General features: G+C 41.5%; 3 protein-coding genes and 1 non-coding gene across 4 annotated transcripts; 3 read left to right on the top strand and 1 right to left on the bottom strand.

Annotated features, from left to right (window-relative positions):
* The first annotated feature begins 21,236 nt into the window (after window positions 1–21,236).
* Window positions 21,237–23,275, top strand: fgf3 (fibroblast growth factor 3). Its single transcript, XM_076090929.1, has 3 exons — window positions 21,237–21,546; window positions 22,474–22,577; window positions 22,898–23,275. Exons 1-3 carry the CDS (start codon window positions 21,303–21,305, stop codon window positions 23,273–23,275), a joined length of 726 nt encoding a protein of 241 aa, XP_075947044.1. The 5' UTR covers window positions 21,237–21,302.
* Window positions 23,276–29,541: 6,266 nt separating this feature from the next.
* Window positions 29,542–33,948, top strand: fgf4 (fibroblast growth factor 4). The gene is made up of 3 exons (XM_076090926.1): window positions 29,542–29,938; window positions 31,444–31,547; window positions 33,572–33,948. Exons 1-3 carry the CDS (start codon window positions 29,542–29,544, stop codon window positions 33,746–33,748), a joined length of 678 nt encoding a protein of 225 aa, XP_075947041.1. The 3' UTR covers window positions 33,749–33,948.
* Window positions 33,949–50,699: 16,751 nt separating this feature from the next.
* Window positions 50,700–50,771, bottom strand: trnac-gca (transfer RNA cysteine (anticodon GCA)). The gene has a single exon. It is a non-coding gene; the product is annotated as a tRNA-Cys (tRNA).
* Window positions 50,772–54,241: 3,470 nt separating this feature from the next.
* fgf19 (fibroblast growth factor 19) lies at window positions 54,242–58,003 on the top strand. The gene is made up of 3 exons (XM_076090930.1): window positions 54,242–54,452; window positions 54,554–54,657; window positions 57,683–58,003. The coding sequence occupies exons 1-3, from the start codon at window positions 54,242–54,244 to the stop codon at window positions 58,001–58,003; spliced, it is 636 nt and encodes a 211-aa protein (XP_075947045.1).
* Window positions 58,004–72,089: the final 14,086 nt, after the last annotated feature.

Genomic DNA, 72,089 nt, shown 5'->3' with positions numbered 1-72,089 from the left:
TGACAACGTGATGATGACGCTAGATGAAAAGTCAGAGGATCACCAAAGTGGAACATCCTTTGTGGAACATTAATGTTTCGTCAATCCATTCAAAGCTGTTGAGGGAGTCTTTGATGTTATCAAAGACGTATAATATCGTCAAGATACATCAAGGTACAGACACTGCTCTTGCCTTTTTCCATAGTTTGGACACATTTTTTAATCTGTTACAACCATCAAAATAAAGAACCATTTGATGTGTAAACCTCTGCCTTGTCACTAACTAACTGTGGAATTAAGAAAAAAGAAAAGGAAGGAAGCAAGGTTCAATGTGCCACGAGATCAGTGTTTGATGGTCATACAGAGTCATGTAAGTTACAGGCCCTCCCTGCTGCTTCACTAATTGCAACCCTGCAAACCACCCTGACTGCAGTCTAAACCGTCCCACTGTGCACTTGGTGGCGAGAGCAGACCTCCGGGATAAGACCTCAACCAAGCCCATCACTATACACAGCCTCTCATTATCCATTGATCAATGCTTTTTGACACAGAAACTTCCGTTATTTACCTGTGTCTTTGACCATCACTAGTTTGAGATAAGATTTCACTCACCAGTTGCAAAGAGGTGGGGATCAACGTCAAATAGGGCAGTTTGGTCAGTCCAACTTTGACACTCTAGATGACAAAACTGAAGAGGGGTACCGAGGGTGAAAAGTCGGGCCACTGAATAATCTACTGTATTTCAACAGATGGGAGTGAGAATGTGCTAACCATGTAGGTAAGCAGTTTGTGAAAATAGCCACTCACTGTCTGATGCTAGTAATACATCCGTGGTCTGATTTCCAGATCTACAGCTATTTCTCAACATACAATCAAATACATCAGATCCCTGATCATTTCAATGACTGACTGATCTGTGAAGGTGATGAAGCAACCTTTGTCTCGGTCATAGCTCATAAATGATTCATTCATGTGATTGTGTTAGCCTGTAGATATACTGTATATAAGCTAATGCTAGCTCAATTGTTATTGTTGTAAGTTCTTCTTCTGTAGTTTGTCTGGCGACCCTGATTTACATGTAGCTGACAAAACAAAGACAGATTGGAATCAGATTTGTGATGTGACCAACAGAAACACATATATGTGGCACATATAACATATTGTTAGGCCATCATGATAACACGGATACAAATTGTAATCTCAATATCAAAGGATTAAATATTTTAATGAATAGAATAAAATTCTTGTGGCGTAGGTAGTAGGCTGACATATCAAAACAATTGAAAAATCACATATACTGGAGATTATGTAATTTAATAGATTGTTAAATCAATTAGTCAATCAACACCAATTTGGTTGTCAATGGAAAAACTTAAGGACAAAAGTAGAAGTGATTCTGAAAAGAAATTAGCTTTCACAAGGATTGCATACCTACAGAATGGTTTGTTGTAATAATTACGTTATTAGATCTGTAAGTTCAAGGAAACGCTTTTGTCATCAAAGTACTCTCAAAGAAACTCTACTACAAGTAAGAAAGAACTGACAAGGTACAATACTAAAATGAAACAGGAAATCATCAAGATGGACATGCACCCTCACACAAACCGGTGTCATGCACACACACAAACACTCTAATGGACACATATAAGCATTAAAGACCCACAAACAAACTCTCCCGCACACACAGCAAAACCTGTATGGAAGTATATGGAAGACTAAAGATTTGAGAGAACACATAACAAATTTGTTTGAGAAACAGAATTGGGAGGATTTGAGCGGCAAGAGGAATTATGCATCAACAGGGATGCTCATGCTCGTAATGATCAAAGCTGCTCAAGCTCACTTTGTCTTAATACCGTTCACCAGAGCACCTATTCAATTTCACATGAACTCAAGGGTCATCCTTATGGACCATTACTGTCAAAATAAAAGCTAGGACAGTGGAAGTTTTCTTTGTCCATCAGATGGAGACAAAGAGCAGTCTTTGTTGTTAATATTATATAAAATGAATGTGGCTGTGTCCAACCTGCTCTCGCTACCAAAGCGGCAAATACCGTTGCTTTGTCAGAGCCCCTCGGCATATAATACCAACGCACCAGGCTTTAAACTAACTTCAATGTTAAATCATCTACATCAGTATTAGATGGTAAAAGCAACTTACGTAGCATTAAGAGCAAGAAAGTCCATGTAGGGTGGGTAGGAGGGAAGATTGTAAGGGTCAAACAAACACAGGACTTTCACCCATGAGACCTCAGTTCGTGTCTCATGTGAAACCACGGAGCATAATAGTTTGAAGGGTAGAGCCACGGACCGAGCTCTGGTCAAGTTGGGAGTGATTGGGAATGTGCTGCTGTGTCTTGTTGCAGCTTGCTAGTCAAAAATGTTTGGCAAGAGACCTTTTTGCTCATAAGCCAAAACTGAGCCAGCAGACTCAGAAATGTTCTTTCATGATTGGGATTGCACGCTCAAATCAAATCCTGCTCTGGTGAATTCGCGCCTGTCTGCAAATGTTGATTGAGTCTCAGAATTTGTTTTGTTCTCTCAAATCTTTCGTCATCAATATACTTCCATACATTCATGCAGAGATGAGGTGGACAGTCATGTGGCACACATTAGAAACACATAGAGAAGGGGCAACCACATCATAGACCAGCACACACACAACCCCACACACACACGCAAAGCCAGTAACACAGAGGGATTAGTAATGTACAAGCTGAGTGAATTCCTCGATGCTGGTTCCTCTTAAATTAAGATCAACTGGAGATCAAATGGAGATCTATTGATTCATGTTAACTCCAAGAGTTGTAATTAAAGCTTATTCACATACTTAACTAAAGCTTTGTTGCGCACTCAATGAAAGGCCAGGTATTTCAAGGGAAGACTGAATTTGCATCCCCATCAATATTTCTTGGAAGCTGAAATCATCTGGTTGTTTTCAAGTGGTATTATTGTTGGTGCCGCTGTCGCAAAGACAAAACAACCAGATCGCTAGCAACTACCCACAACACCCAGTAGTATTAATAAGTAGGTTTTGGTACTTACTGATCTTGTACAGACACTCTTGTTTTACCTCTGTTTTTATCAGTCTTCCTCTTGGCCTTCTTTGCTTCCAAGGTTACCAACATTGTCACTACCGAATAAGGCAAAGACAAAAGGTGGTGTGTCAGGGTGCTATAATGCTTCTCTACAAAGGCACACTGAGGACAGTCCTGAACATGTTGATCAAGTTGGCTGAGAGGAGGCTGCAGATCTCACTCGTTATAAGCTATGTGAGCTGGACAATTAGCTTTCCGATTGCCATTGTTGTGCACTGCTCTGTTGCACTCTGTGCACTTGTTTGTTTGCTTGTTTGGTTATCATGTTTTATTGTCAATTTTCCAAAATGTTTTATTTATTTTTTAATTATGTCTCGTACTATTGCACTGTGTTTATTGTCACGCACCAATCACCAAGTCAAATTCCTTGTATGGCAATAATCCATTTCTGATTCTGATCAGTAACTGGTATTTGCAGGTTATTCCACATTGGCACAAGCCAAAGTGACTGAATAACAACGAACATTACCAAAACATTTTTTCTTTTTTGGCAGGAATTGATGAAGTTATGCTACACACAACCGATGCGCATAGGAGGGCCTGTAATTGGACGGCAGGTGTTCTCACCTGCAACGTGATCTGTATATGAGCTAAGTTAAACCTCAGTAGGTGGAGCCAAAGACCCAGAGCTCTGAAAATGTATTATTAAATCTGGTCATGGTAAGTTAGCTGAGTTAACGTCATTTCCAGATCAAGCTAGCCATGCTAGCTTATAAGTTTACATATGTAGAGTAGCTAACAGCTTTCAGGATATATTGATACAGAGGTCACCAATTAAGTAATCACTCAACACATTGATAATTACTATATGAGTATGAGGTGGGTCTACTCAACTTGACCGCCTTCAACACAAACAGCTGTCAGGTCATCCAAAGTTCCGGGCTATAGCACCATACCATACACACATAAAACAGAGGATTACACTGTATTTCAGTTCGTATCATATCACGGATCAGAGTCACCGATTGGATCAGTACAAAAGAAAAAATTTAGCAAATATAACTTTTTGAGATCCCTGATTATGTTCTTTTTCCGCCGATACTATTTGCAGATCATTGATGATCCATATTGACAGATCGGATCCCTCTGTTGTTATAGCAGCTGGTCTACAAGGCTCCAGACTATTTGTTTTTGTCACCATCTCACAAATCATTTGAACTGCTCTGAAGTCTCTAAACCATCAAAAATTCTACATGTTATCCTTTTACTTTGTTATAGTCATTTATAGTGTTTTTTCTTCATAAAACACACAGTTCAAATGATTAAGAAATAAAAGATTGTATTTTTATTGATTCAAATTAATCATTAGTAGTTTTAATGATGTATTATAAGCTGCTTAGAACTAGTGTAAACATACCTTAATTCCATCTCTAATATCTATTTATGTTGTGAAAACATCTCCTTCAACTGGATTTATTAATGTTTCTCACCAACACTATATTTTACGAGATTACATGTGAACACATCATGATAACGTTATAATTTACCTTAGCCTAATACTAATTTTCACTGAACAGAGCCTGAACGCATCATAATGTAACTGAACTTTCGTTAGCCGTTAGCGGTGCTGCTAACGTTGCTGCTAACGTTGCTAGCTCTCCTCCTGTTGATTTGAACATGGATTGGTTGTTTACAATGTAACATTATCAGAGATCAGCAACTAGAAAAACATAAATGATGTCCTGATCACATATTTTACTGAATATTGGTGGATAACGATCGTCTGTAAAACATTATTTTACACTATGATGGTTAACAACAAACTGTGTAATTAATCCACAGTGCACACACCTGCCAAACCACGAGGGGAGATCCGTACGGATCACGGATCGACAATGGTCCGTTACACCACTAGATGCAGTCATGAAACTTTACAGGTGTGTAGTTGAGATCAAAATTAAGGTTAAGTTAGAAAATGGCTGTGGCCTTGGGAAGGAAGGAGCCATTAGCTCACAAATTTAACTCACAAATTACTTTTAATGACTCTTGCTGGCTCAACTCCCACACGTGTGACATGCCACGTATGTACACAATAATTGCTGTGGACAGTGAGCTCACAGTCACAAAGGTGAAGGAGAACTTGTACAGATTTTTTTGTATTGATTTTGGTAGTCAAGAAGGAGATTAAACCTTAACAGTGAGTAAATACACGCAGCACACAAAACCACTGCTCAGTAACTAGTAGCTCTGTAGGTAGACAACCCTGCAAATCCAACAAAAACATCAACTGTAACATGTCCTTGTACCAAATCAGACATGGACGACAACCAGCAGCTTGCACTGTTTATATGCAGTGACGTGTCAAAAAAAGGCCTAAAAAGGAGGGGGAAAAGCCCTGAAGGTGAGTGAACTTAAAAACAAACTCACTTCAGGTAAAGCTGTGTATTTACAGGTAATGCTCCCCTTGAGCAACACAAGGGACGTCTTTGGTCACAGATATCCGTCACAAACATGCTAAAGAAATCTTTATGAGAACAAGTGGCAGCAGCTGATTTGAAGATTTTATATTGGACTCTTTGCATATCATACAGTGCAGGGGACCTGCAAAGTTTAGATGTGAGTGGCGATGAGTGTGTGACGATGTTGATTTTTCGCTGTGTGGCTCAGTGGAAGAGCAGGAAGAGTTTGACAGATGACAAAGAAAGAAAAGACTGGAGGAACGAGGCTTGAGATGATGGAACACACACACATGCACGCGTTGCACTGATGTCAGCCTGGCCTGGAACTTTAAATGGCTTCAGGCATTAAATTGTCTCCCCCTAATCACACACACACACACACAGCAGTTTAGGCTGTGTCTGGTCAGTGTAATCACCCGGAGGAAGTTGTCTGGAAGATCTGGTGCCCATAGCTGCTCTATGAAAGCACTGATTGGCCTGGACACACACACACACACACACACACACACACACACATACACACACACACACACACACACACACACACACACACACACACACACACACACACACACACACACACACACACACACACACAGAGTGTAGCACTATAGTAGCATGGCAATGCCTTTGACCTGGTTCCCTGCATTTAGAGCCTTTGATTTCCTGACTCCACTTATTGTTCTGGTCCCAACCATGTCAACCATTCGTGTCCCTACGCCTGCTTTACTCCTTTACTCTCTCCCTTTTTCAGATACCTGCACAGAGCGAGCGAGCTGGGGCCAAAGAGAGAAGGAGAGAGAGATGAAGAGAGTATGAATGACATGTTGAACGGGGGGTGGTGTGCTGCATTGACACATAAAACCAGTGATTCTCAGTTTTCAGATGTCTCATTGAAGGCTCCGTCGGCTTTGATATTTTAAGTAGGTATCACAACAAAAGGGCTTACAAATGGCAGGAGCAGTGCTGGAGGACTATTGCTGCAGCTAATGGAGAAGCTAGTGTGTGGTGCATGGACAAGGGAGGAGGAAAGCTCCCTCCTAAGGGACAGGTAAGGTTACCTGGGGAGGGAAACTCATGTACTCCCCTTCCTCCTGTTCCTGCCAGTAAACAGGTGAAATCACTGGACGGTTTTAGCTTCACTATTAAGTATTTTCTTTGCAGGTTTAGACCTTTTTGTTGGTCTTGTTGTCCCACACTGATATGGTGGAGTCCTTCCTTAACATAAAGCTGCAAAAAAAACTGGAAATACCTTTTGGTATATTTTTAAAGAGCTACATGTTTGGCTGATACAATAACTATAGTATGTAACACAGCTCACCACAGTGCTTTGTTTTACTCATTAGCAGACATTCTGGGGGAAATTATCTATAAAAAAATGACCCATTAGATTAAAGTGAGATCTTTTCAAAATACATTTATTACAGAAAATTACATCAATGAGTAAAATCATGCCATTAAAAAGCTATAACATCCATAAAAGGAATCATATTCAAACAAGAAAAGAGTCACGATAGCCAAACCGTTCTCACTACCAATGTGTCAAGTAATGCAGCTTGGTGAGTGTTCCTCACCGTTTAAGCTAAACCCTAACGCTAGAGTGTCAAAAGACATGACTAAAATATGAAAAGTCAATGGATCAGCAAAGTTAGTATTCATCCTCTGGCCTCTGTGGATTTCTGTACCAAATTACATGGCAATCCATCCGTGACTTCATTTCCCATAGTTTTGCTGGAAATAAGATAGAACTTTATTTATCCTGAGGTTCATTGTTGTGGAGCAGTTGCAGTACAAAACACAAAAGAATTAAATACAGCAAAATATAAACAATAAAGGTCACCTGCAAGGGGCAACAAAAATCCAAATATACACATGCCAAAAGTAAACAGTTGTCTGTGAGGATCATGTAAGATGCAAATCAAAACAGAAAAAGAAATGGAGGCTGGAGCAACTTCAGGTAAATCCCACGATACCGACACACTGTGCTTTCAACTAATTCCAATGTAAACCCACCGCGTCATTATAAGATGCTCAGAGCAACTGACGTAGTCCACACAGGGCAGGCAGGTGGGACGGTGGATGTGCCAAACAAACTGAGAACTTTTGTCCAGGAGACTGCTGTTCGTGTCCTGTGAAACTAAATACAAACAATGACATTTCAGTCAGTCGTTAGTCATGTGAGTCATTAGTGTCTTTTCCTGAACCTACATAACTTAGTGGTTTTGTTGCCTAAACCTAAATCCTGTGGAGACTGAAGTTATTTTTGAAAAGTAACTATGCATGTAACAAGTTGAAACCGGCATGCCATCGCTGACACTTCTAAAAGTGATGCTAGAGGGGTACCTAGAGCGTCAGAGGACCTATAGGGTTATTGACCAATTGTTGGTATTTGACGAGTTGGGAGTGAATGTGTTGGCAGAGTAAGGGGTGCTGGACTGTAATGTTAGTGCTCGTTCTTAACACCTCCAAGAAGGGAATAATTAAGGGAAGCATGCCCAGCTTTTTCAAAAAGATGCTGAATATATTTGTCTATCATGGATTTATATTAGATCAAATACTTGAAGTGTACTTGCTCACACCATAACTAAACACTTAAAAACCATCAGTGTAACCTCTGACATGACAGCAGCTCCTCCTCAAAGTTTCCTGTTGGTGTGAAGTCTGTAAACAGGAAGTGCCTTGTGTTTATTGGGGAATAATAAGCATAATAGTGTCACACCTCCTCACTGAGGTATGCAGCTCAACAAGCACACACTCAAACACACACATACACACAGGTCTGCTTTTCATTAGACAGCCCACCATGCAGCACGGTACATGTAGACCTTGTTAACATGACTGTGGCTTATGTCTACTCACACATCTCTGTGATCATGATTCATCTCGTACCATATTCACCCCAAACACACACATTGTGGAAGTGTGGGGAAGGAAAGCACTCACACAGTCAGAAGAAAAACAGTGGCTTTCCAACAGTGATCACACCTGCAACCTCTCTCTTTGGTCTCCACCAAAGTTGAAAAGTTGACGCTGGTGATTTTTTACAGGTTAAATGAAGTCCCATGACCTCAACTGGAATTGGTTGTGGCAAACTTCAAGTCACCAGATTGGACATTTTGAGATCCTACATTGGTCAATTATGATCAGTAGCACCGGTGGAAGTAGCTTCACATTGTTATATCACTGTGAAAAGTCTTCAGTCAGTGAGGTGCCTTTGTTAGCCAGAGACTAGTTTGTGTCCAGTTTTTTTGTACTGTCTTGTACCTACAGTTTTTATGTTCACCACAGTAGCTTGAGATGCTTAAACATGGAAAAAAGTTATAGTTGTGGTGTTTTTGTTGTAGATAATATGTCAGCAAAGTGTCCCAACACAAGCCTTTTTCTGAGCTTCCAGCCACATCTCAGTCTTCATTAGTTAACATATCAACCCAGTCTTCATGAAGTGGATACTGTTGAAAACTTTGAAAAAAGCTAGTAAGTGGACTATGTGTTGAGATTATTTTGTTAAAATAATATTTCCAAGGTCAAGAATGAACTTTCTAGCTCTCGCTCAGCTTATTTTCTCATCAAGGAACATGGAATTTCATTTTGGTGGTGTTCGTGCAACCCGATATCCCAAAGAGTTAGCTTCTCAATGGACATATCTGCCATTTACAAACAGTACCAATCTTCAGTTCCCATTAAATTAAATGTAAGTAGCGTACCCTTTATTAAAGCTGCAGTCGCTAGTTTAAAAAAAACAAAAAAGTTCAAACTGTCACTATATCTTGACAGTATATGTAAGACAGATAATCTTTGAAAAAAATCAGGTTTCTCTGTCTATCCCTCGTGTCATTCCACCGCGGCCAAAGGAAAACAACCCATCAAAGTTTGCTCCGACGGGGGGGGGCTTTGTTTTGGCTGGACTGTAGTCTACATGGCTGCCAGGTCACAAAGTATTTAATTTTACCGCATAACAGTACTCAAAAATATGTTATTGAGGTGAAAAATAGAAAATGCAGTCCCAGAATCTTCACGGGCTTCAGTGATTGAGGAGTTAGAGATTCCTTGGCTCTGATTGGTTGTTTTCCCTTCAGGTGGACTCTTGCAAATGCCATGAGGAGAACTTAAGGTGTACAGATTATCTGTCTCATGTCAGTATATTGTGATGGTTTGAGCAGATATGACAAAAAATAATTTCATAAAATGTACCAACTGCGGGTCCAACAACGAATCCATATCTATATCTTTCCAGCAATCTGCAGATCCATATTCCTCTTTTATCAAAGCTTTTAAGTCGAAATGGAACATTATTGGAAAGGAACCAATTGGGTGTGTTTATGTTTAGTCTGAGCACCCACATTGTGACTGGTTGAGAGAACCGCACAGTGTGAGCATAGAAGTTGTTCATTTTGACAGACAATTCAAGTGTAGTAGACAATGTCGGTTCATCTTTAGATATGTTTTTGGTAATAATTTATGGATTATGTCTACATTCCAGTGTGCCCGTCTGTTGTGTGTTAATTGGTGCTTCACAATTTTGGATTATAATGCTTGCTGTCAACACATCGCTTTGCATCTTCTCTTGTGTTTTGCTTTCTGGCCCCTTTTTGACATCCTGCTATATGCTGTGACTGCCTCGCTGTCACCTCATTCCATTATACACAACAATGCCCCCCCCCCCCCCCCCCTAGCGTAGAAAGCACAACTTCATTGAATGACAAGCAACTCCCCAACTGCTGGCTTAGGTTATGTGTGTGAGTTAGGGAATGGTTCTAGAACAAGTTTACATGTGAGCTTCAGAGTTAAGGGTGAAGGAAGCATAAGTGACCTTTTCTTAACTTTACAGCAAAGCCAATGCACAGTTGAAATGACATTTATGTATTTCATGGGTAACATTTATATTTCCAACAAGACAATGCAGATAAATCCTCTGATCTTGTGGGTGTCTGACCACTGAACCACTGAAGCCTTTAACCTCAGCTGATTTTATGTGAACAAAACAGTGATTACATGAAAATGGTCCAATTCAAAAAAGCATCATGCAGCTATCGAGAGCTTCAGTCCAAAGCATTTAAAACCCCCAAATGCTCTAATCCTCATTCAACTAGTTATTGCTGTATTCAGATCACAACTTTTCTCCCACGCTGCCTCCCTCCTCTCTGCACATTCATTGTTTGTCCCTCTCAAGCTCCTTTGAATCCTACTCAACCTCACCACCACTGGCCTCAAACTCCCCTATGTACCACCTCAACCTGTTGTTCTTTACCCGAGACGGTGTTCGTGTCTGAAAGTGTTGTTCTGAAGTTATGTTCGTGACATGTTTCCTAAACCCAAACGTAACTTACCATACTTATTTTAAGCCCACCCATGATTTTTTTCCTAAATCTTATTAGGTGGTTTTGTTGCAGCAGGCGCAAACTCTAGCACCTCTGTCTCTGGAGTGGCCGTCTGCTCTGCTCCAGGCTCTGGTCTCCTGGAGCAGGGACCCAGTGCTGCCGCTGGCCACCAGCACGCTGTCCTCTCATTTTCTGTAACATTAGCGTGAAAAAAAATAGTTGAATTAGCATGCTAACAATTGCTAGCTAACAAGCCAGCCACTAAATTAGATAAATTAAACAAATTAATGTTTCATCTACACACTCTTGTCTTAGCTTAGAAAAGCACATGGCTATGGTCAGATACTCAGTCATTAACACTGACTCACCAGATTGTTTAGTGTGCTGTTAGCTTATGCTTATGCTTCTGCTGTGTTGCCATGCAGAGATTAGGAAAAAAAGGAAAAAGCGCTCAACGCTCTGGAGCGGCCAGGAGAAGGGTCTGATTAGAGAGCATTCACATTATTGTTTTTCATGACTTAGATAAGTTACAAGCAGGTGACTCTTTGGCCGTGTACAGACAACAGCAGATTCATTTTGAGCCATTTTCAACAAGGAAATGCAGATTTTTATGAATTTGAGATTTGAGAATTTAAGAAAATGTAATATAAACACCAGCGTGTTTTACTACAGTACAGTCATATCATTTAGTTTACTGCTTAAAAACACGTGTGTTTATTTTTGAAGATATATACAGTGTGCAGTTACTTTTTAAAGAGCTGCAGAATTGAGTCACAGTTTCAGAACTCTTTTGATCCCGACAAGAAAACTATTCTGGAGGGAATACTCAATACTGTATGCAGGTGAAAAAGGAGATTTGGCAAACTGTTAGGAGAGACAGCAGAGAGGCCTTGGAGAGGCATTAACATAGCTGCAGCATGTCAGCGTGTAAGACAAAAGCAAACAGATCGCTCCCTCGAGTGCCTTCTCACCTGGACAACTAGCTTACTGAGTGATGGCAGCCTCCCTCTGACAGGCAGAGTCTGCGAGAAACCTCTCAAGTAAACCTGGTGAAAACCCTCACTGACTATATTCCTCTATAGTGATTCGGTCATGCTGGTGTCCAATGTCCACAACCTATGCTGTATCTAACTCAGTTAGACTCACCTCGAATGGCAGCATGAATCTCTCTCAAGTGAAGAACTTGGGTAAAACCACCTCGTCCATCTTCCACTCACTCAGCCAGCAGCTTTCACGCAGCACCCCCTGTGGAGGAGCCAGCGTTTGTTTTCTATAGTCCTAAGGAAATGAGACAACATTCAGTTTCAAATGAGCTCCTTATAGCAGCTACTTGATCACTGTCAGCTAAAGGGAGCATCCACCCATCCATCACACGCTCCAACTGTTTGGTACACACTGAGGAAAAGAGGTTGTATGTGAGTGTTTCTATGTGTTAGCATCGGTTGTGAGTGCACTGGTCTTCACAAGAATGTGAGAAAATAATGCAATTAATATACTGAACAGGCAACATGATCAAACTAATCATTATTTCCATTATTGATTAATCTGTCAATTATTCAATTAATCGTTGAGTCCATAAAGAAAGAAGAAAATAGCATATCACAATTCCCTGCAGCTTACAATCTTCACATGTTATATTTTCTCAGACATAAACTTACATGATTAATCAATAAACTTCATTGTTGTCAGTTAATAAGCTGACAACAAAAAAATTGGAAATGTCTGCTTCTCCTTCACAAGATGATACTTATTTTCCACTTTTCCACAAATTACAAACAATTTTCTCTCTTCAGGACCCTTAAAACTATTCAAATTAAGCAATCAGAGAAGGGAGCATCAAATATACATAAAGCTCTATAATACTATTTTTTTAAACTATTTAAAAAAAACATTTACCTTTAAAATGACAGTAAAAGAGACTGCAACTTGCGACATTCTCCTGCAAAAAATTTTTCTTGGATGACCAAGCATGGTGTGATGTGGATGCTGTATGCTATATATATATATATATATATATATATATATATATATATATATATATATATATATATATATATATATATATATATATATATATATATATATATATATATATATATATATATATATCTGGAGCTGTCCTATTCATGTATGTGTAGTGAATATATATCAATACTTAATTACAAAAAATGACACATATCCTGACACATACATCCTGAGTGTATAAAGTGTTATGGTTGTATTAGTGCATTTTGGATGCAAGATAAACTGTTGTGCTGAGCTGCATGTCGGTAAAGATAACTGTGTGAACAGTGTTTGAACAGTAAAGTCAATAGAAAGAGACATTAACGGAACAAACTGTAACGTCAATCGTTAATTCAGAGCTTTTATTATGAATTACTCAATCACATCAACTTTTTCTCTTATCATGGCAGTTGAACTTGATTTCGGGTGGTATCTGTCACGTGCAGAGAGCAGGACACGCAGGCAAGACCGAAATGCAGAAATTAAAATGTGATGATATTATAATTTCAGGGGCAAAGTGGCCAGGGAACTGGAAAATAGGGGGCCGGACAGGGCCAGAGCAAAACACCTAGGGCGAATGACCTGGAGGCAGGGCACAGACGAGGGAGGGAATCTCAGGCGGACGGCCTGGGGGCAGGGCAGAATGGCAGAACCTCTCCGGAAGGCGAGCAGGAGACAGGGCCGGTGGGTGGAGCAGGTCTGGAGGGCATCCAGGGTGCCAGGAGACCACTGGAGGAAAACCAGACAGGCAAAGTTGCTCTAGTGGAGGACCAGGAGTTCAGCAACATAGGCAGGACCGCTCCGGCCGAAGCCTTTAGGTTGGCGACCTAGGCAGGACTGCTCTGGTGGCAGGCTTGGAGTTCGGCAACAGAGTCTTGACCCCACTGGAGCACAGCCACGGAGACAGGACTTCACTGGAGCCCAACCACACAGACGGGACCCCTCAGGGGCACGGCCACAGAGACCAGACCTCTCTTGAAGAAGACAGTGATTGTGGAGGGTGACAAGCTGGAGGCAAACAAACTGGATGCAAGCAGGCCGAGGAGATGACTGGAAACTAACAGAAGCTAGTTGTTTCTGTAAAAAGAAAAGGCTCCAAAAGAGCGTACCACAGCCACCATTTAAACACCACACTTAATTTACTATTTCCCACAGTAATCTTCCTACCTTCAACACTCACACAAACTATGTTGACTGATCATAGAAATAGAATAGGAGTAGAACAGACATTTCTATTCAAATCATCGTAGCAGGATGTAGCAGCCATTTTGATATGTTCTCTTGCCATAGAGCCATTAGGACTCATACTGCAGCTACTCCATTGCGACAGTTGTAGCAGGCTGACTTCCTTATAAACTAAACAAACTTAAGGTAAGGGTTGGGTTAGGGGACTCACTGAGGTGAGGTTTTGCAGTATTGAGTAGAACAAGCAGTGGAGTGGTATAGAGTATAGAGGGCCAGAGTGAATGACTAAAATGTGAAAACGTAATACTTCATGCAAACGCTTGCTACAGCGGATAAAAACATATTGCTATCGCCAGATGAGTGACACCTTTGTTCAGCTCATTTTCTGTCATTAATGTGTTATTGAAGTGTAGCATTAAAGCAGGGCGGACTTCGGCTAGTTAGCAACCTAGACAGATAGGTAATTCCACCATACTTTAATGCTACAACTGTTACAGAAAATGAGCAGAACAGTGGCTGGTGGCGAGCAGCAGCACTGGGTCCCTCTCTTCCTAGTAGCTGTGTCACCAAACAACAATGGCCATTTTCCTCTGTACGAGTCAAATGGTCATAGAAAACTGTTTAGTGTCCGTTATACTCATATTCTATGGCACTGATGGTGTGTATGTGTGTGCATGTTTGTGGTGTATATGCTTGTATTAGTTATATGAATGTGTGTGTGTGTGTGTGTGTGTGTGTGTGTGTGTGTGTGTGTGTGTGTGTGTGTGTGTGTGTGTGTGTGTGTGTGTGTGTGTGTGTGTGTCACAGCCATTGATGGCCTCTAGAATTTCATCCTTCCACAATCATTTGCCTGTTGGAAGGTGCAGCCACTCTGCAGGCATCTGAAACCTGCAGCTAACAATCAAAGAGCTGTAGGAGTATAGGACAGACCTATCTGGTTACAGAGGGAGAGCGAGTGAATGAGAGACAAAGAGTGACAGTGCGAGAACGAGAGAGAGAGAGAGAGAAGAGAAAAAGAGAAAGCGTGTAAGAAAGGGAGAAAAACATTAGAGGTTGTTGTTTTCATCCATCCTCTCTAGCTCTTTCAGCATTTGTCTTTTCACTCACATTTCCCCTTTTCTGCATGAGAATCAATTTATACCACAATGAAAACATGGGAGACTTAGACAAGCCCTGCTGTTTGTCTTTCTTCACTATGTCCTCATAAAGGGAATCCTTTGACTTTGATGTGCCATGTGCACGTGACAGAAAGCTCCGTGTCTGCTGCTTGTTTGAATGTTACTGTTCAAATGTTATAGTGTTAACTCCAATATCACTGACACATGGTTGGGATTTGTTGAAAGCAATCTGTTATTGCCAGCTCAGTTAACCTGCATAGAGGGAAAATTTAAACCTGAAATTAGTTGTTTTACAATTACTATCTCAAATTTCCCATTTTCAAAAAAAATCAGTCACTACAGCAACAGTCAATGTGGACTATACTGTGGGTGCTGTTTCATTGTATTTAAACAAAATGCATTCAATCCGACCCGTTATGAGCCCGCACACATCCGCGTGTAAGGTGGCCCTGAGGGTCAAAACACGACATTTCACAAAACACAATAAGATTTCGGTAAACACAACAACATTTTACAAAACACTAAACTTGACTTGAACAGTCAGCAAAAACATACTCCAATACTCATATTGTCTGTAATCCAGCAGTGTGTTTGTGTGTATAACAACTGCACGGCCTTGGGGAAGAAGCTCCGGTTAAAGCATTGTCCCGCCCAACCGGTGACCTGTACCTTCTGCCAGAAGGGAGATGCTGAAAAAGATGGTGAGCTGAGATGGTTCATTTGTGATCTTGATTGCACGTGAGATGGTGTGTGTATATATTTTTTGAACATCCCAAGCCCCTCAACAGTCCCTTAGGCCCCTTACACCTTCATGCTCGGGCCCTAAGTAGTGCATTCCTGTCGTGCATTTTCTTAATTTGCATCAGGACGGATGTAGACAGCAGCAACAAGAACATTTACTTAGACCGTCAGCATCTCAACATTAAAAACTAGACATTCGGGGAAGATTCTACTTTGACAATGTTGGAGTACCAAGCAACGTACCGCTAAGCTGTAGCCAACATCTCCAGCCTTGTGTACGTGGGTACCTGCTGTTACGAACCCATTTCATCCTGCTTTTGGAAGAAACCAATACCATAGGGCAGGGGTCCGGATCCGGACCCAAATGCCGTTGTATCCGGACCCAGGACCTAAAACCGATTTTATTTTGATGAAGCGCTTCTATTTTAACCGGCGCAGCTTTTCCAGCATTTACGGCACTTGTTCAGCGGTGCAAGAAACGCACCGACCAATCACATCACGTGATGCAGCTCAGGCAATCAAATATGGGTATTCTGACAAGTTTGCTGACTCGAGTGAGATGTACACACACCGTGACACAGAGAGGAGACACGAGGAAAGACAACGAGGAGCAGGAGAATTATAACTGTAGTCAAGGAAGTTATTTCACATGACGATCTCCAAAGAGAGAAACGTGTTCAGAGAGACCAGAGTCTTTAACCATTAATGAACAGACTCTTACAGGTGAATTCTTCACACGGACAGTTTATAACCAGTGTGTCTCATATGTTCAGAGACCGTGACGATTATTAAAAGCGGTAAACGAAGCGACACTACGAGACAAATCTTTTCAACTAACGTACCCACTCACATCTGATATGAAGTCACAGAAAATAAACCTAAGGGCCCAATATGATCAGAATCCTAACGCATGAATTCACTGACCAACAATGATGTTAACAGAGAGAATAGAGCTGAAACAAGTGGTTTAATAACCACAGATAAAGTCCATGCACACTGATTTCTCTTTTTAGAAGATGAGAAAAATATAATATCATGGCTTTTTGATTGACATCACTTCATACCTGAATGAACTGAATTTAAAGCTGCAGAACAATTCAGTGAAATACATTTTTCTAAAATGAATTACTTTATTTTAAGATGCACATTTTTGAAAAGCTTTCTGTTATGTCAGTTATTCTTTAATCAGACATTATTGTACTTGAAATGAGAAGAACATGTATTTATGTATTTCTATGTATTATTTATAATCCATCCAGTTATATTTGAAAAGTGGGAATAATAATTGTTAAAATATAATTGATGTGTAATTTCTTTATTTGATTTGACAGTTGTTGACACAGAGACATTACTACTACTAGACTACTTCAATATATGTATATATATATATACATATATATATATATATACATATATATATATATATATATATATATGTGTGTATATATATATATATATATATATATATATATATATATATATATATATAGGTTTGAGGTAGGCTATGTAATTTAGAAGAATATGTTTGACTCATGACATAAAATTATAAAACTATTCATAAAACTATTTATTATGAAAAATAATAGTAATAACTTTCAAAAAAATTCAGAAATCTGTAATCCTTAAATACTTGACCTTCTGTTTGTTTTACCAGTATAGAAACAGAGATTATACATAAATCAATATGATACTCAGATCCATAATTAGCAAGGTAGTGCAAGCACAATAGTCCATTTTCTTTCTACACCTGTGTGATTCTTTCTCTGTGCTGTTTCCTATTGTTATCTTCTCCTATTTCTCACTAGAGATGACAATTCTTTTTTTAATGATATTGACCAATTGAATTATTTTGAAGTGTGACTCTCAGTATCGGGAAGCTTTGGAAACACCATTAACCTAACCAACATGCAGTGTTCAGACTGAACTAGGTTGAGCAGAAATGAAAGAGAGGGAGAAAGAGGGAGGCAGAATAAAATAGTTGCCAATTTGTTTGCTGTGTGCTGGAACTGTACTAGACCTCTTTCTGAAGCGCCTGACAAGCAGGTGAGATCAAAGTCATGGGGACAAAAGAGGCTCAGCAGCGATTTGTCAGGAGACGAGAGGCAGCGGCTGGGTTCAGCCCTCTGATCACCGCCTCACCAAAGAAATCTGTCCATGAGAAAAAGTACAGCAGAAAGGGTTCAAAGGTCATTTTGATTTGCTCTGGATTACTGGTACCTCCTTTTTCCTCCACTAAAGGGGGGGGGGGGGGGGGGGGGCAAGAAAAGGACCTGGCTAATAACCTTTGTATTATTGCAGAAAAGAAACCCTTTTGTGCCAAGAGGGTTTGTTGGGGTGGTGGTGGGATTTTGGGGGAGGTCAATTAAAAAAAGGAGCCCTGAAATTCTTGCTTTCATTCATGCCTGGAGGAGGAAAAGGGGGAAAGTTAAAATGTATGCTTTTGGCTTTTGTCTCAGAGCACTTCATGTGGCTGGGTTTGGATTCATTTGTCAAGTGGATGATGACAAAAGGAGCGGTTAGAAATATTTCAGTTGGGTAAATAATCAAGAATTGACCGAGATTTTCTTCTTACACAGGTGTGAATGCATCCAAAATGCATTGAGGACGCACTGGGACCTGATCACTCCGGCCACACTGGGAGGCGGTCAGGAATGCAAGTGTGCAGTGTAATGTGAACTCGAATGGCTCCCTGGCCACATTGAAGGACCAATTAGTCAACTTTGTATTGTGTAGAGCGCAGACCAAAGCTCGGAAACACAGTTGATTTTCCTCTGCCGAAGCCGGACAGGGTTCTGAAGTCTGCCCAAGCCGAGGCATCGAGCAGCTGCCACAACCCTCTTCTCTCCACGGCTGAGCACAAATGTGTATTTTTTGTCAGTTTAGCTGCGGTTGAAGTTTCCTCACATTCAAACGTGAGCAGGGAGGTGAAATCCAATATACGTGATCTCTCAAGATCCATTTGTGATGTACTCTGATGCCCTAACCCGGACCTGGGCCCATCGGAGGTCTTCAAGGGTCCACTTGGTTCTCAGTAATCGAGACCCAACCCGGGACTCTAGTCGGTCCAATTGGGCTAGGAAGGGTCCTGTTTCATTTCCACAGGTCTCAGGTCTGTGTGTCAATATGTTTCATACTCAAGTGGATCAGAACAGACCCGAACACAGATTCATGGCTACCATGGTGCGTGAGAAAATATTTTAGAAAAACAGTATTTTATGTAAAAGATTCATCCCTCTAAATGACAAAGATTCTTTTTTGGAATTTTATTCAAAGATATTGGCTACAGGATGTTGTATGTGCTCATGTGTTGGTGCAGGAGGTGAAATGGGACTTTGAATTATTTTCATAAACTATACTTATTATAAATTATTATTTTTGTATTAGTTTCTATGACTATTTGTTCCTAGAACATTCGTATTAAGCTTAATTACTACTGTGGCAATGTTGGATCTAACATTAGTCTCAGCCCGGGCAAACATTTCATCAAAAAGTAGACATCTGTGAGAGCATGAAAATAAGATGCTACCCACTGCTGAACATAGACACATTGGACTTTTCCACTAGGCTTTGTGTCGGGGAGCAGAGAGACTCCTGAGTTATGTAGAGGGACCAACTGAGGTCACAAATGGGGCTAAGCCTTCAGAGGAGGGGCCGACTGTGCAAAGATTTAGCTCTGTTTAATAATTGACATTTTAACCATCAAAACTAAAAACAACTACAAACGTTTCCTAATGTGAAGAGGGGTGTGTGTGTGTGTGTGTGTGTGTGTGTGTGTGTGTGTGTGTGTGTGTGTGTGTGTGTTCACAAATTGAGAGCGTTTGCCCTGCTTATTGATGGGATGCTTTGTGGGCGGCGTGGAGGGGAGCGTAATTAAAATAGTTTCTGAGAGAAACAGCAAGCCACATCTGAGGTTCCACCCTCTTCCAGCATTTAACCACATCAAGAGCGTCTCACTTAGAAATGGCCACCAGAACAACCGCTTATACACACGGCCGGCTGATGTTTTGGTGTGTTGTCTGACTTGCGAGGGGTCTCTGAGGCATAATGTGCACACATTTGTAATTAAAAGAGAGCTGCCTTTTTCTGATCATTGGGGTAAATAAAGTGACAGAGGCAGCTAGCTGGGTGATGTATGGGAGGGGAAGACAAATTAACTGTTGACTCTCTGGGGGATTGTCAGCAGAGGCCTTCACAGCAGCAGTGGAGCAGCGCCAAAGGGCAGAGAGATTTGTAGATGATGGTGCTAATTACCAGAATACAAACCATAATGCGACCAAGATGGGAGCAATTTAGGCAGTAGTCATTTAGCCTGCTGCTCTTCCGCCCACCGGCTGCTGCCTAGCCAGAGCCGGGGCATGAGGATGGGAAAAGTCTCGGACAATCCATCGCTCGGGTGGAGGATAAAGTATTAATGCATAGCAGAGAGGTTCCGTGGCGTGAGGAGCACATGGAGAGAGACCTGTGACAGACCGCTCATTTGTCTTTTTTTCTTAATCTAACTTCAACAGAAACGACCCTTAGCAGGAAATGCAGGTCAGGAGCAGGAAGGAACATCTAAATACTTGAAAACAAAGAAGTCTGCGAACTTTAAACTGCTGAGCGAAGACGGGTTTAATTGAGCTTGTCACCACCTTTGAAAGATCGTTGTGGATCTCTGCATCACGTGCAGGGCGATAGAGAAATATTGAGATCAGCCCCTCCTGATGGCCTCTCTGTTTACTGTTACTTGGCCAGCACCTGTGCAACGGGGACCAATGTATCTATACTTCAGGTAGATGTGGACCACTCAAAAATCTAAGTTTTTAACATTTTTGTGATGCTTTTTTACATTTAAAAGATAAAGTTGCATCCAAGTGGTCACATGAAATCCTCCAGTGTGAGAGGTATGAGGGCAAAGGCCTCGGGTTATGTAGCCTAAATGTTTAAATTCAACGGAGATAGGAATTCAGACCAAAAACTAGTCGTGCGTTAAGTCTTTGTAAACGTTAAGGTAGCTTATTCCTCACCTGTTGCAGTGCCTGCCACAGGATGGGTCTGCCTGTATAATTTGGGATGTCTAATTTTTCTTTCAGGATATTTCAGAGGAGAGAGCTGTTCCGCACTCAGCCACTGTGTAATTTTATCCACGCCGCAGTCTCTCACTTCACACAGGGCCGATACCTTTTGCCTCCCCCTTTCCTTTGTATCAATTGGTCGGAGTTCAGCCTATTGTCGCCACAAGCTTCTTTTATATCTGCGCTCAGTCTGAGCAGAGGCTCTCAGTCAGATCCGCAGGAGGGATTTCCAGCAGCAGCAGAGGCGAGGAGCGGATCCCACTCGAGGGCGGCAGTGCAGTCAGCGGTATCTCTCGGGCTCGGATGTGCGCAAGGCTGGAGCTCTCGAGCGTTGGGGCCCCGACACTTTAATGGGACCCCGAGAACCATTTTTTCGATACAATCGTCGCTCCACGGCCATGCCACAATGCTGATGATACCTCTGCTGGTGTTGCTGAGCCTGTTGGATCCCGTTTGTCCCCTGGCCCGCTGCGCCCCGGGCCAGGCTTGCGACCCCCGACAGCGGAGGGACGCCGGGGGCCGCGGAGGAGTGTATGAACACCTCGGAGGAGCGCCAAGACGCAGGAAACTCTACTGCGCTACTAAATATCATTTACAAATCCATCCTAATGGGAAAATAGATGGATCACTGGAGGAAAACAACCCGTTTAGTGAGTATTCACGCGGTTTTACGCACAGACAACTGCAGCAACACTGACAAAATGACCACAGAAATGTACAAGATATAGGCTATAATGTGACACAATGTGATCCATTTCTTTCTATCAGTGCTAGTTGTTTAATGAAGGTTAATGAAGGTTCTAAATGCAGATTTGTGGAATGAAATAAAACACATTCAGATGCACTTTTAGGGTAAATTAAATACAGCCTATATGCTTAAAATGTATGAACATGTGCCTATTCAGTACTGCATGTGGTGTTATTCATTTATTTATATATTCGAGTTAATTCAGATATGAATGTATCAGGATCTATCAGTTTCACTGTCAGTCACTCAGTGAAGCGCGTCCGTGGTAGCTGCTGACTTCTGTGTGTGTGTGTGTGTGTGTGTGTGTGTGTGTGTGTGTGTGTGTGTGTGTGTGTGTGTGTGTGAAATCATGTCATTGCAAAGCTGCCGACATGCAGGTTAAGCTCCATTAGAAGTATCAACCAAAGTATTAACATCCAGGCGGGACAAAGGCGCTGTCCTAACGGATGTATTTATCTAATCAGCGACCATTAGAGCCTTTCTACAGCGCAGAATAGGCCATTGACTAATCAAGCACTGATTAAAAAAGCCAATAAACATACTGAATGGGGCGGGACGAAGTGTCAAACACTACCGGATATTAATTCCTTTATTGGAAGTGTGACCAAAGTTTGTTTGTTTGTTTTTGCATGAATTAGTTTGTCATGTTTTCTTATTGATTTCCATTGGTGGGCTGGTCAATAAATCTACAGTGCAATAAAAGAACGATGTTTAAAATAAGCATGATGAATCTTCTATTAAACGTCCCCCTACAGCTATAGGTTATGTTATATACCTGTTTTATGTTTATTATTTGTATTTGCTTATCGTATGTTTCTCTGTATTGCAGGCATTATGGAAATTACAGCAGTGGATGTGGGCGTTGTGGCCATAAAAGGGCTTTTCTCCAGCAGATATCTGGCCATGAATGATAAAGGTCGGCTGTATGCCTCGGTGGGTACAGATGCTATCTCATATACTGTGACACCTTCTCCACACCACATACAGCTGCTGCTGACACTGGCCCAGAGGCAGCAGGTTAAAGGCCTCACATATGACAGGGCGGAAAGATTTGGCTCTCACGTTTATCTGCTGTAACATGACACGTTTATCTGGAGTAGCCTAAATTGTATTGTTTTATGGCTGACAGTGGCAGAGGGTGTTGTCGGAGCTGAGCGGAATGGAAACCCTCTCAGTGTCTTTGAGAACCAAAACCATACGACAAGCTTCATGACAAATGTGGCTCACTGTTTTCTCCTTTCTTGTCTCACCAGGAAGTGTTCAACAAAGACTGTGAGTTTGTGGAGCGGATCCATGAGTTGGGGTACAACACCTACGCGTCGCGCCACCACTCCACCGAGCAGCCCCTGCCGCCGGGCAGCAGCAGCAAGCGGCGCGCCAGCGCCAAGCGCCAGTGGTACGTCTCCATCAACGGCAAAGGCCGGCCGCGGCGAGGCTTCAAAACCCGAAGCACGGACAAAGCGTCACTTTTCCTGCCTCGGGTGCTGGGCAACAAGGACCATGAGATGGTGAGGCGGCTGAGAGACAGTCGGAGCGCACACCAACACGCGCATCAGCATGGCAGCCGAGGTGACCGCCGCAGACGCCGACATCGTGCCAGGAAAGGCCGGGGCCGACGGCCAGATGACTGAGCAGATTGTTATGGCGGGAGATGACCCCGTTGCCCTCTGACTCATCCAACCGTGGAGCCCCTCATCTCGCCACATACTGTAGCTTGATGCAGTGGAGGATGTGGGGAAATGGCTTGGATTCTGCCTACTGGATTAGCAGAAGTTTTTGTTGTTGATGCAGAGAAAATAAATCCGAAGGAGAAGGAAAGACACAGTGTTGGGGCACATAGGCCTATCAGATCTAAGACTTTCAGGAGACTTTGACACACACACACACACACACACACACAGCTGTATAACCTTCTATTTACTGACAGACTGTCTGATTTCTTTAAAATGCTATTGTCGTGTGAACAAATGTATTAATATAGTTGAAAACTTCCATCTTACTTTTTAAGAAGTTCTACTTTTGTACAAGAAATACTTTTACCATCAACTTCACACGAAGCAAAACGCCTTTCAAAAGTGCTTCTGTTGTTGTTACGGTCTGCACTATGCATGTACAGCGACTTTATAGCTTTTCATTTCACAAACAGGATATTATACAATATTTTTGCTAATTTGAAGTGCTAACAAATAAGATGGATATTAAAGAGAGGACTTTAATTCAGCAAAGCACTTTTTGTCAGATTCACATTAAGGTTCAAAGGGAAACTCGGTGCGAGACGTGTGTTACAATGTGATAGTCTACTGTCTGTAAACTGAAAGATATACTTTGTATATTTTTACTAATGAGATGAATATTTATTTGGTGCCTATGTTGTAAGTTATTGATAATTCTATTTCTGCATTTTCCCAATGTTGCTGTTTGTGTCATAGTTTTCACTCACCGCCTGGTTCCAATATAAAACACGATGGTACTGACCCGAGGAAACAACCGGCTGATTTGTTCCAACAAGTTTCCAAAGTTTGTCTTCTCATACTTAGAATGGAGTGATTTTCTCTGTTAAAAAAGAGGATTTATTAGAGAGATAAATGCAGTTTACATCAGCTGCGGATGCACGATGCAGTGTGTTAGTCACAATGATTTCTTTCATGATGGATGGATGGATGATGGATTTTGACCTGTTGAAATACTGAAAACAATGCTTGGACATCATGTGCACCAAACGAAGCAACCAAACCTAAAAACACCAGCATTCAAGAAACATTATTTTCCCGAGGTGAAGCAATTTCTAAAATCAGATATCTGTTTTTATTCTTTAAAGGTAAACCAAGGTTGTACTTGAGCTGATGAAGTCTCACTTTCAGCTTTTCTTTTCTTCTGTTTTTCGGCCGCAGCTCTCTGAAGGCAGCACCGTCCGACACACACAACAGCACATCAGCTGGACTTTAACCCAGAACCAATGTGCTTCTCTGCTTTTCCTCCATCACATAAAGTTTTTTTTACGCATTCACTCCAAATGATAATAACAGATTTACGTTTAGTTTAAGTGCATTTGTAAAATAATATCCACGATACTGTCAATACATTGTAAAATGTCAAAGCTAAGGATTATTTCATGGTTACTTGTAGCTTTTAGTACTAAAACAGTCAATAATGACTTGTGACACCAGTGTATTCCCGTAGAGAACAGCCTGCTGTGCCGTATTTCTCCTGTGGAGAGCAGCTGTAGACAGGTGTGGCTGTTAGCTAGGTTTATTACAACTTAGGGGGTGTGCACCCCCGCCCCCACCCCTCTGTCCGTCTCCCTCTACATTTGACATTGTCCCTCTCGCCCTGCTACAGCTCATTTGTTAAAGTGCTGCACCTGTTGCTGCAACACGGCTGAGCAGAAACTACAAAGACAGCCATCCATGCAAAATTCGTCACAAGCAACATTGGGACTATTTTGGATGTTCAGGTTTTGCCCTGCCCTGCTCCCATCTATAGGTAGCTGCATATAAAGCCTTGTTATTCTATACCTGCGGGCTGGGGAGGCTTCCTGGCCCGGACAATAGCTCCTCCCAAGGGGGGCCTGGGAAGCGATGTCGCCTGAGACTTTTGGGCTTTTTTTTTTTTGAAACACCGACCAAAAGTCACAGAGTCGACAAACAAGACAGGCCCTGCTGAAAGCAGAAACTGTGTCATACAAAGTGTAACACCTTGCTGTGGCTTGTTATGAATGCCAAACTCTAATATTACTCAACAGGAACGCGGGACTTCAGAGAGGTGAGGGCCTTTTGTGGCCCGTCTCCCTGCCTGTCACATTTATCTTCTGAATCTTTTTCGACATGCTCTTTTTATCCATCACATCCCGCTAAAGGATTTGCCTTGCTAAGATGTATCAGCCGGGCAATAAAAACAGCATTCATCTGCAATATCCGCTGTGCTGACGGGGTGCAGGGATTCCTTAGAGAGCGCTCTGATGTTAATTACATATTTCCTAAATAATTCTAAGCCCATCATTCAGAAAGTGAAACACTGAAGATCCCGTTTGACACATTTTTTTCCTTTTAAAATCACTGTACGTATAAAAAGCTATATCAGAACCTTTATACAGGTTTCCAAGTTGTAACCAATGGCATGCCTTAAAAAAATGTAATAATAATTTACAAATGCTTTATTAGTTATAAACCATTCCATGAAACCAAATCCTTCAGTCTGACTGGACTATGTGAACACTTACCTCCTACAGAGGATCTGGACGAAAATCTATTCATGAACAACTTAGTAAGCATTTATTCATTTATTACCAATTTATAACTGCGTATTTACCATTTTCCTTTGAGCCTTAAAACAGCTTGTTGTTAAAGACGTATAACTGATCTAAAGAGCACTATCTATAAACTATTAATAAAGTTGTTATTTAAACCTTTTGAAAAGAGCGCCTCATCAGAACTTTTTTCACTGACTTTTCTTTACAAGTGCACACACCTTTCACACAAATGACTGAAGGGTGTTTTTATGCTCTCATCATCATGTTACATGTGTATGGAAATAAACGAATGCTTCCCAGACAGAAGTTGCACTTGGTCCCTGCTGATACTGAATGTTGCAAATGTGTCAGAATGGGACTTTTTATCTAACTCTCTCCTAATAATAACTAAATGAAAGAACTGTGCGCTGTGTAGTTATTATTAGGACTAGACATGAACATCGTCCCTGAGCTCATAGCGGGTGACTGCAGTAACTGGGTGTTCACTTGTAAATAGTGACCCCTAGAGGCAGATGGGTCACTCTCTTCCAGACAGCAGTGGTTTGTGCATCTAATTGGATCAGTCGGAGTTTGGCAGAACTGCTCAATGCCCTCTGGAGGCAGCCCTGAATATAATCTGAATATTTAGAGAGAAAAGCCACTTAAAAGTATTACTTTTAAAAATGACATACAAACCTAAATAAGACATTTTTCTGCAGAAGACCTTCAATGGACTGTATGTGGCAACTTTGCCCAATTGCGTAATGTAGACAAATGCATTGGTACAAGTCACGTAGTGACTCCAGTCTGGCAGTAGTTCAGTGACAGCTGTCTAGCTGGCCAGCATCCAGCTGAACTGTGCCAAGAATATCAGAGGAAATATCGCTCCACCTCTGTTTGGATACACAGAACATGACACTGATATACACATTCACTGTAAGGTAGGACACCTTTTCACACCATACAGAGACATGTGATACGTTAACAGGTTGATATCCCAACAGATCCATGTTCAGTGTGTGATACAATGTGGTGAGACGTTTTGACTGGGTTTCAGCTGATTATTACTGCAGCATGGATACAAGAATAACTCTGCCCTGATGATGAAAGAATTAGATTTTGATGTCCACAACATTGGGAATATCAACTCACTTTCTGTACATGTTATGTACACCATATTTTCAATGTTGGAAAATTACTTTTATCTGTGGCTCTTCAAACTTTTAAGGTTGATTTTTGGTTAAAAGAAATTCTTGGGGCAAAGAAAAGCAGAGTAGACGGGGAGTGTTTTAATAGTTAGAATCAGTGATAATGCTTTTTGATCAAAAGTAAATTTAGAAAGCATGGTTATTTTCCTGTATTTATGAATGACAAGAAGATACAGTGCATAGCTTTGGAAGTGTTGAATAAACAAGTCGGAGAATAAATGCTCGTGTTGAATGTTGAGACATTTTAGGATCTGAATTGCAGCTGTCACCCAGTGAAATCTAAAACCTCTTTCCCTCAGCATAATTCATTGCGTACATGCAACCTAAAACCACAATGACTTCAGTACAACATAAACAACAAATAAAGCTGCACATACACTAACTTACGAAGGAGGGACACATCTCAACATCATTTTAATTAAGGGTGATAATAGGAGATTACAGAACCATGGACAGTTACAGCACAGACCCTGCCACTATACTCGGCTCACAAATGTCTTCAGGACTTTAATTCCAGGAACACTCTGAACGAGCCAGCTCAGACTCTAGAGGACCAGTGTCCAAACGCTCATCATATCCGCGATATCCATCTTTTCAGCCTTCCAGCATATTGGTGGTGCAGAAGTCTTACAATCCATCAGGTTCCCTGAAGGTGTGATGGTATGTCAGTCAACTTGTTTCCAGCATGTGAGGTGATCCAGTACTCTCACTGCTATACTGGAGCTCAGAAGTCCATCAGTTTTCCTGATAGTCTAGCAGTCCATCAGCCCATGAGGTGGTCCAGGGCATCTAGTGGCACATTAGTTATCTCTGCTTCCAGTAGCAAATAAGTTGTCCTGGAGGTCAGAAATATGTTTTGCCGGAGCTTCAGTGGTCAATAAGTTGTCCTTGAGATCCAGGAGTCCATTAGTTTTCCTGGAGGTATGGCGGTCAATAAGTTGTCCAAGAGGTCCAGTAGTCCACAGTTGGCCTTGTCAGCCATCCAGGAGGTTTTAATGGACTACTGGCATTATTTTGGTCCATGCATCCTGAGGGTCCTTTGGTCCACCAGACTGGGTCCCGATGTTTGGCCATTTGTCAGCCATTTTTTGGGGCCTTGAAACCACAGGACTGTCCCTAAGATCTGATTGCATTCATGGAGCCATTTTGCAGCACATAAAGAAACAATGTTGTTGTACATTGAAGATCACCCGAATGTGAATGTGAGAAAACATTTCATGCATGGTCAATGAGGAGCAGGACTGAGCCACCCCAGAGATCAAAGGACTCTGTCTCTGGCCTGACAGAGAAGGAAGACCTTCAGTGCTCCAACATAGAGATGAGTAATAGGACACTCGGCAGAGAGGGTAAATGCTAGTGCTCAACATATATTTAAGCCGGGATAATAGCAGTGATGAAATGGTGAAATAAAGGGAGGGAATGCCATTTAGTTTGGTTTATTTCAATGGACATCAAAAGCAATGCACCAGTGCATCTGAATGACTGAAGGATGACGCATCAAAGACATGCTGCCATGACAACAGTTTGTTAATATAATTAAAACAAAAAAATTGAACAAAAATATAAAACTTCAGAGAATAATGTGAGTATTGCTGTCTTTAATACAATAGTATTCAATCTGGTGATTGATGCTACTTACTTTGATGTGGGCCTACAAAGGTCCTGAGATGACATCTGCAATGAGCACACTGTTCCCTGTTTGTCATCAACACAACAGAACAGAAAGAGCAGGTTTAGTCCTGAAGAGAGACAGTAACATCAACTAACAAGAGCACACAAACAAGACACACTTCAGGTGGTGTAGAATACAATTCAAAAAATATATATATTCTCGTCATACAAGTTTTTTTATTATTATTTTATTACAAAAAGGGACACAAAAACTTGACAAGTGATTCAGTTGTAACGTCAGAAGCGTGTAATGTTTTGGCCAACAATGACAGCCTACTTATCACTCTGCAAACTCTCTATTTAGTCTTACCATTGTTGTCTCTAAGGGCCCAGGACATGATTTCCCTTCTACCAGTCTGAAGTTAGCGCTTTTTTCATCTGCTTGAATTGGACCTGTGTTTTTTCCTGTTATTGTTCATTTATAGAACTGTCTCCTGTCTCGACACCACGGTCTGTTAACTTGACCGTTTCCTATTTGACATCCTCCCATACATAAATTATGATATTCTGCTGCTGATAATGAAAGCCTTACACAAAGAAGTTTTCTTTATCATAATAACGCCTTTATTCATGTATTTTCTACAAACTCTGACTTTTCTCTCAGATAAGACAGCTATTATTTGATTTCAATAAAGCCTCCAGCAGTGTTTGTGAGGCTAGTTTGTAGATTTCTTTTAGGTGCGGAACTGTGATGTAATGGGTCTGTAGGTATAAATATAGAGGCATGGCTGCACAGCGTCTAGATCAATGTCGCTCCGGCGCTAAAGCCAGTGCGCCTGTCGGTCTGGGAATGAGCGCAACATCCACACGCTCCTCTCTGCCGCGTCGCTGCTTCTTCTTTTTATTCTCGCTTCATTGGAAAGGCAAACGCCAGGAGGCTGCTTTCAGAGCCAGACCCGGGATGGGCTCTCTGGTGGCCCTGCGGACTGTCCTGGTACTGGGCCTGGTGACCGGACTGGCGGGATGCGCCCTCGGCTTGAACGGCACAGCGGAGCGCTGGGAGGCCCTCTACTCCCGGTCTCTGGCGCGGCTCCCAGGGGAGAAGAGGGAGGAGACCAGCCGGGACAGCGACTATCTCCTGGGCATTAAAAGGTTGCGGCGCCTCTATTGCAACGTGGGGATCGGCTTTCATATTCAGGTGTTACCGGACGGTAGAATAACGGGAGTACACAATGAAAATGGTCACAGTAAGTTGTATCAATTATGTATTAATTCGATAGACTATATGCAACTGATTATTCATTTCCTCACAGTCGACACTTTATTCTAAGTCAGTTTCTCACAGTGTATAGGACAACAAAACCATTTACCGTTAAAGTTCATCTAATCTTTTTTAGCTTTAAGGAAATAAACTAAATGACTAAACAATATTATTTTGAGCATGTTTTCACCTCATGCTGATCCAAACCTTTACTTTTCACTCCAGTCAACCTATGTTGCATGAGATTCTGCTCGTGTTGTCAGTGAACAATTTACAGATAAACGGATTGATCCATGAGTTAGTGCCAACATCTGGACTCCTTCCGTAGTGCCGCTGAGTTTATGCGCTGGTGCTTTCCGCCTTGTGTGTAACCAGAGCTCGCTGTGATCCAGACCAGCGGCCAGCCAGCACCTAAAGTTAGGACACAGTTCATAGACCCATCTGTTAAGACAGATTAACCCCAGCAGTCCAAGACAAAGTCATACACTGCCTCACATTTGCAGACACGTAGAATAACAAAACAAAAAAATCCCTATCATGTCAAATGTAATCCCTGTCATCCCGTGTTTGTGGAAGACGGTCCTATTGGAGCAACAGAAAGGCGACCTGCGGAACTGACAGGCTGCCTTGGAAAACATAAAGCATGTTGGGGAATTTAAAGCATGTTGGGTTTTTTTGTGCTGCTCTGTACTATTTTGAGACAAGGCACAGAGATTCAGGGAGATACATTACAGAAAATCTCTGCGAGGAATTCAAGCAACTGTAAAGCATTTTAAAATGTTGGCAGGAACAAAGGAGACACACTGAGTGGGCTGTAACCCAGCATGTCAAGGCCAAGTGAGAAAATCAGTAAACCTTCAAATATCTCTGCGTTTAATACTATTTACCTCCGTAGACTTACAAAAGATTACAATAATGGCTGATGATTGACAAGATGTTGTTACATGTTAGCAACCAAACCTCAGAGGAATCTTTGGTCTTTTTGTGACTTCTGGAGTATATGAAAGTCCTATTTTATATGAAATATTTGGAGATATTTAATAATGTCTAAACCCAGTTTAGGGATATGGATGGAATACCTTAGTAAGCAAATACACTTTTGATTAGGATTTCATTACAGTGACAGTTTGAGTGCACCGTCTATACTTTTTCACTTTTACTGATAAAAACAAATCCACAAGTGATCAGGCTTGCACAGTGCCACACCTTGCCAAACCCAATAAGGGTGAAACCAAAATGAATCTACTTGTGTTGAGCATCAAATAGCATACTGTAGCCTCTTTGAAATGTTTGAATATACGTGCTCATCAGTATTTACAGCTTGAATCTCAGCTAGAAACTGATTTCTTTAGCTTTCTGATGAGCTCCTGACTGTCCAGCTCATCTCCTGTGACACTCTCAGTAATGTCAGTGTCTCAGTGTGGAGCAGCCGGTTGGGTTCTCTCCATCAAAGCAGTATGTTTCAGTGTGTATGATTTGTTTTCCCTGAAGGTCTTCTGCAGATCTCTCCGGTGGAGAGAGGAGTGGTGACTCTGCTGGGCGCTGGCAGCAGACTCTTTGTGGCCATGAACCGGAGAGGAAAGCTGTACGGATCTGTGAGTACGAACACTGTGAACGACTGACACGTTATTCATTTGTTTGCCGTCATTAAGTCTGAAAGTACCGGAATGTTTTTCCCTTGGTGTCATTGACGTTAGCTTTCAAACACTGAAACTAAAATGTCTGACAGGAAAATGACTAAAATCAAGGTGGAGTTCAGGAGCAGGTTGCACCACTTCTTCTTAAACCTAGCTATGTTATAACAAAGTATTAACTAGATGTTCATTTGCACATCCCTGAATTAATAAGTAATGGAATTAGAATGAAATAAGTTGCACCACAGAGACTAGTACATATAACATCAACCAAATATTTATACATATTTAACTGTTGCTTAGCATAAAATGGACAAAAGTTGCGTTAGCTTGCTAATGTATGGCCTGTTTAGATTGAAAAATGACCTGAAACTTAATCAAATGCTATTTATTAATTATCTAAATTAAGAAGATTTTTACCAAAATAACACAATATATCTCAAATTATGAAAATGAATATGCCAATAACGTCAAAATCAAAGACTAAATATTAACCAACTACTACTAACTCTGAAACACATTGCTTCATGTATGCATTCATTCCTACATTTACAGAGGACTAGCGTTTAACTCTATTGGATGGTTGGTCCCCAATGGATGGCGGAATGATGTAACAGCTTGTTATGCTGCTGGGATGAAGCTAAGCCAGTTATTATGTTTTAATGGTGCAGCACAATTAAGTTAATAATGGAATCACTGGTTTGAATCCTGCTAGTTGATTAAGCTAGAAGAATTGAGAAAGACTTTCCTTACACAAACTTAGTGCTGAAGTTACGGACCTGATGCGACTCAATCCACTTCTGAGCACCAATGTGTGGACAAACAGCACTTCCTGGTTCTTTTAAAGGTGCAATGTGTAAGATCTAGCAAGAATTTGAGTTTAAAACATTCATTAAATGAAGTTTAATATATCTACTGAAATGCGCATGCTAACCAGCTAGCCCCAGCCCGTCAGCCTGTTCCTCAAGATGCAACAGCTAGTCACTGTAGCGTCCAGTCTCAGTCCAACATATGAGGATGAAGAAGCTGTCCCGAGGGCTTTTCAATAATACATTCAGGGTCCGTGTACATTTTGACAGTTCGTTTATTGGTTAAAATCCAAAGTGGCAGAAACAAGAAAACAACCTACACCCTCGCCTCATCCTCCCCGCCACCAGGTGGCTGCTTCGCCGAGAGTACAGCATGCGGTGGCACCGTAACATGGGCTTCAGCTAGCAGTTAGCTCAAACTGAAACTGAAAACCCCAGCACTGGGGGTCAGATGCCCCGACTCCCCACCAAATCAGCAAACTTTGTGTTGCTGCCGTACACAGGTTAGACCCAGCGCTCCACCAGCCAGTTGTGACTCCTGGCGCTGGGATCTTTTTGAATCCAAGTCGCCACAGCCACTAAATGAAGCCAATAAACAAGCTATCAGAATGTAACGTATTCCTACCCTGCAGTCACTTAGTAGTTAGCTTTTCTAATAGCTGTAGATTTAGATTGGATGGACACAATAGTAGAGGTGGAATGCTGCCCCTGTTTCTTTGGAGTAGGTGGCTCGGTATTATATGTTGCACCTTTAAAGACTACAACACCATATACTGATGAAGCAACAGTCTAAAATAAGTTAATAACTTAATTCAATTTGAAACAGCCTCATGAGTCCCACATCACATACTATTATTCCACTTCCTGAGAGAAGATAGTGCATCAGAGCATGGTGTCCTGAGTCCTGCCTCATTCACATCATTCATCATTTGACAATCACATTATTTGTTGAAATCTCTGACTGAAACAACTACTGTACAATAGTTTTGTGGTCAGAAATAAAGCAATTGTTTGATAGTAATCACAAAGAACAATACAGACTTGAACCCCCCCCAGACACACACACACACACATACACATACTAATGTCCCAGAATCTTTGTTTTGTCTCTGCCTTTAAACAATCAGCTTTTTTAAATAATCCTTATAGTGTATATCTCCCTCTTTTCTCTTTCAGTTACACTACAACAACGAGTGCAAGTTCAAAGAGAAGCTCCTTGCCAACAACTACAACGCCTACGAGTCAGTGGCTTACCCGAGGATGTACATCGGCCTGAGTAAGAACGGCAAAACAAAAAGAGGAAACCGAGTGTCACCCGCCATGACGGTGACACATTTCTTGCCAAGAATCTAGTGGCTTCATAAATAGACTTCACCTCAATATGGAGACAGAGAGGGGAGGGGGATTCCAAACCATGATGCACTTTCACTTATGCAAGTGTATCATATTTCTTTAGCTGTGTATATATTCATTTTTTTTTTTATTTATGTTTAACAATTTTTTTAAAGAGTGGTTTTGTCTTTTCAATTTGGGGGGGGGGGGGGGGGGGTCAAAGAGGCTAAATGCGTGCGTTATTTATGTTTTCATTTTCTAATTTATCAGATTTTTGCTGCTACTGAATGGATTCCTGTCTACGGATGTTGGTTTTTAACTTTGCACTGATTGGAAAATATGCAACAGTGCATGTTTATGGCTATACAATGTTTTTATTTAAAATATTATTCTCATCAAAACAGGACCTTTATGAGCCTAAAAAATGTGTCAGAAGTGACACTGATTGCCAAATGCTCCAGCTCTTTGTGTGGCACTGGAGCCTAATTGAAACAATATCATCTTACTGCGGGGGGGGGGGGGAAGAGAGAGAGGTGGGGAATAGAGGAGGAGGAGGAGGGAGACGAAGAACCCCCACAACCTCCACTGGTCTGTTTATAGACCTGCCAGGGGTGGGGTGAACTTTGAACTTTTCTGCTGTCAATCTCAGTCAGACCTATAAGACTGCAGATAGAGAGCGGCATCCTCTTTGACATTCTATAAGTGTGGAATCTGGGCGTTTAAAGGCAAGGTCAAAGTGCTGAAATGCAATGGAGAAACTGTAGCCTAGACTGTAGAACAGGATTATTCTTTGTGTCAAGCTGTGTCTGATTGTCAGGTAGCTGCTGGACTGGAAGAAATAAGTCTGCTGCTGGTATGAAGCGGGACGGCAGCATCGCTCGGGACTGGGGAACTTTGTGCCAGTTGAACAGATATTTACCATACTGCCGGTGGTGTGCCAAATTTTGTCCCCCCTAGATCATGTCATTCACTTCATCATCTTTGCATTCACTTAAAAAGATACTATGTATTTTAGCTTTTTGAAAGAAGATATATCATTCTCTCTTACAAAGGAAAAGTTCATTTCATAAGCAATAAAACAACTCCTAACTCAGTCCAATATACTCTTTAACTTTTGTCGCTGTCATTTTATAACAGCAAGAAAAAAGCCAGAAAGCAAATAAACATATTTCTCAAATTGTCGAATTATTTCTTTAATGATCTTAGTATCTTGAAACACAGTCTTCCGTCAATTTGTAAAGGTATTTCTCAGGCTATACATCAATGTCATTTACTAAGTGCATTTCCCCTAAAGTCATTTCCTTGTGCAGTAATAAACAAAAAAAGCTCAATTTGTTGAGGATACAAAGTTTGGCACAGTTCCGGTACAACCAGTTTCCAATTCCCTCTTGCTTACCCTCTGTTACTAAACCAACAGCCCTTTTCAAGCTTTGCTTTAACTTCCTGCAGCATTGGTCGCCCCATGCACGAGCTCAGTGGAGTTTACATATTTCCCAGACTCCTTCTCTCTGTATTGGTCTCCATCTGTCTCTCTGTGACTCTCTGCAGTTGACTGCAGCCTAGCTCTGGTGGCCATGTTGTCCTAGTTGCACCTTGTCACGTTCCAGCTATCTTTATCCTGCAATTTACTTTTAGAAAGGATAATCATGGGAGAAATATTTACAGACAGCTGTTGGACTGTACTATATGCTAGGGCCAGTAACCCTATATTTTTCTTTATATATTTTGTAAATATAACCTCGAAGTAACTAAAGGTGCTGGTATTCCTTTCGGGAGGAGGACAGTTTTAAAGCAACAGAGCTGGGTGGAAGTTGTTGTCTGGAGATGCGAGGTGCGTCTGATATGCTCGCGTTGGTGCAACTGATGAATAAATCCACCAATCATCAACAACCCATGTCAAAAGATGAACTGGTGCCATTTGAACTATTTTCTGTTTTTTATTCTTTACTATGCACTTCTGTTTTCTTATTCAGTCTTTAATCTAAGAGGTTTGAAATCTCAGCTTCCACATTCCACAACAGATAGCATCTATTGTAACCAGTCCAACTCCTGTTGGAATCGTACTTGTTTCTCTGTTGAGTGAGAGTGCCTTCAGTGGAAGTCATGATGCATTAGAGCAGAGGCATGCCACACTGAGCGCACACGCTAGGTATTAAGTTGCAAATAGCTCAAGCAAATATCATGCAAACTGTCGCTGTGGTGGCTTTAGGCTGTGATTCCTGCAAACCAGCATGGGTGTGGAGACTGACCCAAGCTAAGCAGGCTCAGTACTGTGAGATACATGTCAAATAGTCAGAATAAGGGCACACGTCACTGTCTGCTAGTCCTGCAGCGTCTCCTGTTACAGTGGGTCTGTTTAAATCTCCTCTCAAACATTGCAGCTGGTCAGCAGTGATGCATGCAGGTATACTGGTGTGTCTGGTGCTCACAGCTGTGCTCAGTGTTCTCCTGTATCCCTGCTTTGCATGGTGGGCATCGTGTTTACAGTAGAATACCTTTCTGCCCTCTGTCACTGACCCAGGGCCGGTCCTCTACTCCGGCTGCTCATTTGGTTATTCAGCTACAGTCCAAGCAAGACCAATGTAGTTCTTAAAGTCCACAGTCTGTTGCTGGTGTAGCTAGCTTTCTGCTCAGACGGTCCAAATGGTTCACGTCCACATGCAGGTTGAGAGTGGCTGACCATGTGGACTCTTACAGAAAGGCTGCTGTACACTGATCACAAGAAACACTCCTTGATTTTATCATACTGCCCAACACCATCCCAATATTCCCGAATATCCTCCCAAGTCGCTGTTAAAGGGATAATTCACCCAAATTACAAAAAAACATTCTCTCACCTCCCTCTTGGTATCTAGTCGTGCAGACGGTTTTGTTTTTATGTATCCCCGGGTTTGAGATATACATCAGAGACCTCCTCCTTCAAACACTAAAAGCAGTGTCCCTGTCACTATGGATAACCCACAGAACAACATGGTTTGACTGGAACTACTTTCTACTGAATAAATAGTGCCAATGAACACTAACAGGATGTTGTGAGGATTATCCAGAGTAGCAGGAACACTGTTCCTAAATGTCGCCGTGACGTTTTTTGTGAATGAAAGCACAACAAAAGATGGAGGGAAAAATATGAGAAACAAACCTGGACAGAAACAAATACTATGAATGGCTGGATGTAGAGAGAAAATGTTTTTTTTAATATATATATAATTTACGTGATCTGACCATTTTGCAGTGAAATTGTGTATCATGGAGTGTGTCTGTAAACACACTCCATTCAGGACAAAACAAAGTTTGCCCGTAGTTACAGAACTGAGTGGATTTCATTGCTCAAACTGTAAACTGTTGATATATTTCTTTCTAACTCTGCTGCCTGGACATTTGCGTTCAGGGAAAGGACTTTCTTTGGAGAGGTGGTGATATGATACTGTACTATCTATAATTCTGAGTCCTGTGGTCTTTTGACAATTTTGTATCAACTGTTTTTATCAGTTGTCCTGTAGTTTTATACAGGGCCTCAATAAATGTCCCACAGTATGTGCTGTGCACATGGCTATAGTCGAACTTAAGGCAAGTTGACAATAAAATCCTGATCCCTAAAATGTAAGGTGTGTTCTTATCTGTGTTTTTGTAATAAGATTATCTTTTATCATACAGTTATCTTTCAATTAAATGGTTTGTGTGTCAAAAAGTGTATTCATTATATAATGCAAACTATTGGGTGTTATAAATGACATTTATTTAATTACAGATTGGGCCGGGTCACACAAACAGTTGCAACATCCTCCAGCATGTGACTGGTGCTAATCCAGACAGTGTCCATCCACACAGAAGCACAGGAGCTCATATATATATATAGATATATATATATATATCTATATATAGAGTATAGAGAGTATATATATAGCTCCGTCTACGACACTCCGTCCTCAGCTGAAAGATGTTTACATCTCTCTTCGAGGACGAGACAAACTCACATTTCAGTCTTGTTATCAACTGAAAATCTTTTTATTTGTCTTTATTTTTCTTTCTTTTGTCTCTGAGGGACTTTTACAACAATTGGCATCCTTAAAATGTAGTAACCCAGATGTTCTGGTGAACCATACAAGGACACTCCAACAAGTAAGTGTTCCACTCCCATAAAGTTGAAACTGCTTTTCAAAAGAATGGTGAAAATGATCCTGAATTGCACTAAAAAGAATCGTGTCCCCCCAAACCCTGTATCGTTTTGTCATCTGCTTGATAACATCTTTCAAATTTCACTGGCCACACTTTGTAACACAGGCTCTATGGTGTAAATGAAATGTTTCAAGTCAAATTGACAAAAGACATTATGCAACTGTTTTCACTGACTAATTCTCACCCCAATGCATCAAATAATGCAACCAGTGAGCACTGGTTGCATTATTTGATGGCTTCCAACTAATTTATAACGTTCTACGCACCCTTCTAGTTAGTTGTGGACGTGTCAGGGACAGCGTGTCAATATACGATCTTTAAATGCGTAGTCTTTTCAAAATAAACTTTTGCCTTCACAGGTAGTTTGTGTTAGACAATAAAACCACTTTGTGAGTTTTTTGGAAGAGCGTAGTTGACGTTAACTTGACTCACTAAAGACTTGTGTGACTAAAATGTGTCACTTGACTATCAACTCGTGACTAACAGTAACAACACTAATGAGTCACATGACTAACGTGACTAACGACTGACAAAATGTCCACATTTACTTTTTGTTTCACACAGGACACAAACACTGGGCTCCGGGGTGAAAGTCCTGTGTTTGTATGCATTGGGAGTGAGAGCGGGTTGGTTGGGTACAGTACTCTTGGTGACAAGTAAACTCAGCTCCATGGGAAAAATTGATGGAGTGCCCCATTAAAGTCCAAATATTCCAATGATCACACTATGAACTAATAGATGTCCTGCTGTTCAAACTGCATGACTTTAGCCCTGATTTTCCGCTCCCAGACAGTTTTTGGAGCTCTAAGACAAAAGCCACAAATCAGAGGCAAATCAGCATTGGCTCGTTCACACTTAGTGCTAAGTGTGAACCGTTCAAAAACACTAGCTGCATCGCAGACACATCATCTTGCATGTTCACTCCCATGATGGCGGCACACCCGTTTGCGCGTGGGTTTTTGTTTCTTTGTGTCTGTGTTAGTTTTTTTGTCAATCACTCCTTCTGCGCTCAGTGGAAGTTTTATATATCTTAATTAAACCATGTTGGGGTTAAGTGGACAGCTTGGACATTGACATATTAAACTACATCTTCCAGTGTGTCCTCTGCAATCTCTGTGATTTGAACTAATGCAGCCCAAAGGTGTCTGGCAGTTGTTGTTTACCCAAAAGATACATCATTGTACCTTTGCATGCATTTAGACACCAAGTTGTCCAAAATCAAGCGTGCTTTATCAAAGACTTTACAGAGCAGGCCTTCCAGCATCCTATATGCTACAATAGTACAATATATAACTATGTGGAGTTGCAACAAATAGTCTTGATTCCTTATGTTGAAGAGGTAGTTGCACTTTTTTAAACATCACTTTATGAGGGTGGATTTTAAGTGTAAATTAAAAGCAGGGATAATAGATTTTAGAGAATTAAAAAAATCACTGACATGCTCAAAATAAACAATAGTCCTTAGCCAGAAAGTCACATGCGGCTGATGATTGGCTGCTCTTTCGATCCCTCAGAAGTAGATGTACATCTCTTTTTTTTTTAAACAATGCAGAATTCAATCTTATTCACCACAGATAGTCTTCATTATCATTCTAAGTTCTGGAAAACAATCACAGTTTGACAGAATAATAAGGTTTTCAGTTTGTCTCAAAAATTGAAAGTCAATTTTTAGGGGTGACTGTGGTTCAGTGGCAGAGCAGGGTCCTCCTTCAGTCAGAGGTTCGGAGGTTTGATCCTCGGCTCCGCCATTAGTGTTGATGTGCCTTTGAGCAAGACACTTAACCCCAAATTGCTGGCTGTGTATGAATGGATAGAGTCCTGATGAGCAGGTGGCACCAGGTTGAAACTTTATTATGACCAAATGAAACAAATGACATTCCCATCAGCCTCAGTTATACTTTGTGTTCACTGCTAATTAAAAACTGTTCGCATAATATGCTACACTGGGATGGTAAACATGATTCTTGCTAAACATCAGCATATTAGCATTACCAGTGTGAGCATGATAGAATGTTGACCTTAGTATTTAGCTCCTCACAGAGCTACTAGCATGGCTGTAGACTCTAACTCTGGGTTGCACATACAAGGATCCATTTTTAAACCCGATTAAATCATGGTTCAACTTTAAAACATGTTGCACCAAAGTTTAATACTGACAGTGGCCGGTCCTCTGGAGACGGGGCAGACTTGACAGCTGACTCTTTGTTGAGGAGATGAAAGTGAGCATAAAAGGTGTTCAGCACATCTGGCAACACAAATGATGGGGGCGCCCCTGCTTTTGTAGCCTGTGACGTGGATCTTTAGCGTTGTTGGTGTTGAAGTCTCCCACATCTATGGCAGTGTAATACTACATTGCTGAACTACCCCTTTAAAGTTAGTTTCAGGGAACGTAAAGAGACAAATTGGGTTTCAAGAGGCTCACACATGATGTAAACAGCATGTCTTCTGGGCCTTTATATGACATAAATCAAAATCTTGCAAGTTTTCATCCATGTGAAGGCAGTTTGGATTATGTTTGGATCCAAAATAATTCACCAAAAATAAAACGTGCTTTTCATTATCACAGAATTATTATTTCGTAATCAATAGAAAGAACCATGGAATGTGCAGCCTTTCATTAAATACCTAGAGTGGGATTCTCTGATGTGAACCTCATGATTCTAACATCAGATCGAACGATAAGCTTTGCTTTTCTTTATTTTTCTTCCATTCTCTGTAGCTGCCTGGCGCTTTGATGGTGTATCTGCGGCAATGTGGCCTGGCCCGCAACAGGACAGGTGTCCACATAACTTCTTCTACACATGTATTTCTGGACCTCCATTCAGCTGCAGCCAAGGCTAAAACAAGCCTGTCACAGCCTTAAAGAACGACAGAATGACCAAAACCAAGGCTGCCCTGGTCAAAGACTGTAAACCAGACTAAAGATAGAGCCCAACCTCCTGCATCCTCCTTCCTGTTGCTGTACAGGACACACGCACTTTGCACCAAACTCAAACACACACACCTGTGGGATGAAACGATTTGAGTCTTTCAAGCTGCGCAGCATGTGAAGAGAGAATGTTAACAACGTCTGTGCCAACAGAGAGAAGTGATTCAACAGCAATTCACTGGTGTCTGAGTATACACAGAAAGGTGAGGTAATTTCAGGTCAAATGCCTCCCAACCCCCCGCTACTACACGCACACACAAACACACACTTGTTGTTTATCCTGATGTTTTATTAGAAGGAGAAGAACGGTGAAGATAGCTCCACAGCAAGTCTGCCTTTTTTTCAAACAAGTGCCCTCTAGTTTTGTTTGCTGCCTGACAGCGATATTTATCCATCAATTAGTAGAGCAAACAAGAAGTAGCTGGCTGGTTTCTGGATAGTCCAGAGGCAAATCAGGTGCTTATACTGGGAGCATTCAAAAGTCCTCATCATCTGTCTGACAGGACACCTGCTGCTGCACAGCAGTCAATCACACACACACACACACACACACACACACACACACACACATAATGCTCACAACTGTTCAAACTACTAGTTAACACAAAGAAATGTGCATTTCCCAACTCTGACAAATTGTGACGTCATTCAGTCAGCTCAACCAGGTGTTTAAACATTTGGATGTCCAGGTTAAGCTGCTATGGACACCAAACCTGTTCCTGTTAACCTGTCTTTCTTTCTAACAGGCAAAGTATCTGACAGCTGGCAGTACATACACATTTATTCTGTCTAATTCTCTGTTTCATGCAGAACATTAAAATACATTAAGTTTTAATACTAACTGCCAAAATAGTGCACAGTCAACATTAACACAAAGTGTTTAGTTAGTAGTATTACTGTCATTTAAAAGTCAGACAGACTTGCTTACAATTAAAATTGTGCTAAAGTTCATCAGAATTCATTGAACACTTGGTTTTATTATAGAGCCATGTCAATGCTCGTCGACGATTATCAGGAACAGTCTCACCATTTCAAAACTAACACTTTTCAGTTAACAATCAACATTTCTTTCCACTTCAAAACACATCACTGTCTGTCTCTGCGGGGAAAATCTGAGATGCTCAAGATGTTGAGCTGTAAAGTGAAGGTGCTTCTGAACTAGAGCCCCTCCCCTCCCCAGCACTACCACCACTCATTTCTCACTTTTATTTCCTGTGTACTTGCTTGTCGTGTCTATGTGTGACTTTAGGAAATGACGTGGTCTTTTGTATACATGGGGCTCATGGTCACAGCGTATTAGCGAGACTCTACAGCTGCAGCTGTCTGAGTAACATCCCACTGACCCGACCCCTTTGTCCAATGCTTAAAGTGACACAGTACATGTGTATGTTTCTAATCAATGGGGAGAACATTCAACAAAAATCTAGCAAGGGAAATCGTGATTAAAAACGAAATAACAAACTGAAACCCAAGTTTGGAAGTGAAAAACCACTCAAACCATTGATATGGTATGGATAGGGGCTGGGTCCAAACTCCATCATTTTGGTTTACCAAATAAAATGTTTCAATAGCACAAAGTAATGAAAACTGACAAGCTATGAATTCTGGGGTTAAAAAAATGGACAAATAATAAATAAAATGATTTATTCTTTAATTAGACACTGTATTTTACTTAAACAAACCTGTCTGCCTGTGTAGACAACATGAACATTGATGAACTGTGGCTTCTTTTGTTGAAGGTCCAATAACTGTACAAAGTTAGATTTCCATAAAGTGCTATATGAATACTGTGAAAGTATCGAAAAGCTCAATCCATGCTAAAATCCACACAATCCGTAGTGCCTTTAATTGACAAAAAAGGCTTTCATAGAAAAACACATTTCTCAAAGTAAGGTATTGAAAAAGATATTGTTTTGCTGTTGGTACTGACTTGGTGTCGAATAAAAATGTTGGATATGATTGGCAGTTTATCATATAGAAGAGCAGCAGAGTGGCATCACACAGCATACATTTGTCCAATCACCGTAAAGCTCAATCTCAGAAATGCTGAGAAGCACAAAGACAAACAATGAATCGCAAACCAAAATAAAGAACATTCTGAAGCTGTGATTTTAGATGCAAATCACATTTCTATATTTATGGTTGCATTTTGTGTTGGATGGCTTGCAATCCCACATTTACTTGTGTTTTTAATAACAAAGAAAACAAAAAGCATTGAGAGTGGCTATTTGTCAGTTTCTGTCTATTGGAGGAGTCTTGAAACAACAGCTTCTCTCTGGTGTCTTGAAAAGATCATGACTTAACTGGCTGCTGAATAGTCACAGAAATCTTCAGACTAATGTTTGATTGCAAAGATCCTTCGTGAGCATGCACACTCAAAAGAGCCTGGAACACTAACAGGTCTGGAACCTGGTTAGTTTGGTTTGTCAGCGTGAATAACTTGGTATAAATAATAGCATTATTACAATGTTTTGTAATTAAGTGTCAGAAAGTTTCCCTCTCTGTCGCTGGGACCCCTGCGGTGCAGCATTCTCTTTAAAGCATCACCACTGCCCTCTGTTGGAGAAAATTAATTAATACCACACTGGAAATTCATCCACTGTGGTCATGGACTATTTTGAGTGGACTGACCAAACTAATGGGTCACAATGTATGTACGCCTCCATCTTCAGAGTACAGCCTAAAATATCAGTACTTGTAGTCCACTTGGTACTCGTTGTGGTGTGTGGCATTACAATTTTCTCCAATGTTGTTTTTATACAATTTATGTTTTGATTTGAATGTATTCACAATTTGATTGTATATTATATTTACTGTACTGTACAAGTCTAAATTAAAAACTAATGATAGTGAATCAAGCTTGGATCAACTCAATTGGAAATCCAAGGTGAGAGATTTTGACTCCTAAGCATGTGAGTGACAACATAAACCGGTTGCTTGCACGGCTGCAACATCAACTGCACACAGAAGTTTGGTAGCCTGACATCATCTGAAACAGCATCATCACCATTACAAGGCAGCCTCTCAAGTGTCAGCAGGTCAACTCAGTCTGCTCTGCGAGGCTCATTTCATCAGCCGGACTGCAGAGTCTGCTACCAAGTAAACAAACTTCACTAACAGCTCTGCAACATTTGCTGCCTCCAGTGTGTTGTTACCTGTATGCAAGTAATGCATGGGATAAAGTTGAAGATGAGTTATTCCTTTCATGACTGAGAAAATTCACAACATTTATACTCTTGATACTCATTGGATTCTTTTTATTTGCATCCTAACCAAGCTTAATACAAGGCACTTTTTCTTAGGTCTTGAAAAGTTGACATTTTGTTGACATACAGTTCATTTTAACAGGACAGCAATATGGAATTGAAAAAATGTCTCCTGTATGACGTAGTGTGTATTATTTGAAGCATGTTTGTACTGTGTATATTTGTAGATTTTTGCCAGAGGATGGAAAATGTCACTCAGTCCAAGCTGTTCTCATCCACTGTTTAAAACCCTTTGGACCCGAGAGCCCCCGGTGGGGGTCTTTTTTTAGAGTGTGCAGCATTCAGCGTGTCGTATAAAGCATTTTTCATAAAGAAATATGATTATTGCTCCAGACAAAATAGATATCGAATTAACGGGAAAAGTCCGAGCAACATCATCATACCAGCCATTGTAAACACTGCAAACACAATTATACATGAACTAATATATCTGGACGATATCTGGACAATTTGCCACATTTTTGGCCAAAAATCGCCGATCTATGCTCACTGTAAGGCTCTCTCATCACGGAGCATGATCGCACATGGCGGATGAGCAGATGCAGCAGGGGCACGATTCGACCCGGAAACGCACAGCGACGTCCAAATTACTCTCTTTCAAACCGTTCAAAAGTTATGAGTATGCATGCCAACATCAGCCACAGGTCACGAGAAAAAAAATTGGGTAAAAAAACTTACGTTTTGACGGTTTTGGCGATGAAAAACGGATTTTATTCCGGTGGATTTCGACGCAGCTCTCTCCTCCATGTTGTGCTGCATGTCTGTGAGTGAGATCAATGCGCTGGCGGAATGAATGACAAAATGGCAGACGATTCTGTGGGGCGGAGCAATCCATGTAGAGAGGGGGGTTCGCCCAGCATTTTCCGATTTTTAGTCAGTAAACAGACCCGGATACGATCAAACACCCCTGCATGGCTCCCGCTGGACTATCCCGCATCTAAAAACGTCTCACACGAGTAAATCGGCCGTACTAGGGTCACATGACACACATTATGAGCCATTTATTGTTATGAATGACAGATATGAAAAATCATAACTGCTAAAAATTATTGAAAATGGTGTCAAACTGATTTATTAGGATTATTGAACACTCTTAGTGATAAGAAAAGTGAATATATAGTTAATATGTAGTTATATAGTATATAAAATGAGTATACAGCAATGCAACAGCTGGTTCCGAAAATCATAATTTGGATTTTTATGACCATTTATGCTGGCCTTTCTTCACTCAATCGAAGTAAAATATGTTGTGGGGACATGTAACACGTGTTGTTCTATGACTTTTTTGTGGTTTTAGATTTACAGCTGCATTATTTAAATAAAAAAATGTTCACTACAAGTGCTTATTTCCAGGCGAGCCTAGAAATTTGTCAATTTGAGCTGTGTCATAAGTATATCAGTTATTAACCAGTAACATATACACAATAGTTACACAATTAAAAACATCTCACAAGTGTTACCAGTATTCTAGCATCAAAATTATTAAAATAGACCTTGTAGTTAGAGCTCAGGACTCTTTTGCGTATGGCTATGCAATTTTCGCGAAGAGGCCTAAAAATAGGGCTAGGGCCAAGAAGGTTAAACCTACAAAAAGTAATGCACCCAAATTTGTATATAACCCACGTAAATTGTGAGTCAGGACGGGAAGGGCTGCCTCTGAGGAAATCAGGTGATGTAGTATAAAGTGGGAGGGAGGAAATTGGGGTGGATGAATGGGTCAAACAAACACAGGACTTTCACCCAGGAGCTGTTTGTGTCCTGTGTGAGACCAAAAGTCAACATTGACTTAGTTTACCTCTCATGACGTCATAAAGGACGTCTCATGTATCTTAAAACATATTTCCTCGTTTCCTCTCCTCGCATGGTTTCCATCCCTGGCATCCCTGGTGGGAGGGACTAAGACGCAAGGAAAGGACCCAAGTGAGGGAAACGGGGATGCAATAAAGAGACTTGGGATGTACCCATAGAGGCCTAGTTGAGGCCTTCTTCCTCTTTGTCCTGGAATGAGTGTTTGTTTTGTTTCCATGTGTGTTTGGACTGCTTTCAATAACCATGGGAATCAGACGCAATCACCTTCCAATAATTATGTCCTGGCCAAAATAAATGGCAAAGTGATTGAAATCTTGTTTCCTGGTGCTTTGTGGCTCCAGTTTGAACGTTAAATCCGTAACAAATGGTCATTTGAGCTGGAAACTGAGCCACACTCCACACACTGACCTAAAATGGCTGATTCAGAGACTGAAGGCAATACGTCTATGGATAAGGCCACCAATGAAGTTAAGGCTCCTTGTGTTAGGAACATGGATGATGGATACCAAGGTGTAATGGACTTAACCCGCCTCTACATGGAAAAGGTCACCCCAGAATTGTCTCAAACATCACCAAGGCCATCTACACCTGCTCAAGAAATGGAGCCTAGCCTTTCACCTGAACCATTATTACCTTCCTCTGACAGAGAGAACCAAATCCATTTGCCATCAGTATCTTGTGATGTATTAGCTAAACCCCTCACAAAGCCAATCAGCCATGACCCTGGGGCTAGACCTAAACGTGATAGGCGCCCTCCTGACTACTATGGTAGTCATATGTCGCAGCAGAAGACAATTACACAAACCCATGGTTCACGTAGCTCTTACAGTAAGAGGACTCATTGCACCAAGCCATGTCATTCCAACAGCCACAACCTGTTTACCCACATTCTCAAACCCCCTATGTCATCAATCTGTTCATAGCCTCTGCCTATGGAATACCAAGACCTTCACTTCCTGTGTTTAAGAGTGGCGAGAGAGTGATTTTCGCATGGGTGATGTAGAGGCCTTTGATGATTTTTCCCTTTCTGCCCATGCTCTGGTACGAATGTTGCTGTCCCTGGAGGGCCCTAATGGGTCTGAATTAAGATGTGGCTCTCATGTTGATAGACTCCTCAGTAAACGCAGTGCAGTATAGAGACGGATTTGTTGAACACTGTATTAATCGTGGCATTCTGACTGGGCAGGCAAACCAAACATACTCCCTCCTTGACCTTTCGACTTGGCTACAGTCAAAGTCAAGAGCCAAACGTATATCCGAGAGAGTTGTTGAGCTCCAAAAACAGGAAAGACCACGAACTTGGAAGGAACGGCAGCCCCCATGACAAGTATTCTCTGTCTACTTATCGACAACATCTAAGAGAGACAGCACACCGAGAGCCTACACCGAAGGAAAGGTCAATTTCAATAAGCCACAGCCTTACTGTCCCTACTGCAATGTCAGAGACCATTTCCTTGGTGCATGCACAGAATTAAAGAAACTATCCAAGAATGACATTACGGAATGGCTCAAAGAGAAGGTGAGATGCAGAAAATGTGGGAGAATACATAAAATTGACAAATGCACCTTAAAGAGGCCATGTAACATCTGTAAGGAGCTTCACCTGACGATTCTCCATGATGACAATGCAAACAAATCAGCCATTGTGATGTTTACCTCCTCTCCCTCAGAGCTCCTTTACATGGACAAACCCAATCGCTCCCATAAAGTCATGTTGAAAGTTAGCAATGTATGTCTCCACAATGGGGAAAGGACCATTGCAACCCATGCAGTCCTTGATGATGGTGCAGATAGATCTGTTCTGCTTCCCCAGGCTGTTCAGCATTTGGGCCTCACACCTCGGCCTGAAACGATCTCATTACGCACAGTGAGACAGGATATTGTGCAATTAAATAGAGCATCTGTGTCCTTTGAAATTTCCCCCTATCAACCAGCCAACTGAAAGGCATGTTATCAATGGAGCATTCACTGCAGAAAATATTGGCCTGTCAGAGCACACATACCCCGTAAAGCAGCTTCAAGAACAGTATCAAGATCTCAGAGGTATTCCACTACAGTCTATCGATCATGCATGCCCTCTTGTCCTCATCGGCTCGGACTACACTCATCTCATCACAGCCACAGAGCCAATACTCATGGGGCCCCCAGGTGGCTCATTGGCAGTACACACTAGGCTAGGATCGGTTCTCCAAGGGCCAGCCAGCTTATTCCAAACCTAGCACATTATCTCCTGAAATCTTACTTGCTTCAAAAGTGAATTGCTCAGGAATGTTGAAAGACTCTGACAGATTGACACGTTGCCCTACGTCAATGAAAAGACAATGTCAAAACAAGACAAGCTAGTTTTCGCTCTAGTCCATTCTAGGACAGCTAGAGTAGATATAGATGGTGTAATGCACTATGCTACTCCACTACTAAGAGCCCCCAACACTCCTGCCCTTCAGGCTCCAAAAGAGGCTGTCCTACCCCGACTCTTTTCTACAGAAAGACGCCTGTCCATAGATCCCAAACTGGCTGATAAATACAAAGAGGAACTTATGAAGCTTGTGCAATCTGGGTATGTTCAGAGGATTCCCAATGAGCAGGTAGACCAACCGCAGGAAACCTGGTATTTCCCACATCACATTGTCGAACATAACAACAAACATAGAGTTGTATTTGACTGCTCCGTCGAATACATGGGGCAGAACCTAAACAAATGTCTTCCGCCTGGACCAACACTGGGTCCTTCCCTCCTTTGGGTTCTACTCAGATTCCGCCAACACGCCATTGCCATCTGTGGAGATATCAAAGGAATGTTCCATCAGGTACGCCTTTTGAATGAGGACAAACCCCTATTGCGTTTTATACGGAGAGGGATGCAGCTAAACCAGGAGTCCAGTGTTTACGAATGGCAAGTCTTGCCATTTGGGACAACCTGTAGCCCAGGCTGTGCTACCTACGCAGTCCACAAACATGTCCAAGATCACTGTAATGGAAATGAGGAGGTCCTTCAATCTGTCAAACATTGTTTTTATGTTGATAACTGCCTCCAAAGTTTCCATTATTCTCATGAAGGACAAGTCCCTCATTGACAAAACGACGCAAACCTCCCTGATCTGAACAAGTTCAGCAGCTGGGATGATCTGATAAAGGAAACAAAGAATATGCTTCATGGGGCAGCGGATCATATCTCAAACATAGCCCAATGTTATATAAACTCAGAAAGGCATCTTCTGCAACGAACCCAATCAGAGTGTTTCCCTGAGGAATGCAATGCCCATAAAACTGATAAACCCATACCAAAGAGTAGCAAACTCCTCCCCCTGTCTCCTGAATATGACCCTGATCTTGGTCTCATCAGAGTGGGAGGTCGACTTCGAAGAGCGGAGACCCTTAACCATGATAACATCCATCCAATTATATTGGATCCAAAACATCCCATAACCAAACTCATTATCAAGGATTACGATGAGAAACTGCTCCACCCTGGCCCTGAGCGTGTCTTGGGGGAAATTAGACGCAGGTACTGGATTCTGCGTGGTCGTCAAGCCATTCGCCAGCATCAACACCAATGTCAAGACTGTCAGAGATGGAGAGCCAACCCAGTCATTCCCAAAATGGCAGACCTTCCTCCAGCCCGTCTTAGACTGTTTAAGCCCCCCCTCTGGTCCACAAGCATGGACTGTTTTGGGCCTTTCTCTGCGAAAATCGGCCGCCGCACAGAGAAAGGGTGGGACATGCTCTTCAAATGCTTAACAATATGCTGCATTAATCTTGAGCTGCTTAACGGTATGGATACAGTTACATTCCTAATGGCCTTCAGAAGATTTGTCTCACGCAGAGGGAAACCCTTCGAACTACTCTCCGACTGTGGGACTAATTTCAGATTAGGAGAAGCAGAGCTGAAAAGTGCCTTTGAGGCCATTTCACCAGACTTAAAGCAACAATTGGCCCACACACAAGTGAACTTCCAGTTCAATCCTCCATCTGCCCCACATTTTGGTGGAAGCTGGGAATGAGAGATAAAATCAATTAAAATGGCCCTCAATGTTGCATTAGGAAACCAACCAACAACAGAAATTGTTCTGTACACAGTTTTGATTGAAGTTGAGGGCATTCTGAATTCAAAACCTCTCAGATATATCTCCTCAGACCTTGCTGATCCAGACCCAGTCACACCAAATATGTTGTTGATGGGGCGGCCCGACTCCTCTCATCCTGAGGCAATCTACTGTGCTAGTGAACTCCTTGGCAGAAGAAGATGTCAGATCCTGACTGATCGTTTCTGGACAGCCTTCATTCGCTATTATCTTCCAAACCTCCAAACCAGGCAAAAGTGGGAAACTGAACAGGACAACTTGGTTTGTTGAGTTGTGGCTGTGATACATTTAATGTATGAGTCGGTGTAGCTCTGTGGCAGAGCATTTGACTGCAGATTAAGAGGTCTACCTTTTGAGTATCCAACATGACACCCTTATTAGCTTTTGCGTCTCTCACAGATTTGATCTTAATCTCTATCTGATTTTCTGCCTTCTTTGTAAAGTGTGTTTGTTTGCTTAAATATGGGACATTTGTAAACAATGATCGTGGGAATCAACAAGAGTTGGACTGGGGACTTCTTGATCTTCAGACAAATCTCTGCAGATGGCAAATAGGTTATAAAGAAGTAACTGTGCATAGGAGACTAACGTTTAGCTGGTCAGGATCATTGTGGTTGAGTAGATGTTATGTTGCAGCAACACATGCATCCATCAAGCTGCATCCACTGTCCAGTTTCATATAGAAAAAGGTTTCAGCCCAATATCTGTTTAGAGGGTACCCAGAGTTGAACTGGGGGCCTCTTGATCTGCAGTCAAATGCTCTACCACTGAACTATACCCCCATCTGCTTTGTCACCTTCAGTCTGCGGGTTGCTTTGTTGGACTACAGACAACCCTGTGCACGTGTTTCATGTCATTGGCTACCAGCACTTGTCCTTTTGAGTATCAAACTCTTGCAGCCACTTTGGACCTGAAAGGTAGTAATAGTTGTTTTTCTTTACATAGAAGAGCTGGAATTCATGTAATGATACATTTATTCGCTGTTTTCCTGTTTGCATAACACATGCATTGGTGATGGTGAAGACCGTTATGTAGGCACAGGGGTTTGTATGCCAATGGACTTAACACCCACTGCCTGTTACGGTTCTCCCTAGAAGAGCCGGGGGATCCACCCCTGGGGGGTGGGACAATTGTGCATACGTGCCATGGCCACAAAAGCAGCTTGACGCCTTTCCAACGCTCCATCTCATCCCTTCCCTGTTGCAGAGAGTGAGGCGGGAGCAGTTGGTGGTAATACTGTTGTATTGTCCATGCGTTTTTTACCTAACTAGTGCAGTGCCCATGCAAAACATGCCTGTTAAGGGCTTGTCCTTTTGAGTACCAAATTCTTGCAGCCACTTTGTACCTGGAAGGTAGTAATAGCTGTTTTTCGTTACGTAGAGGAGCTGGAATTTATGTAATGGTACATTGATTAACTGCTCTGCATGTTTAGGGCAGTACTGTTTTCCTGTTTAAATAAGGGAAAGATGAGCATATTGAAGTTGTTGGTCATACTGGTGTATTCTCAATGTGTTTTTTACAGGAAAATATTCTGCATGTTTGCATCACCCTTTTAATCTTTACAATATTGTCAAATTCTGAATTGTAGTGCAATTTTAGTGTGCCTGTAAACATCGTTACTGTTGAATAAAACAAAGTAATTGGTAATGTTATTAGCAAACCAGGGTCACTCCCAACTCGTCAAATACCGACGGTTGGTCCGTGCTCCTCGCCATCTCATACCAACACATGGAGGCACGTCTGTATGTGACACACCGCGCTTTTCACTATCGCCAATGTAAATCCATCTGCGTCATTATTAGACGGTCAGAGCGACTGACCTGGTATATAGAGCGAGATAGTCTACACAGCGTGGGCAGGAGAGACGGTAGGTTCAGCCAGGAGACTTTTTTTTTAGTCCCACGAGAAACTAAAAGTAAATGTTGACATTTTGTCACATGAGCCGCTAGTCACGTGACTCGTTTGTTACTCACTACGAAGCTGTTTTGTTGCTTGAATCGAACTTCCTGTGAAGTTTTTTTTTTTCGTTTTTTTTAAACAGTATGCATGTAATATGTGGAAACTGCCGTCCTTGCCACGTCCAAAACTGATGCTAGAGAGGTACCTAGAGCTTCACCGTTTGAAGCTTAGTACCCCTGACAAAACATTGGTGTTTGACAAATAAGGAGTGAGAATGTGTTCTTATTAATAACGCTCAGTGTGAGTCAAGTGTCTGCTTAAAGTGCTTTTTTGTTTTTTCGGCTGATATCTGCTCAGGTTGAAATTTGTAGCTATGCTGGAAATTACATGAGGTCAAAATCAACAAAACTGTACATAATGTACTGATCAGAATGATAGAATTGTAAATTGTCCCACCCTGACAGGTCACAGGAGAGTGGGAAGAGGGAGGGAGATGTCAATTAAGAAAAGTCTCAAGGGTTAGGGTTGGTAGATAAATAGATCACTTTAAAAGACTCTTTCAAGTAATACATGAAAATCACAAAACAGAAATAAAGTGAAGAAATAAAGTAATAAAAAAACATAAATCTAGATTTAGAAACTGCAATGATACCGAACACTTTTTCTGTAAAACGTTCTGGTTGTGTTAAAGAAATAAAAAGAATGAAGTTAGCTCATTCAGTTCATTCCTATTCTCAGCTGCCATCTAGTGACAGAAGCTGTGCACATATTTTAGACACAAGGGGAAAAAAACACTTGTCAAAGTGTCAAAATACAGACTAGATCAATTTACAGATCTAAAAACCAAAAGATAAGCTTTTGAAATCCGAGCCTTTTGGTGAATTCTGATGTTTACTCTCCATTATAGTTTAACTCTTACGTAAATACAAGGCCGACGAGCGGAAGCACAGGCCAGAACGCGATAAGAGTGGAAAGAAGTGTGTTATTTTAAGGTGGAGTGATCCAATATTACAGCTCCGCTTGGATTCAGACCAATCTGTAGACTTTACCCTATCCACAAATAAAAAACGTGCAATTTGACAGAGCATTTGGTGGCACTTTATGTAACATAATCATGCAACGTGACCATCAATATAAGACATAGAGTCTATAGGCACAAGCCATGGTTCACTGAGGCTGGTTCTTCTGTTCCTTCTGCTAGACTGCTCTTAACTTACAACAATATAACTACTGTCACTTTTACTACTACTACTACGACTACGTCTATTAATACGACAACAGCTATACTATTTGTACTACTAGGCCTACTGCAACTTCAACTATTACTAATCCTGCAACTAGCCTATACTACTTCTGCACTGTTTAATTCATGTTACGCTGACATTGATTCATGACATGATGAAGCACATTGTATCAGCCTGTGTATGAGATGCAACAACATCTTGCCTTGCCTACTACTATTACTTGTTGTGATATATAACAGTATAACATATTTTGTAAGCTTATCACGTTTTGTATGTTTAATACAATATTCCCCTCCGAATTGTGGTGGAGGAGAAGTAGAAAGTAGCATCAAATGAAAATACTCGAGTACAAATAGGTGTACCACAAACTTTCACTATGATAAACTGTGTAGCTTAATAGTATGGTACAGAAGTTACAACAGGTATCATTCCCATGATGAGCCCTTGGAGCAGCAGGTGAAGCCACCACACGGGTTCAGTCAAGAGGTTGTGCCAAATTCAAAGAAGAGTAAAAGTGTATGTTTCCTCCCATATCCGCACACAATTACAACTACATGCATGCAACTTTGACTACATCATTAATGTCTTCTGGCACATTCCACATGCAAATCATTTACCGAGAAACGGTTACAATGACAGTTTCTGAATTTGGAATGCAGGCATGCTCCCACTATATCTGCTGGATGAAGTTATTGTGAGTAACAATAATGTCATTCTGTGTTATAGGATATATGGATGTACAGTATGTCGTATTGAAAAGGGTTTCCTGATGCTTTATAACGTGTTCTGAGTCGTATTTTTTAGAGAGCATGCTATTTAATAATATTTAATACCACAATGAATTGACAGAGTTTTGAATAAAGAGTATACTGATCATAGACATGACAGAGGCTCGCGTGGGGGCTCGCTCATGGCCAATGGAGAGCTATCAGTTGGATGTGGTTCAGGGGTGTGTTGTGGTCTGCTTCTAGGAACTGGATTTGGGGAAAGGGGTTATCTGCTGCTGATAAGGGCATATTTAAAAGACTGGGTTAGGATGAGACTAACTTATTTCACTCTGCCTACTGGAGGGAGCAGCGACAGAGCGCTTTGAGAGGATTTGACGCACCATGTTGCTGCTCGCAGTCACCGTATCCGTCGCCAATATGTTTTTAGCTTTCGACGTTGTTTGCGTGCCCCTATCGGACCAGGGTCCCCATATCGCCCACAGCTGGGGCCAGTCGGTCCGACTCAAGCACCTGTACGCCGCCAGGCCGGGACTACACCTGCTGATCAGTGAGGATGGACAGATCCACGGCTCTGCGCTCCAGACTCCGTACAGTAAGTCAGGCATTTTAAAACACAGACTTAACAGGCTGCAGACTGTGATGACTGGAGGAGGTTTGGTGGGATTCTCACACCGATGAACGTTTGATCTGCAGGCCTGCTGGAGATCAGTCCAGTGGATCCCGGCTCTGTTGTCATCAGAGGAGTAGCAAGCGCACGGTTTCTCTGCATCGAAGGCGATGGAAGACTGTACTCATCGGTAAGGATTTATATGACAAGTGACAAGCTACCGTCTGTTTATTACTACTGTACATTTGTTGTTTATTGGTAGTAAAGTTGCAAATGTTATTATTCATCCAAAAATAGTTCATTAGCCTGATTTATTTTTTTCATATTTATGAAAAGTCACGTGTCATTAAGGGGGATTACTTAATGACAAGAGAAGTAAAAGTTAATTTAGTCTAATTACCACTGCAGAGTGATGATGATTAGGATACATATTTATCAAATTAGTCAAATTATATGATATTAAAATGTATAATCCATTACACAAACATTTATTTACCCAACAGATTAAATTCAAGTCTCTGAATATAGCAGGAATACCAGAACAGCAGAATGGCCAACATCAAAGAGATTAAATGAAATAAATCATATGAATAAATACAGTACATCGAGTCAAATATAGAAATGTACTATGAAGTAATTTAATAACTTATAGCAATAAGTAATAACTGAATAACTAATTATTATTAATGTGACGATGTCATTACTATTGCATAGAGGTCTTTTGTGACATAATGCCTTTTGAAGATGAGTTGTATTCATAGTGTCATTATTTACTGCTACATTTTTATTTCACTATGTCACTTTTGGAGAAAGAGTTGTGACCAATGTGCACCACCTCACCTGTCAGCCAGTCAGCCTCTCAGTAGATCAGCTGCTGCTTAGTGCTCGGCCAAAGAAAAGGAGACTCTTAATATCTTTGTGTCTGCCCAGGGAACATCTTTGAAATCACATCACTGCCCAGTTTGTTCTGAATACTTAGCTGCTGCTCTTAACACTAGCTCTTTGCTAGATAGCATATGTTGCCTTGTTGAGCCAAATATATGCATTAGGTACTTTGTGTGTCTGTGCATGGGACTGTGTTCTCTGCACATGTCACATTGTATCCTTTTTTAGGCTTTTCTAGTTTATTCCATTATTATTGGCTGTTTTGAACTCTGTAAGATCATAAATAAGTAGATAGACCATGTTACACCTAGACTGCTCATACAATATGACTCAAATATAAATGAAACTCACACTTTTACTTATAATTGCTCTTTTAACTATTGTTACAAAAAATAAGAGTAAAACAATGATGTGATATTTATTAGATTTTACATTTTCTAAATTTAGCAATGCAGCTGAAACAATGCTTTGCCAAAATTGGTAGAGTACATTTTCTAAAGATGTTCCAGGAACTATTTCTGCAGGAACTGTTGACCTGAGCTTTCCTGCTGCTTTTCATATGTTGTTAATCAGCTTCCATGTTCAGAAAACACTGCATGCCAGTCACTCATTCATTGAAACAGATGACCAGTTCATCAACCTTTGTCCAGTGCGGTGCAGGGTAGGATGTGTTTGCAAAGTGAAAAACCTGAATGACAAGACCCAGCAGCAGCAATAACAACCTTGGCCTCTGACTGTCTCTCTGTGGTCAAAGTAAACAGCCGTCGAAGAACTTGCAGCACCATTTTTGGGGCCTTTTATCTAAAAACACCATTCATGCAAATCGTAAGGGAAAATGCCATTCTAATTTAGGATTTATTTTGCTGCCTGAGCAACTTTTTAACCTACTGTATATGGATACAAGTAAAGAAAACTGAAAAAATGCCATTGCGAGATGGACCAAATACAGGTAAATAAATCATTAAAAAAAACAAATAACAAGTAAAAGTTCATGGTTTGGCTGTAAAAAAGATGATAGCCTAATTAACCTGCTGGGGAGCCCTGCGGCAAAAATGAGTCGGAACCCTATTATTAGCATTCGTAGCTATACCTAAGAAATATAATGTGCTGTCATACATACACACCCACCCCGAGAGGAGGGGCTGTGGGGTTCTGATCTGTCATCAGGGAGACAGCTGTTCGTTCCACATGTGAAATGAGAAAGCTACTTTGATTTATTTGTCACATAGTTTGGGTACTTGAGTAACCGTAGTTAGTTCAACCCAAACAATGATCTTTTCCTAAACCTAACTAAGTAGTTTCCTGTGAAGACTGAAGTTTATTTTGAAAAGACTGTATACATGTAACGAGCACATTGACAGGTTTTACTGGCTTTTGTAAGAAAACGCACAAAAAATGAAGAGTAACTTTTGGTAAGATGTCATAGGAACCATTGTATCAGGATTCGCTGCATTTCTCCTATACTGTGCAATATGTGCACAGGATTCCCGTTGGAGCATAATATGACCGAAGGTTTATTGTATTTTAATATATTTTAGGGCTGCAACTAGTGATTAACTGGTGATTATTTTCTTAACAATTGTTTAGTTAATAAAACATCATAAATTGGTTCTAAAAAAAAGAGTCTAAAGAGAGTCAGCACCAGCATGAGGAGAGACGCGTCATGAAGAGAGCAAACTGATGTAATGTCTGTCATGGTGTAGTATCGATCCAGTCTTCCTTTGTTTGCTAACATTAGCCAACATCATACGCTGCTGGACCTACCAGACTAAGTGAGGCTGAAGGCTAAAGCAGCATATTGAAATGAGTATAGGTGCATTTTATTACTTGTGAATTGAACCTGTCCTTTGTAAGAGGAAGAATGTGTGATTCCTTCAAAGGTTACATAGTATTGCTTTAAATATTAAAGAACTGTGAAATCTTGTTCTGCAAAAACAGAGGTCACAGGTGATTTTATTTGTGTGAAGTATTTCATATCTCCAGTAGCATTTAATATATAGAATCAACCACAATCTAATATATTTAAGAATGTATGCATAGGGATAAAACTGTAGCAAATTTGCTGACTTGGAAGAAAAAAGAAAACAAACAGGAGCAAGGAGGAAAGTCTGCTGCTAGTAGAAGAGTACATCAAGGACAATTTATAATCTGGGACCACATTGACAGATAATGTAAAGTCATATCAAATAAAAGCAATACATTCCCAAAGTTACAATTAATTCAAAACAAAGTAATTTGCCTCAGGTGTCGTTTCCTCACAGCCAAGTGTCATTTAAATATGTTGTGGAACATGATTATCTTTATATGTGGACATGTCCCATCATTTCCAGCACACCTACAGCAGAGATGACTGCACGTTCAGAGAGCAGATCTTGCCGGACGGCTACAACATCTATGTCTCTGACAGACACGGAGCTCTGCTCAGTCTGGGAAACCACAGGCAGAGGCTGCAGGGTCGAGACCGGGGCGTACCGGCTCTGGCCCAGTTCCTCCCAAGGATCAGCACCGTGGATCAGGCCTCGTCCCCTGGACTGGACGTACCTGACCAGCCGCAGCAGAGCACAGCACAAACAGAAGAACCTGTGGACTCGATGGACTCGTTTGGAAAGCTCTCTCAGATCATTCACAGTCCCAGCTTCCACGAGAGATGAGACGGGTGCTCTGAGACACCAGTAAACGGATGTATCATGAGCTGTTCTACTGTGTCTTAGGCCTGAGAACCTGCACTCCTCACTGCATGTTGTAGAACCAGGAACTGACTGCACGTTCAGCCAGCCTGCAGCCGGAAAGGCTGCCGCGACATCCTGCCAGCTCTGTCCAGTCAGACATGACTGAACACAATACAAGTGCAGTGTCCTACAGAGAGGAGAACGACACCTGTACCGAGTATAATGTTCTATTCTGTCACTTTCAGGAACAACCTTTACATTTACTGAACAAACACCCAAAGTTCTCTCGTTCTTCCTCCCCAAAAAGCAGCCAATGGCCCACAGGGAGGGATGTGTTTGACCCTCTGGTTTGTTTGGAATAAAGACACGGTAACATGATGGCTGACCATAGATCAACTACAAGTAGCGCCCACGGAAACTTGAAAAAGGGAATGAATAGTACACTATTGGTCACAGTGTTTGATCAGCAGGTGTAGAGGCACATTAAGGAGCACCAACGCCATCAGACATTTTGCAGACTTGTTTGCCATCTTATACAAAGAGTGATTCAGCACATGAGGAGTCTCAGGGCACACTGCCTCAGTGAAGTGAAGAGGAGGCACACTACTTACCTGCAGATAAGGATCAGCATGTTCGTAAAATGAACTGCAATATAATAGTAAGTTAAAGAGATGACTACTATTCCATGCCTGACAAAAAGTGTTTTTTCTTGCAGTGCAGTAGTATAGTTGTATTTATTTAATTGTTTAAAGGTCTAGCAGTTTGACTGTAAAAACCTTGAATGCTTTATTGAATGCACTGTTGCATTTTCTGTATGTGTGATGTTTCCTGTTGCATATAAAGCAGCAATTTGCATTGGTTGACGTTTAAACCACCAAACCTCTCCCTTTGATTTTCTGCCATGTGTAGACTTCTCTTACTATTCTGACATGTAACGTAACTCAATCGAAACTTATGCTGGTTCACGCAACAGCCACGCAATGCAAAAAGGAAAACCTTCTTTATGATTCTTTTTCCAAGGTAACTGCAGATTCTATATAAAAATACTTGCCCACAAAATTAGCCCTTTTGAGCAAGAAATGGATAGGGGTCTGTGGTTTTAAGATCATTGTTATGTCACGCAGTGCTCAAACAAAGAAATCCCATTCTGAACCCCGTATAGTGCACTTTTAATGGAGACCAATGCGCACGATTAGACAGAACAAGACTAGAGACGTAATGCAGCAGAGACATGTCTGAAAGAGTTGATCCAAAACAATCAAGAGCAAAATCATTCATTCATTCATAATTGTGTGTAATAAAAAAGAAAGTGCACAGAACACTTTGTGTGACACTACGACTTCAGTCCGACGTCCCAAAGACGCCCTGGTTGTGGTCGGGGGAGACCAGCTGAACCCAGATGTGGGACAGTGCATACCAAGCAGGGAACTGTGGCTTGCAAACTCCTTACGCAGAGGTATAGGTTTGGTGAAGAAGATTGAGTGGAGGAGGCTGGATGAGATGCCAGACAAGCCAAAGTTCAGGCATGGAGTACTTCTCAAGTCTCTTAATGTCATCCCCGTTTCCCTCACTTGTGTCCTTTCCTTGCGTCTTAGTCCCTCCCACCAGGGATGCATGGAGGAAACCATGCGAGGAGAGAGGAACGAGGAAATATGTTTTAAGAGACATGAGACGTCCTTTCCTCAGTTGTGTCACGTGAAGCGACGTCTGTTTCTGATGACGGAGGATCAGCTGATCACAGCTGGATCAGCTGTCAGTCGGCTTTAACAGCTGGAGAGACTTTTGAGAAGTTTGTGTCTGATCACATGATCACTGTACTTAATAACAGTAACTAATAATACTAATAACTAATAAAGACACACAGTAATCACCACTGTAGAGGTGTTTCTCTCTGTAGTCTGTTAACAAACTGTGTCCTGTGTTCTGTTTATAAGCACAGGATCCATTTCTACCGGCGGAATGCGATCGTCTTATTTATGAATTATTTGCGTCTGTACGTTTTGAAATTGTGACTGTCCATTATTAAATAACCCAGAATATGATTAGTTTCTCTTAAATGATAAAACTCAAACACTCAGGAATGATGTAAAAAGTGTTTCGTCTCTTCAACTCTCTCTGACTATAATTGTTTCCATAATAAAAGTTATTGAGAGAAACATCAGATCATGAAAACACAAATCTTTCTAATAAATGTAGAAAGTTGTTTGTGGTCATTTTGTTGTTCAGTTTACAATGAACATTTATTTAAACTAGATGTTGAATCAGAAACCTAATCAAATATAAACTAGTTTATTCTGTGATCTGTCTTCACTCTGGTGTTAAACTCAGTCCGATCGGCTGCAGCGTCCAATCACATGACAGATGAACAATGAGGGGGCGTGTCGGCCGTAAAAACACTTCCTGGAAGTCTGTTCTCATGGTTCCTCGCTCATGGCTCCTCCAAGGTCCCTCCTCCATCCGCCATCCTCGCTCCTCAGAGCTACTTTAGAGCTTTGGGACGGCCGTCAATATGGCGGCACAGAAACAACTTCCGGTTCAAGCGAGGATCGAGGAAACGACAATCAAGAGACTTGAGAAGTACCCATGGAGTAGCAGCAATGCTGGGAAAGTTGTATGTGTTTGGATGATACTACTACTGCAAGGATGACATGATGAAATCTGCCTACAGGTAAAAGGACAACTGCTGCACAAATATCTTCTTCTCACTTTGAATAACCTTGATTGTCCCACAGATGCACAGCCGGGGTCTGAACATTTCCATCTTTATCTTTTTTCTTTCATCACACACACACATGCTATAGTTATGATCCCGTGCAGGACAGCTGGAAAAGGCTCGCTGACATGCAGGAGTTTAGAAGCAACTTCTCAGTGGTGGTACACGAAGAGCATCTTTATGCCATTAGTGGAGATGAGGAGATCAACACCAACCTAGACAGCGTCGAGATGTACAACCCAGACACCGACTCCTGAAGGGAAGTCGAGTCATGTTTCGCTTGAAGTAGAACATGTTTCATCCGATCATCGTGTGTGTCCCAAATCCTACGGTATCAGGCATGTCGATGCCGAGCTTTAGCATGCCCAGAATTACACATATCAGTGAATCTGTCACATTATTAAGAAGCAGAGTCGTACGTTACTTAAAAATCGGTCAATGTTTATTATATAATATTGAACAAAATATCAAGGATGAAAGCTGTGAGTTCACTTGTATGTTGAGTCTCTTTTCCGCCATACAAATGCAATACCAAGTGTGCCACCAGATGTCCCCATTGTGACATCAATCACTTGAAAATAGTGTTTCAGTGGCTTGGAAATCTTTTGTCTCCTCTTTGAGACACCCACACAGCCCACTAGAAACATTTGAAAATGAATGTTGACATATCGCCGCAGCAGAATTGTATAATGACTTAATAATCGGGTTATTTGCATCACAAGCCTCAATCCAAGTATTACAGAGCTCTTTGGAGAGCGTGAGCTCCATCATGTTTTAATAACGTTTCTGCTACAAAGATTATTTAAAAGACTAAATAAAACTACTACCGTCTTAGTGATTTTGACATTTGATCTGGATCTCTCGTTGCTGGTGTCCTAGTAAACAGAGATAACACCTCAACAAAACTCCTGTTGAAATGTATGCTTTGCTATAGTTTGTTTCTGCTATCACCCCGCTATGAAGCTGTCACTAGAGAGTGTGGTCAACACATATTGCTCCACATATACTGGGATTAAAAGCAGCTGACGGATGCAGTTTCACCCATGACAGTACATTTATGGTAGAAATTAGAATATATATATTTTTTTTTATTAAAGCCAAATTAGTCAAACTGAAGCTGACACTATTTCTACAAATACTACATGAGTATCCTCATTTAAGGTTAAATGGTAGGCTGTCAACTGCCCTTCCTTCTGATGCCTCTTATTTCATTTCCCCAGCTTTGGCCAGCCCCTGGACCAGGCTCTGAGCGGCCATGCTGTCAGTCATAGACTGAGGGATATTCATCTCTGGAGGTTTCGACTGCAAGTATGCATGTCCGGTTTCCATGTTCCTGTACCACCCAGAGAGGAACCACCTACCTGGCAGACATGACCGGGCCCAGCATTGCATGGAGCCCCTGCGGGGCCATCTCTACGTCGCCGGCGGCGTGTGTAACCTGAGGAAGTTTTACACTGACCAGCAACTCTGAGGTATATGATCCTGTGGCCGATTCCTGGACTGCTTTCGCGTCTCTGCCTTTGCCCCATGTGGGTGCAGCCTCGGTCGTCCTGGAGGGGAAGATCTATGTACTGTGAGGATACCGCAGGACGATTACAGCGAGTCTGGACTGGTCCACCGGTTCGAACCCAGTACACAACAGTGGCAGAACGTGGGCAAATTGCCTGAGGCTTTTGCTGACATACTGCCCCAACACTTTAGTAACTGGCTGGTCAAGATTATATTTAGAAATAAAGACATTTTTAGTGGGCTCTATTACCAAAATTCTATACATCAGCAAATGTGTTTAGCTTGAAGTTTAGTTCAGACATGTGGTATAAACTGTAAAAATATAAATCCAGAATGAATTTCAGGTTTGTCTCTACTTCTTGAAAAATATAGTGTACTAAAGAGGATGAAATACAATCCCAAAAACTATGGTTGCTATGAATTATCAAATCATATAGTATGTCACAATATGAATCTCTGCAAGTTCCCTGTTGCTGCAGGACAACTAAATATATATATCAGTTACCGTATTTACTTTTACTCTCAGCATAATAGTTTGAAAAAGTAAAGGCCTTTTTGAAATGTTCATTTTGATAGAAATATACATCATAACTTTGTTGTTAAATCACTATTTTACACTAAAGATTTGACGGCGACTGAGTTAATGTTCAAATGTTGATCTCGGGTTTTAAAAACATCTTTAACTAGTAGTGAGGTGTTTGATGCACAGCAAGCCAAAAACCGTTTTACAAGACATTTGTTTCATTTTGACATATTTCAATAATCCTCAAATGTTTAAACTTTACATGAGAAATTGCTGAAAGGAAGAAGAACCAATTGAGACATGCGTCCCTGAATTTAAAAAAAAAGTGGCATCTCGGTCTGTTCTAAAATCTACAATGTTGGAAAGATGAGGAACCCACTGAAGACACTTGTATGGATTTTTCCACCCGTCCGCAGGATGACGTTGACGGTCTCTCCGACATTCAGCTCAAGGATTACCGTGTTGCTGGTGGTGCCACTGTTATCTGAGCCGGTGAATTCCCAGGTGCTCACTTGGTAATGCCTGTTCATCAGGATGGCTCCTGAAGTGTGACCGTTGTAGCCGAAAGCCATGAATGAGAAGTGGTAAACGCCCTTCAGTCGAGCAGTGAAGATGCCTGTTGAGAATGCAATGACAATCGGTTAGAAAAACATTTGTCCTTACTTCTTAATACATTTCAGTTAGAGGAGAAGATCGATACCACTCATATGTCTGCATGTTAAAGATAAAGCCATGCTGCTGGTTAGCTTAGCATAAAGATTACAAACTGGGGAAAACAATTAGCCACCTTTATTCTAAAAGTAACAAAATCACCCATCAACACATCCTAAAGCTCGATGGACTTCTAGGCAACTTGTGGAAAAGCTCCAGAGGTCGTGGTAGGAAGATTGCCATGTTCTGACCATATTACTAAACCAATGTTTCCCAGATGATACCCAATAATAAGGAGGATGCATGCCATTTAAAAGACGCATACTTTCATATCTGTTAATCGTTAGTCAGTCTTCTGAAGGTTATGCATCTAGAACATACCCGTTTTACTGTTGTAAGCGAAGCCAGTTTGTGAAGACTGTTATAGATGAGAATATTGTTGGTGCTGTTCGTGCCGGGGTCCAGTGAACGCATCGTTGGTTTCGATTATAGTTGCAGAAAAGGCCACCTTGGCATTGACTGAAGAAAGAAATGCAAACATTGTTAAATTCAGTTGTGTGTGTTTAGCATCTTGAACTATTACTTCCTATACTTTCCCTTACCTTCTGCTGTAAGGCGCTTCACCTCTAATGAGAGTTCACTTTCTTCAGTTGACCCCGATCTGGATTCTGCAAAAGAAAAGGCAAGGTTACTTTTAACATAGAATTTTACATTCCAAGTTTCCAAGCAGCAGCTCAGTATTTATCCATTTCCGGGGTACAAGTTGCAAAGCTTTTGTTAAGCTTTTTTAAGCTCTTGAGACCGTCAACGTCAGCCTTCTGCTGGTCCACTGCAGTTTTCAGCTGTTCATCAACATTCCTGAATCCATCAACTTCAGCCTTTTGATCATTCAGTTTTGTGCTGAAAGCTTGAGTCATTATCAAAAGGACATTTTTGCAGTCAATTCATGAAAACATTTATTAAATTTTTTTTTGATTTTTTAAATAATACAGACTTTTAAAAACTTACCTGCGCTGTCATTTTGTATTTCCGTCAGGTTAGCTTCAAGTTGCGTCTCCGTGGCTTTCAGTAGGGCTTCGACTTTGACTTCAAGCTCCCGGGCCGTGGAGTTAAGGTGGGAGAGTTCCTTCTTGTGTAGAGTCAGTAGTTTGTGTGTGGCATTGAATGCAGCCTCAGTTTCTGACTCCAGATTCTTCAAGTTTTGTCTGAACATCATCGAGGTGTAAAATGTTTTTGTAATTTGAGCAAAGAGTCGGCGTTTCTTGTCCTTGCTCCGGGTCACACCTCCGTCTGTGTGGGAGTTCTGAAGATGCCGCTCCAACAAAAGCCAGAAGAAAAACCAGCATGGTGACCATCTTCAGAGAGCAGTTAAGGTTCTTTACTTGACCAGTCTGCAAAGTCATGATTCCTGTGCCAGTCTCGTGTGGCAGCTCCCTTTTACCTTTTTTGAGGTGGGCGTGGCAAAGCGTCATCAGCAGAGTGGAAACACCTGAGGTCATCAGCAACACTGGCAACACATGGGCCCTTTGTGCCAGTGCACTCTTTTAAAAACCCTCTTTAGCCTCAGTTGGTCCCTGTCTCCTGCCTGAGACACTCATATGGTCTTTGATTGACATCATGGTTTGTTTCGACACTATACAACATTACACACGTTCCACTCATGCACTCACCTGCACTGCTGAAATTACTGATTTCACACGCCACTGTTAGTTTAAGCTTGCCTTTTATGTTGCCTTTAAGTTAATAAATTGCTTTGTTGCGTGCGTCTCACTCATCACTGTCGGTTTGTGACGAGGGTGCAACAAGAGCTTTCTTACATCTATGTCCCTCACCACTTCATTTGATAGATTTGGAAAAAAGTCTTCAAAGCATAATGTTGATGAAACACATTAAGATGAAAGTTTAAAAATGAATTTACAAAAATATGAAATCATATGCATTTCTTTTATAGTTAATATTTTGCATCATTTACAGCCCTCATTATTACAAACAGCAGAGAGATGGGAGGAAACAAGGGAGGGAGTGGTGCAACAAAGGTCTTTGGATTCAAACCAGTTCATGGTCCGCTTCTTTACCCCAAAGCCAGAATGACAGCCCAGCTCATATAAATGTCAGACCTACACAAATCCTTAGGAGCAGGAGAGAGTGGCGGAGCAAGTTTGATATTTTGGCTTTGACTAGGATTTTCTGGATTTGGCAGAAACTGGTTTGTGACTGGATTAGGATGGCAACTCAGGAAATGGATGAGGAGGATGATATGGATTTTGATGACTGGACCCCACTCTCTCGTGGGAGAGGAGGACGAAAGAAGGGAGAGAACAGGCGAGGTGAAGGAGTCAAAGTAGTAAACGAAGCTTGGACGAAAACAGTTCAGATAAAGGTAATAGAGTAGTTTGCAAGAGGATTGTGAGTGAATTTAAAATAATCCTTAAATTCATAAAGGAAGATAAGTAAATGGTAATATTGTTGTTCTTTATATATATTTATATTGTACTTACATGTTAATGCTTAGTTTCTCTGTTCTACTTTGTTGTCTTTAATGTCCTTGTTTTTTATATTTCTCTTGTTTGTTGTATATATTTTTTGTGTGTATGTACGATGAGAGTAATGTGTAACCGGAGTCAAATTCCATGTATGCGCATGCATACATGGCCATTAAAGCTGATTCTAATTCTGATAATGAACTTGTATAGCTCCTTCCTAGTCTTCTTTAACACTTCACACTCATCATTCATCCATTCACACATCAGGACCCTAACTAACCACATGCATACACCGCCCACAGGAGCAACTTGGTGTTAAGTGTCTTGCCCAAGGACACATTGACATGGACTAGCGGAGCCGGGGATCAAACCACCGATCCTCTGATTGAAGGTCAACCGTGCTCTACCACTGAGCCACAGTCGCCCCTGTGTACGTTGGTCTTAGCCCAATAGTGTTGTCTAGGAAATTGAAAAAGAAGCTCGGAGAGGTGTGGAAGCTTGTTGATATTATGTAAAATTGAAGAAAAGAAAAACAAAGCCCTGCATATGGAACGTATCTGCAAGAAAATGATAAGTGAGAGGAGAATTTGGGGCAAAAATCAAAAGCCACAGGGAGTAATAACAGGTCCTGCAGACCAGGACCTGGAAAAACTCTAACAGAGTATTTATGGGGGAGAAGTGAGTGGAATAAAGAGATAGCTAATTGCTAACAGTTAATGGAGAAATGGTTGATGGCTTGTCTGTTCTTATTGAGTTTCAGGAGTCCGTACTTCCCGAAAGAGTCGAAATCGGATGTTTGATTTTTCCGGTGAGGGCCTATATCCCGCCCCCCTTTCCTTGCTTTAATACCAGAAGTATGCACATATACAACAGTTTGTAAAGGAAAACAGAGAGTCCCTAGTGTGGAGCAGATCATAGAGCTGGGCATTGTCTGGATAATGTGCTGGATAAATGTTGTAATTGTGGTGGCCAACACAGGGCAACATATGGTGGAGGCAAAGTCAGGAAGAGGGCTGTGGCAATCCAGCAAGTTAAAGCAGTTAATAACATAAGCTATGCAGAGGTTGTGAAGAGGGTACAAGGACAAAAGGGTAGGAATGAAACATCTCACCAATTTTTGAGAGCAGAGGCAGGTCTGTCCGAGAAAACCTACACAGCACTGACAGTGGATAAGCTGATTCTGTTTATTGCATATATAATAAATTGTACCGACCAAGTCAAACACAAAACAGAGAAAATTAGATGAAGGGGAGCTGAGACCTTTTTGGGGATGAAGATGTATCTTAGGAGCATATAAGACCTGAAGCAGATGGGAAGCTTGGAGGCCCTGATTGTACTACAGTGGAACGCAAGAAGCTTATTTGCAAATGGCCAAGAGTTTAAAGCATGGATTAGAAACTTAGAATAGAAAAAAAACTTAAATCATATGTGTTCAGGAAACCTGGCTTAAACCAACAGACTTTGTTATTAAAGGATATGACAGTATTCACAGAGATCGAGTGGGGGTAATGGAGGAGGGTGTATAGAGTTTTGGGGAGAGGAACAGAGCTGGAATAGTTGTAAAGTCGTATGTTGTTGAGATTTTAATGCTCATAGCACATTATGGGGTAGTGGTAATGATGACAGTGGAATGGTAATGGAAGAGTGAATGGAGATAAAACAAAATAATGGAAGTGGAAGAGTTAACATCAGAACAGGCACAGAGTCAGCCATAGGCCTCATTTTAGTATCTGATCCGTTGGCAGGTTTTAGCTCGTGGGAGGTAATAAGAAGAACAACTGTAGTTTAGAAGAATGTGGAGGACTACAGAAATGGTCGTGCTGACTAGGAGAAATTTAGAAGTGTCGGTGATATCGAAAATTTATATTAATGAGGCTGTTGATAGTTTAAATGATTCTGTTTGTCAAGCTATTCCAGAGGACACAAAGCAGCCCGTGCAGAAGAAGGGAGGTAAGCACAAAAAGAAGAGTGTACTTTGTTGGAAAAAGCAATGTGACGAAGCACTCAAATCTCAAAATAAAGATTTTAAAGTATTAAAAAAATCAGTTGACAAGGCAGCTGATACTGTTTATGTAATTCTTTCCAGACAGCAGCACGGTGAACAGTGGGAGGGATGAGTATTGTCTCTAATATCCTTTGGGCTCTTCGCGGGCACCTCTGGACAATTTAGATACAGGAATGATGGAGGCTGTCTTGAAAATGTCAGTGATGACATCAGTTAGCTGGTTGGTACATGTTCTTAGTGCACGACCAGGGATGTTATCAGGCCCAGCAGCTTTACTCATATTCACTCTCATCAGGGTTCTCCTCACATCCGCTGTGGATACTGACAGTGGCCGGTCCTCTGGAGACGGGGCAGACTTGACAGCTGACTCTTTCTTGAGGAGATGAAAGTGCACTCCTGTGTCTGTAGCCTGTGACGTTCTGGATTGCCTGCCACATCTTTAATATTGTTGCTGTTGAAGTCTCTCACCAGTCTCTCTTGAGACCTTCGCTGTGCCTCCTTGAGGCTTTCCGTCTTGCTCTGTTGATGCTGTATGCCTGACAATTGGCACCAACACTGGAGTTTTTTTAGAAGACAGAAGTTTACCTATAACTGACATCAGGACTGGTGTCTCACATGTGGTGTCTTGGTCTGTGAGGCTGCCTCCACACTTGCAAGAGAGCTGGAGCTTTCTCAGGGCCTCTGACAAAAATACAGATCAAGTATACAGGATGAGCTGATAGTACAGCGTATCTCTGGAACTCCGCTAATGTTACCCAGTGAATCCAAAAAGTACTTTTGAAACATTAATACCAATTGATGACGTTCATGTAGCTGACAATGTCTACAACATGTTATGTTAGCGCATCTAAAAGAACTTAAATAATAAAAACAGAGTTAGCTAAATATTGCTCAGGGTTAACCCCAAGACATGACATCAGCTTTATTGTTAAGGATATCAGACACACATTGTAAATTTAAGACATGATATTTAATTTAGACATTGATGTTAGATCAATAAGATAACATGAATTCAATCCAATTCAATTTAAAATCAATTTATTTTGTAGAGCCCAAAATCACAAATTTGCCTCAGAGGGCTTTACAATCTGTACACATGCGACATCCTCTGACCTTTGACCCTCACATCAGAACAGGAAAAACTCCCCAAAAAAACCTTTAACGGGGAGAAAAGAGGGAGAGACCTATGGGAGAGCAACAGAGGAGGGATCCCTCTCTCAGGATGGACAGAAGTGTGATAGATGTCATGTGAACAGAATGAACAACATAACAGAGTTACAACACAGTCAATGATTATGACATTATTATTATTATTATTCATGTAATGACAGTAGTAAGTATAATAATGATGGAAACATTACGAATACTAATAACAGTAGCAGTGGATAAAGTAAATTAGAATAATATTGATAGTAAAAGCAGTAATGTTATCAGTAATAGTAATGAGACTAATAATAATAATAATAATAGTAGTAGCAGGGCCATGGCAGGAGGCAAGATCAGGGTCTAGATATAACCACTATCCTTGGAAACCTGTGAGGTGAGAAAGCACAAAGACTCTGAGGAAGAAGCAAAGTGTGTAATGTGTATTAATGGGACATTAATTCATACAGAAGGAGATGAAGAAGAGGAGAGAGGAGCTCAGTGTATCCTAGGAAGTCCCCCCACAGTCTAGGCCTATAGCAGCAGTCTAGGGGCAAAGCTGAGCCAAACCTGAGCCAGTCCTAACTATAAACCTGAGCCAGCCCAAACTATAGACCTGAGCCAGCCCTGACTATAAACCTGATCCAGTCCTAACTATTAACCTGAGCCAGTCCTAACTATAAACCTGATCCAGTCCTAACTATAAACCTGAGCCAGCTCTAACTATAAACCTGAGTCAGCCCTAACTATAAACCTGAGCCAGTCCTAACTATAAACCTGATCCAGCCCTAACTATAAACCTGAGCCAGTCCTAACTATAGACCTGATCCAGCCCTAACTATAAACCTGACCCAGCCCTAACTATAAACTTGAGCCAGCCCAAACTATAGACCTGAGCCAGCCCTAACTATAAACCTGAGCCAGCCCTAACTATAAACCTGAGCCAGTCCTAACTATAGACCTGATCCAGCCCTAACTATAAACCTGACCCAGCCCTAACTATAAACTTGAGCCAGCCCAAACTATAGACCTGAGCCAGCCCTAACTATAAACCTGAACCAGCCCTAACTAGAAACCTGAGCCAGTCCTAACTATAAACCTGATCCAGTCCTAACTATAGACCTGAGCCAGCCCTAGCTATAAACCTGATCCAGTCCTAACTATAGACCTGAGCCAGCCCTAACTATAAACCTGAACCAGCCCTAACTATAAACCTGAGTCAGCCCTAACTATAAACCTGATCCAGCCCTAACTATAAACCTGATCCAGCCCTAACTATAAACCTGAACCAGCCCTAACTATAAACCTGAGCCAGCCCTAACTATAGAACTGAGCCAGCTCTAACTATAAACCTGAGCCAGCCCTAACTATAGACCTGAGCCAGCTCTAACTATAAACCTGATCCAGTCCTAACTATTAACCTGAGCCAGTCCTAACTATAGACCTGATCCAGCCCTAACTATAGACCTGAGCCAGCCCTAACTATAAACCTGAACCAGCCCTAACTATAAACCTGAGCCAGTCCTAACTATAAACCTGAGCCAGTCCTAACTATAGACCTGAGCCAGTCCTAACTATAGACCTGATCCAGCCCTAACTATAAACCTGAGCCAGCCCTAACTATAAACTTGAGCCAGCCCAAACTATAGACCTGAACCAGCCCTAACTATAAACCTGAGCCAGTCCTAACTATAAACCTGATCCAGCCCTAACTATAAACCTGAGCCAGTCCTAACTATAGACCTGATCCAGCCCTAACTATAGACCTGAGCCAGCCCTAACTATAAACCTGAACCAGCCCTAACTATAAACCTGAGCCAGTCCTAACTATAAACCTGAACCAGCCCTAACTATAAACCTGAGCCAGTCCTAACTATAAACCTGATCCAGTCCTAACTATAAACCTGAGCCAGCTCTAACTATAAACCTGAGCCAGCCCTGACTATAAACCTGATCCAGTCCTAACTATAAACCTGATCCAGCCCTAACTATAAACCTGAGCCAGTCCTAACTATAGACCTGATCCAGCCCTAACTATAGACCTGAGCCAGCCCTAACTATAAACCTGAACCAGCCCTAACTATAAACCTGAGCCATTCCTAACTATAAACCTGATCCAGTCCTAACTATAAACCTGAGCCAGCTCTAACTATAAACCTGACCAGCCCTGACTATAAACCTGATCCAGTCCTAACTATTAACCTGAGCCAGTCCTAACTATAGACCTGATCCAGCCCTAACTATAGACCTGAGCCAGTCCTAACTATAGACCTGATCCAGTCCTAACTATAAACCTGATCCAGCCCTAACTATAAACCTGAGCCAGTCCTAACTATAGACCTGATCCAGCCCTAACTATAAACCTGATCCAGCCCTAACTATAAACCTGATCCAGCCCTAACTATAAACCTGAACCAGCCCTAACTATAAACCTGATCCAGCCCTAACTATAAACCTGAGCCAGTCCTAACTATAGACCTGATCCAGCCCTAACTATAGACCTGAGCCAGCCCTAACTATAAACCTGAACCAGCCCTAACTATAAACCTGAGCCAGTCCTAACTATAAACCTGATCCAGTCCTAACTATAAACCTGAGCCAGCTCTAACTATAAACCTGAGCCAGCCCTGACTATAAACCTGATCCAGTCCTAACTATTAACCTGAGCCAGTCCTAACTATAGACCTGATCCAGCCCTAACTATAGACCTGAGCCAGCCCTAACTATAAACCTGAGCCAGTCCTAACTATAAACCTGATCCAGTCCTAACTATAGACCTGATCCAGCCCTAACTATAGACCTGAGCCAGCCCTAACTATAAACCTGAACCAGCCCTAACTATAAACCTGAGTCAGCCCTAACTATAAACCTGATCCAGCCCTAACTATAAACCTGATCCAGCCCTAACTATAAACCTGAACCAGCCCTAACTATAAACCTGAGCCAGCCCTAACTATAGACCTGAGCCAGCTCTAACTATAAACCTGAGCCAGCCCTAACTATAGACCTGAGCCAGCTCTAACTATAAACCTGATCCAGTC

This window comes from Anarhichas minor, unplaced genomic scaffold (assembly GCF_050575085.1).
Source record: "Anarhichas minor isolate MPS153535 unplaced genomic scaffold, ASM5057508v1 ptg000013l, whole genome shotgun sequence".
In the NCBI taxonomy this organism is placed as follows: Eukaryota; Metazoa; Chordata; class Actinopteri; order Perciformes; family Anarhichadidae; genus Anarhichas; species Anarhichas minor.
The sequence above is the reverse complement of the archived record's forward strand: the minus strand, read 5'-3'. Positions and strand labels throughout refer to the sequence as shown.

Excerpts from the sequence above, each read along its gene's own strand:
- fgf3 (XM_076090929.1), top strand. The coding sequence starts at position 21,303 with ATGCTGATGATACCTCTGCTGGTGTTGCTGAGCCTGTTGGATCCCGTT. Across the intron at positions 21,547-22,473 it reads GGAGGAAAACAACCCGTTTA|GCATTATGGAAATTACAGCA; the intron begins GTGAGTATTCAC and ends TCTGTATTGCAG. Across the intron at positions 22,578-22,897 it reads AAGGTCGGCTGTATGCCTCG|GAAGTGTTCAACAAAGACTG; the intron begins GTGGGTACAGAT and ends TTGTCTCACCAG.
- fgf4 (XM_076090926.1), top strand. The coding sequence starts at position 29,542 with ATGAGCGCAACATCCACACGCTCCTCTCTGCCGCGTCGCTGCTTCTTC. Across the intron at positions 29,939-31,443 it reads ACACAATGAAAATGGTCACA|GTCTTCTGCAGATCTCTCCG; the intron begins GTAAGTTGTATC and ends TTTTCCCTGAAG. Across the intron at positions 31,548-33,571 it reads GAGGAAAGCTGTACGGATCT|TTACACTACAACAACGAGTG; the intron begins GTGAGTACGAAC and ends TTTCTCTTTCAG.
- fgf19 (XM_076090930.1), top strand. The coding sequence starts at position 54,242 with ATGTTGCTGCTCGCAGTCACCGTATCCGTCGCCAATATGTTTTTAGCT. Across the intron at positions 54,453-54,553 it reads TGCGCTCCAGACTCCGTACA|GCCTGCTGGAGATCAGTCCA; the intron begins GTAAGTCAGGCA and ends TTTGATCTGCAG. Across the intron at positions 54,658-57,682 it reads ATGGAAGACTGTACTCATCG|CACACCTACAGCAGAGATGA; the intron begins GTAAGGATTTAT and ends CATCATTTCCAG.